The 72,089-nt window shown below is 39.9% G+C and overlaps 4 protein-coding genes and 1 pseudogene across 6 annotated transcripts in view; 3 read left to right on the top strand and 2 right to left on the bottom strand.

Moving 5' to 3' along the window:
• Positions 1-404, top strand: part of LOC139473196 (uncharacterized) — a 1,025-nt gene extending 621 nt beyond the window's left edge. The window contains exon 2 of the mRNA XM_071255722.1: positions 1-404. This exon is cut by the window's left edge and continues 204 nt beyond it. Within this exon, the coding sequence (XP_071111823.1) occupies positions 1-404 (404 nt within the window).
• A 2,273-nt stretch (positions 405-2,677) lies between these two features.
• LOC139473117 (bone morphogenetic protein 1-like) lies at positions 2,678-10,786 on the top strand. Its single transcript, XM_071255640.1, has 8 exons — positions 2,678-2,917; positions 4,495-4,606; positions 5,037-5,158; positions 6,129-6,290; positions 6,800-6,878; positions 7,308-7,432; positions 8,252-8,407; positions 9,149-10,786. Exons 1-8 carry the CDS (start codon positions 2,851-2,853, stop codon positions 9,469-9,471), a joined length of 1,146 nt encoding a protein of 381 aa, XP_071111741.1. The 5' UTR covers positions 2,678-2,850; the 3' UTR covers positions 9,472-10,786.
• Positions 10,787-13,709: 2,923 nt separating this feature from the next.
• On the top strand, positions 13,710-20,294 carry LOC139473127 (bone morphogenetic protein 1-like). 3 transcript variants are annotated; one of them, XM_071255654.1, is made up of 9 exons: positions 13,710-13,843; positions 14,635-14,652; positions 15,034-15,181; positions 15,611-15,720; positions 15,822-15,974; positions 16,118-16,193; positions 16,546-16,664; positions 17,088-17,240; positions 17,788-20,294. In XM_071255654.1, exons 1-9 carry the CDS (start codon positions 13,795-13,797, stop codon positions 18,090-18,092), a joined length of 1,131 nt encoding a protein of 376 aa, XP_071111755.1. In that variant the 5' UTR covers positions 13,710-13,794; the 3' UTR covers positions 18,093-20,294. The 3 variants fall into 3 exon arrangements, with proteins under 3 accessions (XP_071111755.1, XP_071111761.1, XP_071111748.1); XM_071255660.1 differs by having other exon boundaries at positions 15,031-15,181; positions 17,800-20,294; XM_071255647.1 differs by having other exon boundaries at positions 15,031-15,181.
• A 2,228-nt stretch (positions 20,295-22,522) lies between these two features.
• LOC139473081 (tolloid-like protein 1) lies at positions 22,523-30,038 on the bottom strand. The gene is made up of 8 exons (XM_071255597.1): positions 29,984-30,038; positions 28,117-28,210; positions 27,584-27,714; positions 26,977-27,243; positions 26,242-26,326; positions 25,559-25,695; positions 23,841-24,011; positions 22,523-22,995 (listed from the first exon to the last, which is right to left on the bottom strand). Exons 1-8 carry the CDS (start codon positions 30,036-30,038, stop codon positions 22,523-22,525), a joined length of 1,413 nt encoding a protein of 470 aa, XP_071111698.1.
• Positions 30,039-34,638: 4,600 nt separating this feature from the next.
• On the bottom strand, positions 34,639-71,294 carry LOC139454231 (cubilin-like; annotated as a pseudogene).
• Between the last annotated feature and the right edge of the window lie 795 nt (positions 71,295-72,089).

Here is a 72,089-nt window from a genome sequence, read left to right as displayed (position 1 = left end):
TCTCCAATGCTGCCTACGAGGAAGTGAAGTCACCGGAGATGGGCAAAGAAGCAACTAAAGCCCCTTGCAACGCGTATGACACGACTAACACCAATGAACAACCCGAGTGCCACCGTAATCAATACTTGTCACTCTCTCAGCCACCTGTTTCCGGGTTTCCCAAGGGTAACGTCGAAGACAAATCGGCTACCTACGATAACCATTTTCGCGACGGCAAGCAGATTTCGGACCCTGGCAACGTGTATGCTACACCTCACAAATATGGTAAACCTCAGCTGAACCTCTACCAGAACCTGCCACTGAATCAGCCACTAAACCGCACCACCATCGAGGGTAACGTCGAGGACAGATCGGCTACCTATGATAACCATGTTCGCGGGGACAAGGGGGATTCTGAGATCTAAGTTGACCGATATGGACAATGGATTGGACATGCCTTCGAATGTCAATTACATGTATGTGTGCGCTTGAATTCTGATGTACATGCGACTAGTGTATTTTCGTGGAGGATATTATAGAGGATAATATATACGGATAAATTTTGAAATATGTGATCCAACTAATCGATTCTTATGACAACAGTACACTATGTTCGAATCTAAATGAGTGAGTGAGTATTGTTTTACGCCGCTTTTAGCAATATTCCATCAAGATTACGGCGGGAGACACCAGAAATGGGCTACAAATCTAAGTGAAATCACATTGCAGATAGACCTGATGAACATGAATAAAGTATTGTCAAGTAAAGATGCATGTAGAACAGTAAGATCCAGGGCTTTAATAAACACTTTCAGCTATAGCATGTGTTTTCCGTTATCTCTAAATGCTATCCAAAGCAGCGTTGAACCTCCCTCATCCAATCACACTCATTGATTCTAGTTCACGAGCTGACATCACAAAGTTGTTCTCAGATTTAAACTACATGGCAACTTTTAGACTTTGAAATATGCATAAGACATGTCTGTTGTGTGTATTTGTACTGTGTGAGTCAGCCTTGCCTGGATCATGAGTTGATCTATAGTGTGATAAAAAGCTTTTTTAATAATTCCATAGGCCCCAATACAAGTATTAATCATTCCCTTGCACGATTTGAGAATATGCTGACGGAAAGTATAAAAAAAACACTTAGAGCTATGAACAAGGAGACATATGCTTCTCCTGTTTTAGTTTTTCTCATCAAGTGTTATCTTATTACTTTACCCTGAACATATACACATTATTTCCTTAACCTTTAGGGATTATACAAGTATTTAAACATGCTTAACCGTTATTTTCACACCGTTCCCTCATGTTTCGCCGTGACGTCTTCAAATTATATAATGCGACACGTTTCCCGATCAAAATAAGCAAAATAAAGATCAGTTAATTCAAAATGTAAATGCATTGAAATGTGGCTTTAAGATAACGGCGGGATGATGGACAAACGACAACCAACTTTGTCCCTTTGTGAGCAATAATGTGTCTTTAAACACTAAATAGAGTGGACTGGTGAATAGAACATCTGCCAGGAGAGGGGAAGAAGATCCTCTGGCCGCGTCATTCCAAAAGACGTTACTTGATGTTATCTTGTTCGGCATTTACTGTAAAAATAAGAACCGGTCGGCTCGGAAACGGCTCATAATGTGGCAGAGTTTGGCAACTATGTTAAGCTGAGGAATTATATCTCAGTGGGTTAGGACTATAAAACGGACTACTGCAAGCAGCCACACACACTCATGCACGTTGCAACAAATAACCTTGACCTCGACCGTCACGTTAGACCACACTTTCGCTACCAAACATAAGAGCGACGTCACGCATGTGCTTTGATAGCTGTGAAATCAAAATACAAGTGTCAATGTTCCGGAGTTGTCTCCCTTTGACCACACCATATGTCCAACGCATCAAAATCTACCTAAAACCAAGTCTTATTACATATGACAAAAATATATCATATTCATAATGTAAATACACACAGTTCGTAAAGTTTGGGTCACTGTCACCATCAATTCGAGTAAACCCACGAACTTATACAAATTTCAACAAAGATGTCTTGCCATCATGAATAGTTTTGTTTGTTATAATCCATAGATATACTTTGTAAATCGTATGTATTTAAGATTGTTTGTGATATATATTCTGTTTGTGTACCTCCAAAAATAAATAAAATGATACAAAAATGTTTGACGATCTGCTGAAACTTTATATGGTCTCTGATTCAATCTATCTTTAAAGGTGAATACAATAATTATTGATGTTTAAAATAAATGTGAAATCATAAAGGTCTACATAAAGGGATGATCCGTAAGTTAGGGACAAAAGAACGACATTCAACTTTCATGGACAAAGGGTCATAGATATGTTTATTGTAAAAAGAAACGTTTTGAACTGTGATCTGTCTGATTCAGAGACGAGTATTCACAGGACGCCATGACATTACAGTCAGCAATATACCAGGTGAAATCCACACAATCGGGGTGCCATTCAAACACAGGTATTTAAGCCACATATGCAACTGAGTAAATCGCTTCTTGACAGGTCAGACATACAACATGGCTAATTTAAAAGAATTGTCACTGTCACGAATTTAGGTCAAGCCAGTATGTTGTTGTTCAGTGTTTGTTCAACGTGACTGAACTTCGCCGCGCCAGAATATGATATCCACCCCAGTGTTTACTTGTTCTAAAAATAGACACGTCGTCTCACATTTTGCCCCGCATTAAAATGTGTACCTCCACACAACAGTCTTTTGATATACATGTTTACTAAACCATTGGGCTTCACGTACATGTACTCCACACTTTGCTTCCCTGTCTGGAGTAGAGAATACAACAACGCCCGCTTAACCGTCGCCTTCCACATTCCCTTGCCATGGATAGGACATGGCGACATGGATTACACTTCGTTCTTCACGGGCTACTTTTGTGTTCAACAGCTGGTAAGTTTAGTTTACACGTGTATGTTGTATATAAATAACAGAGGTATGTTAACGCCACTGTAGGTATTGACATTCTGACATTGTTGATATCATACTTGACAGAGGTTAATACATATCTGTCCTACAGTATGTAACATTAAAACGGGTATGGACATAAATAGTTGCACCCACAAATATGGTGAACCTCAGTTCAACATCTACCCGGACCTGCCTCTATATGAGCCACTAAACCGCACCACCATCGAGGTTAACGTCGAGGACAGATCGGCTACCTGTGAAATCCATGTCCGCACCCAATATTCCAGCTATATGACAGCCGCTTGTACATGATTGAATCTTTACAATACAGTAATTGGTATTATGAGCAACGCTCGCCTCGTCAGGGTACGATGACAGGACATCGAGCAAGTCACCGAGTCTGACAGACTTGTTTAGTGAGTCGCCACTTACGACCGGCATAGGCTGTTGGGGAATCGAACAAGCAATCAGCTGACATTATGTCGTCAAATCATGCTAAATGAGTGAATATTGTTTTACCCTGCGTTATCAAAGCCAGTTCACGACAGGGGGCTTCAATGTGGCTTAACACATTGGTGACTCGAACCCGGATCTTGAACGTTAGCAGCGTACACATATTCCCCTAGGCTACCACACTGTCCTTTAAAAATTAATGATGTATATGAGTCCGTGATCGTGACGTGAACTGTTACAGAAACAATATAAATGATTTATGTGTGCACATGTGTACGTGCATGTTTCCACCAGCGGACAAAATGAAAGCAGATAGGTTTATCAGAGTTCATCTTAAATGGATGTATTTCTATTGGTAGTTCTACTGTTGTAAGAGCCGACTACAATGTGGATTGGGTGGTCAGGTTCGGTGACCACACTGATTGCATGTCATCAGAACACTGTGCTGGATAGATGAACGTGCATCTTCCCGAAGCAAGGGAGTAAACTGACTATAAAAGTCCAGTTTCCAACCTAGACGAACTTGGCTGGAATGATGGAATTTTATTTTGGCTGGACAAGCGAGTCTTTCCTTAGTCCAACCAAAATCGCGTAACGAAATCAACATCCGGTTCGTAAACTGCCGTGCAGATTTCGGTCGATTGTAGGATTTGCAAAGCACTTGTGCCGCCAACTTAGCGTCAGATATTTTCCAAATCTTTTCATGTTTTGATCAATGTGCTCGCGTGATTTGATGCACTTCGCGAAGTAAGACCCGTTTTATTACAATATAGATCTTGATTATCGATCACATCGTCTTCACTGGGCGCCACCATTTTGTTTGAAGAAAATGCAAGTGATATCAGAGGTGGAATCTGATTGGTCACTAGTAGGGACATAGAGGGGACATAACTCGTAATAGCCACTGGTGGCGCTACGACCGAACCCAGAAATTCAGGCCTAGCAAGGTTGGAAACTGGACGTTAACAGTCAGTTTACTCCCTTGCCGCGGGAGGATGCTGAACGTGGAGTCAAATTTGTGAAACTGTATCACAATAGTGTTATTACAGACAAATGTTAGCATATAATTATATATATAAACATACTTTCGTTTCTTGTCAACAAAGTTCACTCAGAAAACACTACAACCACTCCTGATGGTTGCGGCCCTCTGCAGTTAACCGCTGGATCTCAACCCAGAACCCTTACATCACCAGGCTACCCCAGCAATATCAAGAAGTATGTATATATGTTTATTACAGTCTAGCCCTTTTGTCATCAAATCATACTCACTGTTTGAACATCATGTCTATTGTCGTGTTATTGTAATTATGTAACTTCAAAATCCACCAACGCCGTGAAAATCCGGATTAGAATTGATCTTCGGCATCCTATTCTTGTCGTAAAAGGCGACTAACAGGATCGGGTGGCCAGACTCGCTCATTTGGTCGATGTTATATCCCAATTGTGTAGATGGATGCTCATGATGTCAGTCAGGGGATGATCTGGACCAGATTCGATTATTTACCGACCGCCGTCATGTAGCTGGAATATTGCAGACAGCGACGTTAAAAAACGAGGAAAACAATTTTGAACTCCATAGTTAAAGTCTAAATATATTTAATCTTAAAGATATATGTTTCATCATGATATATTTTGTTCATGACAGAAACCTCAATTGCAAGTGGGATGTCACCGCTAGGGATGGAGAGAGGGTTCAAGTTGTCGTTCTTGATATCAACATATTAGGTATTTCCAGCTGCCGGACGGATTATGTCAAGGTTTATGATGGTATGTGAACATACTGAAATATTATTCAGTTGGTTGTGTTTGTTTATGTTTTTTTACGCCACTCAGCAATTCAGTTTGTTAAGTACACGACAGTGCCATGAGTCAGTGAATGGGGTTGTTTGCACACTATATTACGCCGTGTCAGTCTGGTGTGGTGGAAAAGTTGGAAGAGAGGTAGGGATTCTTCCCTGACGAACCCACAAAAATCATGAGGGATAGCAACTCACGATCATAGCTGTGTTGTGCGACTAAAGGATCCACCTCAAGTTCCTCAAGTATGGTAATGGCAGCGATATTTGGATATTACGATTGGCTCTGAAGAGGTACATATCGTCAATGTTTGTGAGCATATTGTTATGTGTGAGAAATTAAAATGGTGTAACTCTTATTTATAGCGAATATTCATGGCAGCAAATGATTGAATTGATGGGAACCGCTGTCAGTGGCAGTGAGTGGAGATTTCTAAATGTTTTGTACAATAACTAGAGTTATCCACAATAACAGAGTTATCCAAGTGCAGTTTGGATAGTTTTGCAGGTATGTTTGGATACACCGAATTAATGTCAGTGCCAACACGATTCTTGAATCAAGTACAGAGGCGGGCTTCTTTCAAGACAATCGACAGTGACAATACTCTGAACATTCGTGTGCACTAACATTTATTCTGGGGCTTTTATTTATTTGTGCTGCCTCTTATTTGACCCATTGTATTGACTTTTTGACAGTAAGCCGAAAACTGTTTTCAGATGTAAATTAAAACTATTCATGATCTTGTGTGGTGATTTCCCAAATTAGCTCTGTGCGTAGTCATTTCTGGGTAAACCTCTGCGTAACAATACATACATGTGCCAGACAAACCAGTGGTTGATGTTATGAGCAACATAGCCTGAGCAACCGTACGACAAGGATAGGTTGCTGTAGACTAATTCAATGTCAGTTTTAATTATTTTAAGCCAATCCTTTGTTTCAGGAATCGCCCCAAACAGTCCACAGCTGGAAGATCTTTGTCGCTTCAGACTAGGAAGTGTCACCATTACTAGTTCAGGAAGATACATGAGGATTGAGTTGAAAACAAACTTCTTTGTGTTTGGCAGAGGGTTCAAGTTGATTTACACTGGTGTTGGATTTCAAGGTGATTTTTAAAGAATTTACTAATTAAGGTGTGATTCTGTGCGTGAGTGAGTGACGTCACGTTCATGATTATAATACATTTATAGCGACTTTCAAGCACGTGGGGGGGGGGGTGGGGGGCGTCGGGGGTGGGGGTGTTTTGGGGGATGGGGGTGGAGAGGGGATGTCATAGGGAGACAACATATGTGTCGCCACTCTACTGTTTGGCGGGTGAAGTCAGGTTTGAGGACAGGAATATTTCACTTATCTAGCTACGTGCAAGCAGGTGTGATGTAGCTGCTTGTTCTAGTCTGGACTGATGCTCGCCAGCCCAAGCCCACTGAGATGCCATGCCATGTTTAACATGCTCCCGCATTTTGAATGTATGACAAAGTCATTATAACTGGTATTTACGTTTGTTCGATTTTATCTAAAGGTGGGCCTGATTCAATTGAGAGATATAAGATGTAATTTCATAATAACGTGATCATTTTGTACCTGGACGATGTAGTTTTTCTATTTATTGCACAGTGAACCGACAGGGTGATCTTACTGCCAAAGGTTACATTCAAAGTATATTGTCACCTGGCTACCCAAGTTTTTACGAATGGTAGGTAACTCTGTCTTAATGTTTAATTAATTATCACAATAAAACCATTTATGTTTTATTTAAGTTTCTACTTTTGTTAGAGGTGCAGACTAGGAACGTTGATACTGTCTCGTCATTACATAACTGATCAACAGCAGGTAACCATAGCAACAGGGGTCACGCTGACGCATCGGTGCGTAGCCCGTGAAGATCCGGGTTGGAGTTGATTATCAGCATCCAATGTTCGTCGTAAGAGGCGACTAACGGGATCGGGTGGTCAGGCTTGGTGATTAATACTCACGATGTCAATCATTGGATTGTCTGGATTAGACTAGATTATGAACAGACTGCCGTCGTATAGCTGGAATATTGCTGAGAGCGGCGTTAATCAACGAACAAACAGGTAACAAGATATGCGAAATACAGTTTTAATGTTTAATTCACTTGCAGGACTTTCGGTCTTACCTGGAGGATATATTCAGGATCATTGGCAAAAGTCATTCGTATGACTGTTGGACGATCCCATCTTCCGTTCAACTATAAATGTGCCAAAGATTACTTGGAAGCATACGATGGTTAGTATGATGGGGGGCTGACCATTTGATATTCAGGGGTGGGAAGTGGAGGTGGGTGGGTGGGTAGTACTGTGATTTGAAAAAAAATGTCCCTAAAATGCTTAAAAAACATTGTCATCGAGTAGTTCACTGGACATGTTGGGTGTGTTGCAGGTCATACTGCAGACATACTGGTTTTGTCCTTCCTGACAGATATAGCCCTAGTATGTCGTGAAACACTTACTGAAATAATATTCTGTCTCGAAGAAAAAAACAAAGCCTTCTCTTCGCCTTACCCCTGGGTATAAAATGGTCGGTCACTCATACTTTTTTCATAAACTGCCGGGCAAAAGAAAGTATACACTTTGTAATACAAATTGTAATCGACCAAAACATTTCAAACATCACCTGAATGTTACTTGGCCGAAACGGTCGCCGAAACCATTTCTTGTTTGATTCATTCGTAGCCGCCATCAAACACGAGTGTATACTTTCTCCAATCAATAGCCTATTATTATGTAGACGTATGTAGATTATTTACTTGACAGTTGAAATTAAGATTGACCTTTCTCACGTACATGTACCTCTGCCTTTTTAAAAAAAACAACTACAACAATGATAATAATAATTGACTGGTACAAATACTGATGGTCGGGTCAGCTCATAAATTTCTTTAAAGATGGACTATGCTCTGAAGCCTGTAGATGGGTCAAATACGGGCCTCTACCTTGTGGAATTGCAACATTGTATCTGGGCCACGAGGATAGATGCAATATAAACTTGCTACATGTAGGACTGCCAATTGGCCCGAGACGAGTCACTCTTTAATTGATGTTGCAGGCTTTGACACGTCAAGCAGGTCTTTGGCAAAGTGGTGCGGAGACGAGAGGCCATCTAAAGACAGCTCCGGGTCGTACATGTTTATAAAGTTTCATGCCAGTGGTACTGCAAACCGTGGTATATATAAGATCAATTATAAACAAGTATCGAAACCGGGTAAGAACACGTATTTCGTACTGTACTTCATGTGTTATTATATTTCTCAACAGGTCTTCAGCAACTCATGCGATTGTGCTTGTCGTAAGAGGCGACTAACGGGACCGGGTGGTCAGGCTCGCTGACTTGGTTGATGTATGTCATCGTATCTCAGTTGCGTAGATGGATGCTCAATGATGTCAATCACTGGATGTTCTGGTCCAGGCTCGATTATTTACAGCCCGCCGTCCTATAGCTGGACTATTGCTGAGTACAGCGTTGAACAACAAACAAATCTTATTCAATTGCGTTTATGGCGTGTTTGTGAATACACCATTGCTGGGTTAGGATACGTGCACCTTTCGCAAACACCTGGAATCATGACTATAGTGTTTTATAAACACATGCTTATGCTGGAGTCGGAATAGTACACTGGATTCAAATTTTAGCAAAGACTTCTTATGATTGATAAAAGGGCTTTGTCGCTTTTATTAATAATTATGTGATGAATAAAGTATTCTTACTGCAACAATACATTAATACTGTATGGTGGTCAAAGCGTTCGCTCGTCACGCCGAAGACCCGGGTTCGAGTCCTGACATGGGTACAATGTGTGAAGCCCATTTCTGGTGTCCCCCGCCGTGATGTTGCTGGAATACTGCTAAAAGCGGCGTAAAACCATACTCACTCACTCACTCACTTAATATCAAGATAGAGAATATGGTGAACTAAAATATACATGTATATTCATTTTTTTTGCAGCGTCTGGCAAGAGCGTCAATGTACACTCCATTGTTATCGTGACATGTAGCGTGTTTGCGATAGCTCTCATGGCCACCTACAGTGTTTGGAAAATTCGCCAGAGACGAAACTACCGTGCACCAAACACTAATCGTGCAACAGTGGCCACTGCAATGTCTCCCAATCCAATAGAGTCAGTACACTTTCCCCACCCCGAGGCGGTGATGCCTTCTACGGGAACAAGAGGCACAATAGAATTGCCACCTTACACCAGCGTTGATGAAACCCTACCTCCTCCCTCGTACGAAAGTCTGGGGTTTGGACCGAACAGTGAGAAATACTGATCTGAACCATGCTCAACAAGTCGTGTCTTCATAAACGTTTCGAGTTCCCCACAAGGAAGATGTAACACCTTCTTCAAGAGGTATCAGGGCTTTCTTCTTAAACAGCACCGTTGAATGCCTTCGTTACATTATGATAGGATGTGTTTTTGACTAATTAACAACACTGATTTCTTAAACAACCTGGGTGCCGTTGTTCAAAACAGCTATTTGGGAGTGTGTGTGAGTGCGCGTGCGTGCGTGCGTGCGTGCGTGCGTGCGTGTGTGCGCGTGTGTGTTAATTTGAAGATGTCACGTTGACTGAAATTTGAAATACTGGACTGAACAAGAAGATACCATACCAAATGTTATTTCAACCTTATTATTTCACATGGCTATTACAAGTATATGACAATCTAAATAAGATCTTCGTACTGAGATGTGATGTTCACGATTCAGTAAATGATTAGGATGATTTATTATATACTTCAGTGCGAAAAACTGAGATTTCTGAATTTTAGAAAAGAGATATTTTCACAGCAGTGACAGAAAAGTGATGCGTTCACTGCAGTGAAAATAATTATATATAACTGTTTGTTGGAACTACCAGAAGCAATGTTATCCGCCCATGCGCATGCTGTATAAGCCTGGTTTTTGTCTTACATTTTGTTGTTGACAGTGAACATATTTTACACCAAGTACTGACCGAGTATGGTTTTACGCCGCTTTTAGCAATATTCCAGCAATATCACGGCGGGGGACACCAGAATTACTCCAAGTAAAAGGTGTACTGGATAACAGCTCTTCTTATGCGTTGTTTGTTTGAAACTGCCTATTTTAACAGCTAAACTTCAAAATTAATCCATTGCTAAGCGATCGAGCCTCCCGTTTTCGTTCGGCGCTATGTTTGTTGTTTAACATGTGATATTTTAATGTGCTTGTAAGTTAGATTAAATACCTGAAAATGAACAGGAGTATTTATTAATTCAGAAGGTGTAAAATTAAATTTCAGCTGTTCGTAATTTAAAAACAAATTAATTCAGGTATTGTATGAAGTTTATTATCATTTTTATTCTTATTATTCATATTATTATTTAAATTTTCACTTTTTCTTGTTTGCGTGCAGGGAGCAATGTGTGAAATGTTCAATGTGTATAGGAGGGAGAAGTTACATTTTGCGTAATTTGTTTTTAAAAAAGTACTGTCAACAACATAAGGCTGCGCCAAACAGCTTCTTTTCCACGTCAATCCATGAGAGATACATCATATTTTACAAGACACAAAAAATATCCTTTATGTACGTTACCGCTCAATGGCTATACAGTGTAAATTACCAATATTTATTATGTGTTTTGTTTGCTTTATTTTGTTATTTAGCAATGTCCCAGCAAAATGACAGCGGCTTGTAAATACTCAAGTCTGGGCCAGACAATCTAATGATTGATAATATGAGCAACGGCCGCAGCCGTCTGTGTACGATGACAGTGTGTCAACCATGTTGTTTGTTTGTTGTTCAACGCCGCACTCAGCAATATTCCATCTATATGACGGCGGTCTGTAAATAATCGAGTCTGGACCAGACAATCCAGTGATTGACATCATGAACATCGATCCTCGCAATTGGGATACGATGACATGCATCCACCAAGTCATCGAGCCTGACCACCCGATCCCGTTAGTCGCCTTTTACGACAAGCATAGTCGCCTTTTACTGTCAACCATGTCACCAAGCCGACCACCCTATTCATTTGGTCACCTCTTGTGACCATCATAGGTTACTGGCGTTCTGTACCCGGAACCGTGAAATAAAGAAGCTAAATGTTTGGTTCTACATGGCATATATCAAGAGACGTGCGCAGACAAGTTGTAATTCTCGTGTGCAGTATAATATGTCACGTGTTTGGTCATCGGGAACCATCTGAAAGAATAAGATGGTGAATTTATTATTGAGTTAGAATGCCAAAAAGCGAAGCAGGAGCGACGTAAATCAAATTCGTGAAACAAGCAAGGCTATACTCCTAGCTCTCTTATAAACATAAGAGGAAATATTGGATTCGAAGCTGCATGAGCATTACAAAGGGAGGCGACTCTGCGATGTCTTCGACCACTGAGCATCCCGCACCCCTATCACTGTTTGGGATGAGACAAGGGAAAGGAGTAGGTTGGACATATGTTGTTTTTTGTTTATTTGTTGTTTAACGCGCACTCAGCAATATTCCAGCTATATGACGGCGGTCTGTACATAATCGAGTTTGGACCAGACAATCCAGTTATTGAGCATCGATCTACGCAATTGGGACCGATGACATGCATCAACCAAGTCAGCGAGCCTGACCACCCGATTTGTTAGTCGCCTTTTACGACAAGCATAGTCGCCTTTTACGGCATGCATGGGTTGCTGAAGATCTATTCTACCCCGGAATCTTCACGGGTCTGGACATATGTAAAGGTATTCGGATGTTCTGAGGTTATATCCTCCCGGGTTCGATTCTGCTATTTGGTAGTTTATGTGAAGCCAATTGATGGTGTTCGTCGTGATATGGATAGAATATTGATGAAAGCAGCGTTAAACCAAAAACTGACTCATTTCGAAGTTATACATTTTAATTAAGTCCTTACAAATAGTGGGCACGGGTAGCCCAGTCGTCTTATTAAAGCGCCGCAATTCACTCTGCATAGTTGTCTCCCTTAGGCGTGCCCGAAACCAATGATCGATGTTTCGAATCTCGTTTCTCCCTGACTTGTAACCTGTAAATTTGTAACCTGCTGTTTGGTTTCACCAAAGTAGTCGGAACTTCCCACAAAGCGGTTTTTAACTCAATCATCCACTCGTTACATGACTCGCCCATTTGAATATCGTTTCCGATATTAGATGTCAGGTTAATGTATGAGAGCCACATTCGTTTGACGATGCTCATTGATAGATGGTTCATCTGAATTGACGGTAAACAATAGAAGCATCCCATGTGAACAAGTCAAAAGGAAATAAAATAAATTTACGCTGTGTGTATGTGTTTAACGCTGCGTACAGCAATTCTCCAGCGGTCTGTAAATATTCGAGTCTAGATCAGACAAACCAGTGATTGACATCATGAGCATCGATCTACGCAATTGGGACACGATGACTTGCATCAACCAAGTCAGGAAGTCTGACCACCTAATTCCGTTAGTCGCCTTTTTCGACAAGCACGGGTTGCAGAAGACCATCTCTCACCCGGATCTTCACGGGTGGATTATATTCAGACACTGCATCTCATTCTGCATCCCATACCAGTCAGCAGATAAGCAGCATCTTAGACAAAAATGCCACCAAGACACTTTGCAATAACCCACATGCCGATGTTGAAGATACTGCCCAGTTTGCTCAAAATATAGACGATGTGTTGGTGAACATGCGTGTAACTAGAGTGGCGGACTTCTGTTGCTAAACCAGATGTATGAAATCACCCTTCTCTGGTCACATATCCCGACAAACATATTTACTGCAGACAACCATTACTTCCCACTGCACGGACACGTTATTACTGTCACATCTTTATCCTAGCCATTACATCGCCCTGTTGCCATCTACGCCGTAATTGACTTTAACAAATTGTATCCTACAGTGATACCAATTGTCTGTCATTCCGTTTATCTTTTTTTATACGGCATTGTACATTAATCCCACCCTGTGTAACCATATCTGACTGAATATAGTGTCTCCTGTCGTGATATTGCTAGAATATTGCTACAAGCTGCGTAAAACCATATTCACTCACTCGCATGTACATATCAACTCAACATCTGAAAGACATAGCCCCGGATAAATTTCTCGTCCTTAAAAGTTTCATATATTCAGACACACGAATGTGTTCATACATTTGAAACCACCAACACCTGTTAGCGAGTGAAAAGCCGCAGAACAACCAACGTGAAGCAGTTCACGCTGTCCTACTTACGGATCAATGCATGCATACATGTATTTAGCCGGCGCATATGAGCCTGACTGGCTTGTCATAGACGCGGTACAAATAGCGTATGGTTAGCGAGGCTCAGACCCGCTCAATACGCACACTCACTGTCATTTAGCTTTGAAAAGCCTTGTTGTCAAAGCTCGATGAGTCATCGATTGTGCATTGTCCCACTGACGTTGGCGTCTCTTCACGTACTGTCACTGACTGGTAAATAAATTCCCGAAACGCATCCAACTGTAACACAACACTAAATGACGTCATATTATATAAGGTCAAATGTAAATGCATACATTTCGCCTACGTAATGTAGTGTGACCCAGATGTATAATATCGGGTCTTTATTTCCATCCTTGGTTCGTTACAGCGCAGTTTGTGGCTACAACATACCCTAAGGATGGCGCTACCGACTATTTTATGTGGAATCATATTAGTCTCGGCTACATGTGAGTACCACAGTCATCGTCACGATATAGAAAATGTCATGTTTATGTTGTTGGGGGCGTTGATGTTACAAATAACGACCTGTTTGTGTAAGTCATAGTGACCCGCTGGTAGACATTGGCTACGACGTAGTAAAACCCATTTACAAGAACACCATGGCACGGGCTAGAGCCTGGTTAAAGTTCAGTTAGATGTCGCTACACACCTGGCCTCTACTATATCGATGGATGCTATAATTCACACATCTATTTATATAACTACACGCTTCTCAGATGTACGAGTATATGTCGCCTCCATTCCATGTGCACTCCCTGAATTATCACAATGGGTTTCACCTATTCGTGCTCGTGGGTTTCAGGTGAATGCCCACATTGAACAATACATTACATTACATATATACAATTGCGTTGATCAATGACTGAGGCTCGATTATGTCCAGGCCGTCGTCACATAACTTGAACGTTGCTGGGTGCGGCGTTACACAACAAACAAAATGGATATGCCCCATGAAAGTACACCCATGTTCTTCCAATGGCTACGTGTACTGTAAAAGTACCATTGCGAAATTGATATGAAAGATACACTTATAATTACTAAACTAACAATAATAATCTAATCTAAACAAACAAATAAAACAGAAGAGTGTTAAGACCGAAGGTGTGTCATTCTTGACGTGATGTTATGCCTTTGTTATAGTACAAGTCAATGTACATCAAAGCCAGGGAGAATTTGAACATTCATGATCACTTATTCATTTTCATATGTGCGTATATTTTTTAAATTTTTGTTCCAGTGCCAGTTGCGAATCCAGGTAAATACTGCTTTTATATATTCATGTGTTTATAAACACCTGAAATGGAAGGAAAACATACAACTTTATGGATAATAGCTTCTGATTCTTTCACAGTAATCAAGCTGGCGTGATCTGACATGTCATCTGAAATGGTTACGAAAATGTTACTGGTTTATTCACTCATCAGTACCAAGTTCATTTTCTTTGTCAATATGGATCTTAATCTGCATTATCAGTATTTACAAGTCAACAACAGCTGTCAACAACAGAATATTGGCCTCACTTTGCTATTTCATTTAAATGTTCAAAAGGTCCATTGATTGAGTAATAATTAGCGTACATGTTATTGCCTACGTGGAGATTGAGAATCATTTTTCGAAATATGTATTTTTGTAGAAGCTCCATCTACATCTACAACTACAGCTACAACTACAACCACAACTGATCCGAAAACAACAACATCCAGCATTTGTGGACAAAACTACCTCTCGGCATCTGAAACACCCAAGCTGCTTAGCTCGTCTGACTATCCACCAAATCTCGAGAAGTATGTCAGTTGATCAACACTCAGATTTGTCTGTCATTAGACACCATTTATCAGATCTGGAGATGGAGATGTTTGTTGGTTTCTCCCCATTATGATCCCGAGTCACTAGGTACCTTCTTCCCTGTGCTTGTGGCTTTCAGATGGTGGTCAACGCGCACGAAATACGTCAACGGGTTTTCCTTTTCGCGAACACCTAGTGTCATCACTGAGTTTCAGTGATCTATTCATATTATGTTGCCCACCATTTTGCCTTTTACACCCAATGGAATCTGGTTCTGTGAAAAACCGAGAATGCTTTATCCTCAGCGTTTTATATCAAACATCACCACGCCATTATATAACTGCAATGCTGTTAAAATCGGTGTATATTCACATGTTAAGGCTTTGTCAGTGTTTCGTCGATCAGGCAGTGTTTTCTTACTTTCACAGGGGATTGATGTGTTCATGGACAATTGAAGCAAAGGAGACAGAAAAAATAAGAGTTACCGTCCTGATATGTGACAAAACAGGCGACGGGGACAAGTTGAGGATATTTGATGGTAAGATGTACGTAATCTGACAATGGTCTTCAATGATATTTTACGTGATGAATCTTATAATGTGTTCAAGCGTTATGATTTTGTGCGACATATCATTTCAGGAACTGGCCCCCGTGATCAAAAGATGGGCGATGTTTGTGCTGGGAAATCGAAACCGGAAATATTTACCAGTACAGGCAGATATATGAGGATTGAATTCAACACAAGCAATAAAGGAACGTTCAAGTTAACGTACAACAGTGGGAATTACCATGGTGAGTGCTGCACAAATAATTCAATTGCAGAATAGTCGTGCATGTTGCACGAACAAGGTTCAATTGTCCATTGCTTTTAAATGTAAAGTTAACTGACTATCTTCAAATGTGTTAAATTGAAAGCTGATCCTTCACATTTACAGTGGGTCGTCATGAGGACATCTTCTCTGGCTACGGAGCCACCATTTCTCCCCTTGCCCAAACCCGAGAGAATATCAAGTGAGTACTGGTCATACTTATAATACGAACGACTAAAATGATGAATAAAAATATCAGCTCACATAATTATAAATTGAGTGATCGTGTTAGGACATCTTGGAATAACCTATTTCACCACGTGTTATGTTGATCAGTCGTTTAAAATTCAATGTGTGTGTGTGTGTGTGTGTGTGTGTGTGTGTGTGTGTGTGTGTGTGTGTGTGTGTGTGTGTGTGTGTGTGTGTATGTGTGTGTGTATGTGCGTGCGTGCGTGCATGTATGTATTTATGTAAGTATGTTATTATTCTTAAGGTATGCCACTTCAGTCTTCGTAATCTCAAATACTTCATTCTGTTACTCGTTTCCATTTCAGAAATGTTGATTTGTCTTGGAGATTACGCAACCGCGCTTCAAATATTGATATTAGAATGAATTTGTCACACTTCCAATATTCTGAAGGATGTGTCACAGACTATATTGAAGTGTTTGATGGTAGGTAACCTTTTTACACACGATCTTAAGATTAACATATAAGCTATTAAAAACAAAATAATGCATAAATACATATAATTATGTTGCTGCAATATAAATGTACATAGAACACTATTGCAGGATTTAAGTATCCATACTTTTTATCTCTTCCTGTTACTCAAATAGGGATAGTGGTTAAAGCGTTCGCCGAAGGCCAGCGTTCGATTTCCAAAATGGGAATGGTATAGTGTTACAGTGTGAAGCTCTTTCTGGTGTTCCCTGCCGTGCTGTATTGGTGCTCTAAGCCTTGTAAAAATAATTTCACTTACTAACACCACTCAAATATTTTGACAAAAGATCTTTCAAAAGCAATTTCAAGTTATTTCAGTTTTGTAGTATGATGTAAGTATATATTACATACGCAGGTGCTTTGATATATTCCAGGTTACCGGGAATCCGACACTTCTCTTGGAAAGTGGTGCGAAGGTGATATCTCCTTTTTCAGCTCTGGAGACTATCTCTTTATCAAGTTTCACTCTGACATCAACTCTGATGGGTCTTCGTTTGAGATAGAGTATGCGTTTCTCTACGTATGTAGTAAGTACATTGCATCAGATAACATTTCATAATATGCTTATAGATTCCAAATGTTACTCCTTTTGTCAAATGAATGGTGATTCCGTGGGATATATCTACATACTACATACATTTGCATCGTTAAATGTTGCTTTAGAAGCATGATGGTAATTCTGATTTGCTTGGGTTATGTAGGGTAAAGTTTTCGTGTACAGTTCTTCCTGGCACTTTGAAGATATTTATACCGAAACAAATGCTGTACGTTATCTACGTAGTATGATAAAAATAAAATATGAATAGCGAAAACCATTCAAACATAGAACACTTTAATGCATTATCATCAAGGAACTCGTCATCCTTCACAGTGAGAACTATAAAAATAATTTGTCCCATAAAAGGAGCAGTTGTTATCCGCAAATATCCGCCTAACTACGGACTTATTTTGCAATAACCCAACATGTTTCTGCAGAGCATTTCCAGGAATTCTTTGAAATAAGGCATTTGCATTGTCGTGTAGTACTGCAATGGTGTGTCGAAGCAACGGGAAAACTACAATTTATGTACACAGGGTTTGTTTCAGTACTTGGACCCACAATAAGCCGTCATCCGATTGTTGTTGGTGTCGTTGTGGGTGTCCTAGCACTTGCTATCTTAATCATCATCTGTGTGTGCGTGCGTCGTCGCCGGAAGAGAAGCAACAGTAACGCTTCAGCGGAAAAGGGCACCGTGAAAGGCACTGAGAAAGACTCAGATCCGTCTTTTGCAGTAGGTACAACTGGACTGCCACCTTCCTACGACCACGCCATTGCCTCAGGACCTCCCACTTACCAAAGTCTGAGTATTAATCCAGATGATAAGCTTGCCGTGTTATGAGGCAGACACATCACTGCTCATGGAAATCTGAGGATTCAATACACGTCTTACAGCAATTATTTTCAAATGTTCATGAAATATTTTGGCCTGTTTTTTTTCCTTCAAATTTAATAATATCATCCCTAATGTATATAGATGGCGAGTATTTGGTTGTATTTGTTCAAAATAATTCAAATTATTATTTATCGACTGTAAACCTCTCCATGTAAATAGTGTTTCCCCGTACCCTGAATGTCGTCCATCAAATTAATATTCTTATGATCTGCGTTTTTGGATAATGGTTATAGTGATTCATAACCACACCCCTATGACAGAGTCGGAATCATACTACTGAATCTGTGTTGCAGAGGTTTCTTATAAAAAATGGATACAATTTTGTTGCTTTGTTTGGTAAATGTGCCAACTGTACGTATATTTTCATGTTGGTATAACGTGGACATGACTGCATAGTTACCAGTGTTGAATATTACACGCTGACGTGTGTTAAGATGACCTTTTAATCTTTTACATATTATCTCCATACAATACACAATAACACACATCTATAATTGGTTAGCTGTTTGATGTACCATTGTGAAAGAAGTTTATTCAAACGACTCCATCCAGACTGTTTCCCATCGCATATAATATACGTGCGTGTATTATATCATAAACGGAAAATGTGAAGCCCATTTCTGGTGTCCCCCGCCTTGATATTGCTGGAATATTGCTAAAAGCGGCGTAAAACCATACTCACTCACTCACTATAAACTGAAAACATATTGTGTTTTAATTTCCAACGCACCTTGACCAATGTAGTTGTTTATGAACAATAAACTGTGTACATAATTAGATGTATATGATTTAACAATATATGGTATCTACAAGCAAAACATACCATACATGAAGAATATGTCACACTTTCAGAAAAAAACCGGCCACATGGCATCCGATCATATATATCATTCTGGTTCCATTCTTTTTGGTCACCAATCGTTCATGTCTGGCATCATCACCTGATTCTTGGTGGTTCCTGGAAAGTTAAGGTTCATTTACCATACTTTTCCATGATTGTATATATATCTCAAACAATATCGTCACAGGATCCCTAACATATTACAAATACATGATGTCCCACATACATGTATTCGGCTTGACCAGTCATAATCATCACACTTTTTACGCTCTTGTATACCCATAATCAACTCTCTTACGTCAAATTAAAGCCCTGTGTTGTAATTGCTCAGAAATCTGTGTGTTGTTACATTTTAGTCTTGTTTTATTCGTTGTTTGTTTCATTCTGGTTTAACAAATTAAATAATAACCCGATCTATGAAAATACATCTCAGAAATGGATCCAATGTTTGAGTCATTTGTGTTCAAAATAGATGCATCTCGAATCAGGATATCAAATTATGTTATTGATGTTATCAGTAATCACAAGTGTTAGCATGCACTCATATATATATTATTTGAGAGTGTGTTGGTATACCATCGGTGTCGTCGCATTAAGACTGTTTAGTTGTCAGTTTGGAATGGAATTGAGCGTCTGTTCGGAGAGCGGAAGGTCGCAGGTCGACGTAAAAATGTTTCCCTGTCTGAAGCTCGGTATGAATAGGTTAAAAGAAGGACTGGTCGGCTCGGAGTCAGTATACTGTGTCCAAGTGGGGTATTCATGTTACACTGCGGCATGGTATCTCAGTGAGCTAGCACTATAAAATCGGCTTAGTCCGGACTAGTACAAGCAAGCACACACCCACACACAAACACGCATACATACGTGCATGCATGTCACTGTGCAATGATCTTGAAGGCGACGTTACACTCTATTGCATCTCCCCTCACGACGTAGTTCGTGCCTGTATCAACTCTTCGGTGTTGATAAAGATTAAGCCCCATTTCACCTCATTCCATTCTCTATATGTGCCATACTGCAGTTGGTATCTATGGTTACACATTGTTAATCATTGATGCAGTTCTGTGTAGAAGAAAGAGAATAAGAGGCATCCGCAATGTTGAGAAACTATAGAGTGCTTTGAGTGGAATAATTTCATAATATATGAAGTACATGTATGCCATGATGCTCTTTGCCAGAGTAATATCTTGGCAGCGTTATGTACTCTGTCGTTTTGAGATACCTATTTGGTATACAGCTTGCAGCTCCGTTCATAACTTCTCCGTTTATTCTATATCAGGATATTTTCATACTTGACCCCTCAGAGTACCGACCGCTTCCGTGGTCTAATAGTAGAGCGTCCGCCCGGAGAGCGGAAGGTTCGGGGTTCAATCCCTGGCCGCGTCATACCAAAAGACGTTAAAAGATGGTACTTGTTGTTATCCTGTCTGGCGCTCGGCATTAAAGGGCTAAAACAAGGACTGGTCGGCTCGGAGTCAGTATACTGTGTCTGAGTGGGGTATTCATGTTAAACTGCGGCATAGTATCTCAGTTTGCTAGCACTATAAATCGGCATCAGTCCGGACAAGTACAAGGAGCAACACACACACACATACACGTGCATGCACGTCACATTACGTTAAACCCTATTTCATCTCACCTCACCTCACCACACTTCAGAGTACCTGCATTTAGAGGCCCTGCAAATTTGATTCAAGAAATTTTAAACCAAAATTATGTATCTCCAAACTCAACTTTTATGATGTTTATGAGTCTAGCAGATGATGACTACTCTGTTTACACACACACTGTGTTTCAGTTTGAAGTCGTTTAAGTCCAACGTTTAGACACCAGACTGAGGAGAATATTTCTTTTTAACGTCGTCAATTCGTAACATACAATATTGAAAATAGAGCTACCGATCCGGTCACATGGGCATAACATGATACTACATAATAGCGCTTCGTGACAGTGAACACATACATATATATGCAGGTAGCTGGTGTGCATACAGTAATCGATAACTGTTGAATGCATGGTTTTATAACGTTCGTTATTGACGCCACAGCCGGGAAATAATATTTCAGATATATAACGGCGGCCTATAAATACTCGAGTCTGCACCAGACAACCAGTGATTCGATGACGCCAATTTTGTCAGCAAGAAACCGCCTAGTCATGTCGTTGTGTTGTATGATTATTTTGGCTTCAAGGCTCCTGTTTGACTTTAATCATGAATCCTTCTTGTAATTGTGCATGTCTATCTCATCAAGTACAACACTATTAGCGGACGAAACTCTATTTACTAAGCGGATGTAAAATTAATGTATCTACACAGAATATGCGTGAACACACCTCGTCTAAGGTGCCGCAATACGCTGTGCGGAGTTGCGTCCCTTGGGTACACCTGAAACCTATGGTTATAGGTTCGAAACTTCTCCACTTGTGGGACCCGTCTCAAACGCATGCAAAGGCAAGTCAGTTGTTCACCTTAAGAAATCACGGTCAAAGTCAAACTAGGGAATAGCATCGGACATCATTTTTGTTACCGATGCGTTAAATTTCGAAATGTCATCAACATGTTTACCATTAACTTGAGTTGTGTGAAGCTCTTTGAAATCTAGCTCGACATAAAGGGAAAGTTAACTATTGGAAAGTTGAGATCATCCCTCAACTTCTTGGCCGCATTCCATTGTTTTGATTTTGACAATCCGAGCAGAAATTCTGATTCATATGCACAAAGATCATCACAGTTGGTGCCCAAGGGGGGGATGCCTGCTTCTTGCCTAAATGTATTATCTCCAAATGTCACATGGATGTTACCAATAAGGAAAGTACAGGATTACGCATATTGTTTTCTCGGTGAACTTCAGATGACATTGCTTTCATTTTTAACAAATTGACCCGAACCTCTGCAGATAGACATGTAACCACGTTTTGTAACAAAATCCCCGTGGATCAAGGAATGAAGTTTCGCCTAAGATGTTTCATGTGTGACAGCGGTGTACATGTACACGTTGAAAAATCAAAATTTAATATTTTTTTAGCTGTTTGTCTGTCTTCAGGAGGGTTCGGTCATATGCGTTCAAGATGTTCACAGAGTGTTTAATTGGTCAGCGAGCTTAAGCTTGTGAAAGCAAAACGTTGACGTTACTGCCCGCAGATTGATTGATCCTGTAATGATTTGGGGACACTATTTCGCGTTCGAATCCAAATTATAATACAGCAGGGTTTTGATTTTGCTTCTTTCACTCGCCAGTGTATTCACTGTCAGTTGCCATGTCAAAAGTACGTCGGCCCTGTACGCAAGACACTGGGTTTGAATCCTTAAGGCAGCATTAATGTAAATGATCACGAGTACTATACATAGTGATCACGATAAACAATCATTTTACAAGTACCAACAAAATTGTTTGTGGGTATGAGTGGATTTAATTTTTCAAAACAACAGAACGTTGTAAATAAAATATCCTTGATAACCTCACTGACAGCTCTCAAATGAATTCGCGTTGTTTTTAGTACTTCTATTGGTTCAAAATCTTCACGTTACGTTAAATCAACACGTTGTAGTTGATGGGTGAGTGGTGGGTAGGTCGCCGTATACGTTGGACAAGGATTTCGTTCTCTCCGAGGTCCACATTCCTTCGTCCGAAGTAGCCTTGCTACAACCTTGATCCACAGGATCTTCACAGTCAACAGCTTCAGACGTGCCATCTTTCTCGACTGTTGTATGGCAACAACTTGTCAGTGTGGTACCTGCAGAGCAACCATCTCGAGCCGGAAGAATTGGTTGACAAACTGTCTCAGAAACTGTTGGCAGGTTGATGAAGAAGGTTGACTTCGTTGTGGATTTACCGATGACAGCATAGACGGGATCGGTCTCAAGATGTGGATCATACGTTGCCATTTTCTTCTTCTTGTACACAGTGCAGAAAATAGTTACAGTTATCAAAATCAGGAGAAGCACCACTACGCCAAACACTGTTCCTACCACGGTGGCTATGGAATTTACTGAAGTTCTCCGGGAAGCTGACGAATAGAGAGAAATAGATTATTGGAGGATGCCCTCTACATGGGAAGCGCATGAAATAGTCGATGTGACATTTGAGAACAGTATCTTCATCTTTATGCTTTCGTACCTGTATCTATACTTAAGACATCCTCTTAACATTGCTAAAACCTAAGTGATCTTAATTACACATTGTTTAAAAATGTCTCTTTCTTTACGTCACTGTAGCGCAGTAATCGGTTCGCTCCGATTGTTTCTTGGTTTGTCAGCACCATACTCGTGCTCGTGGGTTTCACCGAAGTGGTAAACGCCTGAGACCTGCGTCACTTCGGGCCTTCCTCCCACATTAAGCTGACACGCCGCGATATAACTGTAATACTGTTAAAAGCGGCGTTAAACCTAACACACTCACTGTAGCGCAGTAAGGCTTTTATATATAAGACATATCACAATTATAAAAAAAAGATATAAAGTTTAAAAGTACTACCTATCTCCTCCTCGCTTTTTGAGACAAATGTACCCGAAAATCGTGTTTATGCAGCTTAAATTACCTTTCAGATGTGGTTATTATATACAATGTATATCAAAGGTATCTTATATACTGTGAATGCGTCTCCAAAAGAATGCGACCGCTGGCCCCAAACCAAAATTGCGACTCAATATGAATGCGACACCCCCCTCCTCTCAAGCATCTTAATTATATATAAATGAAATGCCTTTTGTCAGGTTTACAGGAGAATCCTCACCTTAATCCAACCTTACATTAATCCAATGTATTGGTACATTCGAGAAACCAAATCTCGCGACAACAGGGTCCGACTTTATATTAAAAGTTACAAATGCTGTTCACAGAGAGCTTAATTACCCGTTGATGGACGTGGTGTCTTCCTGCTCGCCACATAGAGCACCTTGAAGTCATGGTAACAGACGGATGTTCCAGCAGTGTATTCGAGGTACAGGTCCTGCCCTGAACTGACCAGCGTCACAATAGCTTGACCACACCACTTCCCCAGCAACGGCGATGTGGATGGTGAACCTTAGCAACAAAAGAAACGGTTTGACTAATATCAGGGTTACCCAGACAGTTTAACCCGTAAATAAGTTTTATTTCGTGCTCTCTAAGCTTATAATATCTCTTGGTGTATATCAGTAATGGATAATATTAGTGACTGAGGGTTTACTCCGCTTTAAGCAGAACTCGAGCAATATATGGGGAACCCGAGGAAAGGACTTTAAATATGATTATTCTGATTTGAGGAATTGAAGCTGTTCTTTGGCTCGAGGAACGAACACTTCAACCAGTAGAATACCCCACCAATCGTTGTGGGTTGTACAGTGAAATTGAATGAATGTTGTTTTCGCTGCAGTAAGCACTTAGTCTAGTCTTTTTCAATGTTATAACGACGGGTTGGCTGCATGGAAGAAACTCTACGTTGTCCGGTATGATGACCATCCAAACTGACGTTGTAATCACCTTATCGCGCGACTCTTGTGGATATAGAGGACTCATTCTGCTCCAGTATACCGTTCTATTGTGACATACTCTGCAATCGTTCATTAGGATAGTTTCGTTCAGAACACACCCCGGTGCTGTGATGACTTGGCATTTAACCACAACCATAGGCTCATCTTGCACATCATGTGATTGGACTTTGCTCTTGTTTTTTTTAGACAAACGCTCTAATTCCAAAATCGCAACAGACGGACCTTATGCAAGCCTTTCATGTTGTTTTGCATGATTGAATATAAATTCGACAGTGAGGTACATGGCAATTATCTTTATTCATCAAGTGGCCCTTTCGCCAGGTCTCGACTGTGCTTCGACGACAGCATGTGGAGCCGCACAACCAATGTAAACAAAGGATAACTACGTTTTATGACATTTTCTCAGTGAAAGTTAAACACTCTATGACATATGTTAATCTAAATGTAGAGACTCGTCAAAAATGAAACAGATAAAAAACGTATGCAATATATTGAGTGGGCTGTGTAAGATGTGACGAATCGAAAGAGAGTAGTTTCAGAAATCAGGTCACATCTATGTCTCCATATTATTTCTTTTATTAACCTTAGATAGAATATACCTTTTGTGAATGCGAATTCAAAGTCCCTTGCCATATACAGTCGAACCAACTCACTGCTATAAATGATTTATTTTCCGGAAGTGATATTTTCATAAGTGGTAAGAAAAGGAAGCGAAGTCATTATGGTAAAAGGAGTTACAATGGCGTTTTTTTGGAAACGACATGCAACGAGGTGAGTCGAGTAAGGTGATACCGCAGCTTGTTTCATTCCTGAAAGTTTTATGTAAGTGGATGCCCTTGTACAAAACAATCGTAACGCTACGAACTGTCCTAAGTCTATGTTAAGATGTGGGAATTCCGAGCACCCAGGTCGGCTCTTTTTGACGTCGTGTCGTTCGAACCGGATTCAAAGACAAACTATGGTGGCGAATGGGTCCAGGGTATTTAGCATCAAAGAATACAGATATAATGCCCCGGGTTATCAAGATTGGTGATTACAAATGACAAAAAGTCATCCTGTTCTGTACGTGCCCATACTATAGAAATACCATGTACTCACCATCAAATGCCTGAAGATAGCCATCTTTGCACGGATACTGACGTTTATCATCATTTCCAGACACAATGTTAACTTGCACCTTAAAATTGGAATCGTTTAGCGCTTGGGTCGTCAGTCGCCAGAAACACTGGATGTTCCTTCAAATAATCAAAACGTTCGAAATCAATGTACACTTTATCAAGAATGAAATAATCTATACACGCATATTTATTTATTGTAAAATGGTCTTTTGGTTCTATCCCAGATATATATGCTTAACAAATCGACAGATTGACTTTAGTTTAAAACTTTAGGACCGGTATTCCACATGTATACAAGAGGCAGTATACAATCAATGAGACGTAGTGGATATACATTCAATGATAGCCAGTGGATATAGAATCAGTTTGAGCCAGTGGATGATAGCCAGTAGATATAAAATCAGTTTGAGCATGTGGATATACAGTGGATGACAGTCAGTGGATATAGAAACAGTTTGAGCCAGTGGATGATAGCCAGTGGATATAGAATCAGTTAGAGCCAGTGGATATCAGTCACTGGTAGCCAGTGGATATACAGTCAGTTGGAGTCAGTGGATATACAATCAATGTTAGACGGTGGATACAATCAGTTAGAGACAGTTCATATAAAGTCTATCAGAGCCAGTGGATATACACCAGTCAATCAGTTAAACTGATACGCACAGTTGACCAGAGGGGCAAGGAAGGATTTCCTCCTGTTCTGTGACAGCGACAGTCACTGGGACAGGACTACAAGCCGACGTCACCTCTGAAACAACCATGTACTTTAATCTTTGACTGATGTTGTAGAGTAAATTTAAGTTGGATATTGAGAACACGATTGCCGGTCTCTTGCTTGGTAAAGGTGCCAGGATATATTTGTATTTTGCTGAAGGCCATTCTCAGCAGCATCTAAACTATATGATGGTGTCTTTAAATAACCGAATCTGGACAATACAAACCAGTGGGGTATGCTGGCACGCTGTCAATCAAGTCACCGAGCCTGTCCTCCCGGTTCGTTAGGTCTCACGACTCGCACATGGCGCTGGAGACGTATTCGAACCCGAAATCTCAAAGAGCAGAGTAACCAAAAGCCGCATCAAATCTTAGTGATTCTGGGTAAATATCAGTGGCACGGAGCAACCTTGTTGTAAGAGACGCCTACTAGATCCGGCGATTTGGTTCAACGTTATACAGCAAACAAACAAACGAAAATCGCATCAAAATAATGAAAGAAGTTTAAATCCATAATACCACTTCGGTGTATGATAAACTGATTATTATATAAAGGTCCACACAGCAAAATGCTATTGATGCTATGATCTTTATCATTAAACTTCTTTTTGTTTTGAACTAAACTCGTGTAAGAGGAATATTTCTATTTTAGAACTGGGAAGACTGTTACGAGAATCAACCAACCTTTGTTAGAAGGGGTCGTAGCAACTGTTTGCATTGGAGGCCGTGATTTTGGAGATTTCCATGCAGTTTTGCGAACATAAGCTGCCGGCAAAAGGGACCTTATTCTCCCTGAGTTGTCTGTTATTTGCTTGTAGCGGATTGAAAAACCATAATCACTGTCGATAATAACAGAGTTGAACTTTATGGTCAGAGTCGAGCTCGACGATTGAAACGTAGGAGTCTGCTGACCACACCAGGATCCGAGAAGGGTCCGCCACACAAGAGTGCCTTTAAGAAAGCTACTTTGTTATTGCATGCTTTTAATATACAGAGAGTATTACACAGAATGTTATGATTTCATAAACAAAGGAAACAATCGAATTTACATTATTATGATACAATACAGGGGGTAGAAATCAGATTAATTTTGCTTTTTTATTACGATAGGTGAGTGAGATTGCAATTGGTTTCACGACGTTTTGAACAATATTAAATAAAACACGGCTTGTCAGCTTCATGTGGGAGGTAATCCCGAAGTGATGCAGGTCTTTGAGCCGCGTTGACAAAACAGCCAAACATAAATATTAAGAACATCGTATGTACTTGGTCACTCTGTACGAATGCATACCTTCGTGTACGCTTATGTTGTAAACAGCGTCACATCTTGAAGGAAGAGACGATTCCACAACCTCCATCAGTACTCTGTATCCAGGCCTCGCATAGATCTTCCATTCGCAAACACCACTGCTGGCTACAATGCTAATTATCATTGTGTATCACCTTAAATGTTCTACACACCAGTGAAGATATATTAATTATTTCATAACTACATGGCCAGATTACTGCTATTCTGAATCAACTCTCCTGTAAAAGGGAATATTATTTTGCGCTAAAATCAGCGATATTACAGCTAATTATGGCGACATGATGGTTGATAGCATGAACGAACACCGGTCTACGCAGTCACTCATACACAATTACAGATATTTTTAACAATCGCTCCTAAGTACTAGTAATCGGTTATTACGACAAGCTCTGAGCACGACGAATATATGCCCCAAGAGGATTGACATACAATTCGTTTGTTGCACATTATACATCAATTAGACATTAACATAATATTACGTCTGCGAAAGTAGAATATTTGGCTGTACACCATACCTCAGAAACAGCGGGCCATGATGCGTTGAAATTGTGTTGAACTTCGAGGCGGCAAACAGAACGGCATCACAATGGGACCAATGGATTGAGGCAACTTGAAATAAGTTTAATGATTTATTTGCATCAAACATTCATTCTGTAGTGTGCATGAGAGTAAAACAAGATTAAGTAAAAAAAACCCACCACAAATTAAGAATTCATGGATGTTATTTGTATAAAACATTGGTGAGGTGAGGTGAGGTGAAATGGGGTTTAACGTCGCGTCCAAGATTATTGCACTTATATAGCGACGTGCATGCACGTGTATATGTGTGTGTGTGGCTGCTTGTACTAGTCCGGACTGATGCCGATTTATAGTGCTAGGACACTGAGATACCATGCCGCAGTTAAACATGAATACCCCACTCAGACACTGTATACTGACTCCGAGCCGACCAGTCCTTGTTTTAGCCCCTTAATGCCGAGTGCCAGACAGGGTAACAACAAGTACCATCTTTTAACGTCTTTTGGTATGACGCGGCCGGGGAACGAACCCCGGACCTTCCGCTCTCCGGGCGGACGCTCTACCATTAGACCACGGAGGCGGCTTAAAACAGGGGAATGTTATAAATAGTTGTATTGTTATTATCAATATTGTTGCCCAAAACAAGCACACTATTTCGAACACGAAATAGTGATCCCAAGTTTTGTAAAATTATATGTGTAAATGCAGTGGACACTGGTGCAACTGTAAACCTTCCTTTCGTTCACGGAATTCTGTGTAAAAGGACATTATGCATATGGGTATAAAACCAACTCATACTATTCATCAGTACATAATGAGTACAGAAATCAACATTAAAATGCCATTTATATCGACAGAACAGTTATAGAATGGGTTATGCGGTTGTTTGTACTCGTGTAACAATCACCAGGTTCCTGTCACGCTGTCGACAGACATGGCAGATGGTGGACAGACCCAGGACATGCAGACAGGCCCAATGTCCTTGTCCTCGTCGGTCCTGCATTTCCGCTTCCAGTGCATTAAAACTGTATAATCAAGTGCTGTGTTTTTGCATATTCTCTGATAATAAACGTTACATTTGAAAAATCTTCTTGTCAAGCCTAATACATAGCTTGTAAATGTAAAGGTCGTATAGTGTCACTGATCATGAAATCCCTGCCAATATATTATATGGAGGTTATGTTGTCATATATCTAACAATGGGAAACTTCCAATGTATAATAGCAACACTAAACCTTGCTCTTGATTGGTAAAAATCATTGAACTGAAGACATAAATAAGGAAATTAGAAATAGGTAAAACTATAATCATGTCGTAGTGTGCTAACAAACAATTATAGGCTTTATGAACAGAAGTGTATTTAAATATAATTCCATGAATAAGCCAACCGTCTTTATCGTTTGGCGTGCATTCGATTGCTTGACATAATATTATTTAGATTTAAAACTGTCACCCAGGCTTGCTAATATGCTGCTGTAGAAGGTAATGTGACAATTCTAATAGACCATTTATCCGTAATAATTAGTAAGTAAGTTAAAGTTGTGTTCAAGTGGGCAGTATTTCAGCAATATTGTACAATTATTGTACAATATGAACATGTCGATGACGGACAGCTTAACATGATTAACACCATCCCTCTGGCTGTTAGCCATTATAAGTTTAGCCGTCAGTTAAAATATACTAATATTCTGCGAATACAACTTATAATAAAATAATATAATAATATGAATATACTTGCCTGATGTTACCTTTCAGTGTACATCCACATTAATTAATAAGTACCAAATCCACATTTCAGACAGATATAAAAATAAAAGATAATGTCATGTAAAAATGTATGATGAGTTTCTGAAATGTAGTTACCTGTATTAATGCAGAGACCCAACAGGAAGGCAAGGCAAATCCTTATCAGTGGCATGATGCTAACACTTGCATAACCCAGCGGCCACGTCGACTACCTGAGATTATCTGTCATCAGTGTGACTGTGCAGGTGTCTTTCTTTCTGTGTTCATTATGATGAATGTTTTCCTTTGTAGAACTTCTTATTGCAGAAAACCCATTGACAGTTCGATATGACTAAAGTATACATGTGTGTTTTTTTGCGAGTACAGATATGTGCCTGCAACTACAAGAACGTGTTGTTTCTTCAAAAGAAACCTCAAATACAGTTATTGTAATAATATTTCAATGTTAATAGATCAGGTGGATACTTTTGCAACAATCTTTTCAAATGAATTACTGACACGGTAATATTGAAATATTTCCAAACATCGTAATAAAACCACTCTTTGACAACATATGAGAATATAAATCAAAGATGTCAAATATTTTAGTCAAATGCCGTCAGGAAAATCTTCATTGAATTCTAAAGTACATGAAGCAATATTGTTTAAATTCTCATCTGTTTTCAAACAAACATAATTGTACATGACTGTCACGTGATTGCGGTGCGCATTCATCATTGTGTTAAATGTCATTCATTGAGGACATTATCATCTGTCAAAGGAGAAAACATAAAATGAAATCTGCTTTATTGTGATGAATGACAAAATGATTGACTATACTTGTTTTCGAGATGCTTTCAAAGCGTCATGTTGCCACTTGGTATTAAAAGATCTTAAAACATGTAAACTTCATCTATCTCCAACTGTAAGGTGATATTTGTTTATCATTAAAAGAAAGCGACCAAAACATTTCCATAATAATCAGAAAGCTCTCTTAAAAGCAAAGTTTGCTCGGTTGCTCCTAAAAAACTTTAGACAGGAGGATCTAGGATATTGGTCGACATTCATTTTAGTTGCATATTGAACAGGTGAAGTCATCGCTCGTTCCATACAGTCTTGTGGAGTGGTTTTTGTCACTAAAACATAATCTACGTGCATAGGTCTAAATATGAGGCGGGTTCACTGGTCTCATATTCTTTTGCGTAAATCAGCGGAACAGACTTGGTTTTTCGACCGTTATTGAACTATATATGATAATCGATATACCTGAAGCTCAAGTTAAATTTCGTGGCCAAATTCCCATGTTTTGATTTTGCCAATCCGTGAAGAAATTCTGAAACAATAAGCATAACGAAACTGACCAACAAGCAGGGAAATACAATTGGTGTCCATGGGAATGCCTACTTAATTAGGCATCGTCCCTTAAAACCTATGATCCAAGATTCGCCCCGTTGATGTTGTTTTGGTGTTCGTCAGCACGGCACCACTGCGTACTCGTAGACGGGTGATTCCGGTAGAACGGGACATGCTAACCCTTTTCGTTAAAAGCTGGTTTTATCACAGATTCAAACTCACTTACAAGCTCTGCCTTCAAGAAATATCATTTTCACAGAGGATAACCCCTCTAGATATACTTGCACATTATCCCAATTAAAACACAAGGAATTTAAAAGCGACCTTTGTGACAGGGATGCATAATGAGATTAATTAAGAAATGTCTGTATATTTCTATGCTATGTGGCCCAGTGGTCTGTCTTTGTTTAAGGCGCCGCTTCTCAGTTGTCGTGAGTTCCAATCCCATATTGCTTTAGATTGTAATTCTTGGTCCGGAGTTCGAATCCCATAATGCTTTTGACTGTAATTCTTGGACGTGAATTCGAATTCCATATTTCTTTTGATTACAATTCTTGGCCCTGAGTTTGAATCCCACATTAGTTTTGCATATATTTCTTGGGCGTCAGTTCGAATCTCTTTTTTATCATAATTCTTTGACGTGAGTTCAAACCCAATGTTCTATGACACTAGGACGTGGCTTTTGTAAAAGACGACAAATAATTGAATATAGTGGCCAGTCTCGATGACTCATCGTATCCCGACGGGGTGGAATGTTCTACATAAATCAGTCACTGGTTTGTCTAGTCCAGTATTAATTATGTACTAGCCGCATTGAAATGATGGGTGCGGGGACCTGGGATTATATAAAAAATAAACTATTTCAGAAATTGTCTGAAATAAATAAATATGCTTCAGATTGTTGGAGACAAAAAAACAACAGAAATTGTGTACAGTAGCACAAAAACACATTGTTGCAAGAACTTTACAAAACATATCAAAGGTCGTATTTGCAGCGGAAGCTGAAAGATATCCAGACTGCACACAAACTCCTGTGCCTGACCCAGCCCCACCCCACTTCAACCCCGTCCCTCCCCCCTCCTCCGAGTATCAAGTGATACGTCCATGTGGTGCTCCAAGTGTGTGACTGATCACTTTAGCTCACAACAGCCATACAAGCAACAATAAAAGATACACATGTGATGTGTTGTGCATAGCGTACACAAATACGCAGCTGGTATTATCTGGAGGTATGATATAATTTCTTCCCCGCAGTACGAGTGAACAGTCGATCCATTATCAACACAAGCGATTGCTGTTCCCCTCATACAAATCACTTACAGTCCTTAATCACTTACACTTCCGCCTGTCTCAAGCTGTAAATCTTTAGTCCATTGGCTGTCCCGAGGGCATTGTGAATGATGACTCACTCATACGCGCAAAACACGTGTGTTGACATATACAAGATCTTTATGTCCGCCTGCTAGTGCAAAAGGCGAAAATGAGAGATAGTTACCGGCATAAAAAAATTCACCGTCAATCGCAGAACATAACAAAGATAAATTACATAAAATATATATTTAATAAATATATTTCAGAAAATACAATGATCGACTTCTACAAGTGCATCAAATCGACGTAACAAAACCTTGAAATGGTTGAATCAGATATTATATTTTGACATACATATACAATGTCATTATGATTGATCGATTTAATCTCGAATAATAGCTAAAATACATATACAACAGCAACGTCTAGACAAGTGTCACGTCAAGTATTCACGTCTCTACAGTCAGACGTAGTACAAGGTGTTCAAGTCTTTACAAACAATTAAACACCAGGTGTTCACGTCTCTCCTAACACATCTGGCATCAGGAGTTCACGTCTCGTTCGACATGTGTAGCACCAGGTGTTTCTACACGTTTCTACAGACAAATGTAGCTGTAGGTGTCCACGTCTTTACAGACAAGTGTCGCATCTGATGTTCACGTCTCTCCAGACATATGCAGCACTGGATGCCCATTCCATTTAAGAAAAGTGTAGGGATCGAGTGAATAATAACTTACTCAGTAGAAGCACACTGGTCAAAGTATTACCATATACCATTGGGAATCAATACGCCCCTTGTCATATCATCTATTAATGGTCCAGATCTGATCCCGCTCCACAAACTTCAAATTGTATAACGAGAATCTACATATCAGTGTGAGACTTTCAGTACGATTCATCTCAAAACAAACTCATTAAAATCAGATCTTAGTCCATGCAGGCGTAAACAATTTAAAAGACAGCTCATTACAGTTCTCGTCATGCAACCTCGAAAACGAAAACGTAAAGTAGACAAGGTCTGTAACATACTCATGCTAGATTATCGTCCATCTCTCGCTCCACATTTAAAACGTTAGAGACTTTCCACAGCCCGCGGGAAGTACTGCCGTTCAATCACGGCCACCAATTAGACATTCCAAAATGTTCTATTGTTCAGTTTTCACATTTTGAATTGAGAACTTAGTTGAAATATCTTTCAGAACGTCGTCTGAAACGTAAGCAGCTACGTCGATATTAGCGCCGTAAGTTCGAGAGAACTGCTTTCTGATTTGCTAATGTCGACTTACTGGTATTCATCTTTGGGGGGCTTGTTTCGCGCAAGGCCGCGTAACAAGACAAGTAATGGGATGTTCTCAAAACTTTCGTGTTGCGTCCACTAAGATCTGTTTTTAATGAGATTATCTAATTAACCTGACAAATCTGTGCATACAAAGTAAAAAAAATAAACTGGTTCGGGGGGTTTGGCCCCTCTTTCCTGTAACCATCTTCCCGAGACAAGGGTGTTAACTGACTACAGAAGTCTAGTTTCCAACCTTGCCGAACTAGGTTTGAATTTCAAAGCTCGCCAGTAGTGCCAACAGTGAATTATCTCCCTTCTATGTCCCTCCTATTGACCAATAAGATTCCATCTCTCATACCACTTGCATTTGCTTCCATCAAAATGGCGGCGCTCAGTCAAGACGATCTGATTGATAATCAAGATCTATATTGTAATAAAACGAGTCTTACCTCGCGAAGTGCACCTCCATTAAAACATGAAAAGATTTGCCCGGCTGGTGGTACAAATGCTTTTCAAATAATGCAATCGACCGGAGTCTGCACTTTGAAATCCATGTTGTTTACTAACCGGATGTATAGTTCGCGACTTTGATTGGACTATCCATACGATTCGTTAATCCCGCCAAATTAACTCCGGAATTCAGGCCTAGTTGGGCAAGGGTGGTAACTGGACTTTTATAGTCAGTTAACGCCCTTGCCGAGGAAGATGTCCATCAACATACAATTGTTGTCTCTATTAATTCAATATTCTACCAGATGTAAACCTATGTACATTGTGCTTTAGGATTTAAACTCTTCTCCGTATTCTCTCGTATCGGTCATATCTGAATGGCATGCTCCTTATTAGTAACTTAATGTTTGTACACATACTTTGCTTGTACCATGTTATGTCGAGATTTACACGGTCTTTTAACACAGATGAATACAGCTGCTCCAATCACTAAAATCACCAGTGCACCACCAACTACAGCTCCAATGATGTATCCACGATCTGATTCTGAAATATCCAAATGAAATACAAGTAGTACTCATACAATGGCGTGTTTTCGTCGTATCTGTTATCCCCTCAAGTCGTCTATCAAAGCGAGTGAGTATGGTTTTACGCCGCAATACAACGACAGGGGACACCAGAAATAGGCTTCACACATTGTACCCATGTCGGGAATCGAACCTGGGTCTACGGCGTGGCAAGCGAACGCTTTAACCATTAGGCTACCGACCGCCCCTCGTCTATCTAAACGTTAATGTCGGAAAGAGGTTTGGGATTAAAGTCTTCAGCAGCTACTATCCAGTGGAGTATATTCCCATTCTATTGTGTTAAATACCCTTGACCTATTTGCCACCATAGCCTCGTTTGGGAAGTGACGTCACCATCTCTATCTCTCCTAAGACCAACTTAGCACATAGCTTTTCCTTTGCTTGAGCCAATCAAAATAACTGTTCTTAATGTCAGTTCGGTATAGATCTAATTTCAAAATCGTGGCTTCGTCAGAGCAAGTCCTCGATATACATGTGTCTTATCGAAGGGTGAGAAAAATGGATCAAGGATATGTATCATAAAACCCTGGAAACGTAATACCCAATCGGAATCTCCGTACAAGCATCCCTCTCAGAGAACTGACTGTGCATGGCCGTGGAAAAGAGCGAGATTGGGTAAGGGTTATGTGAAAAGTAGTAGTAGTAATTGGTCATAGGAGGCTTCTTGTGCCCATTAATGTGTAAATCTGGTACGAGAGGTCAACTGTCATGAAACACATTCTTCCATTATGACAAAGAGAAGACCTCTCTTTTCCCCATATTTGTTATATATTTCAATAAATATTACTTCCATATTCTGCTTTCACGGTGATACAAACAATTTGTGTTTCTCCATCACGTGAAAAGCAACACCCAACACAAAATAAAAGAGATACAGAACTACATTCGGAGTCCATCACCTTGTTTCTTTGCAACTTATGTTTCACAACAATTAATATTCAAGCTATTTACGACTGTAAATAATCGAGTCTGTATCAGACAAGACAGTGGTTGATATTATGATCACCGACACTGAACTTTCAAGTTGTTCTTTCGACACGCATAGGATACTTGTAATCAATTCTATGCATGAATCCCCATTTCAGAGACTTCACAGATTGTGTCGAGATCCCAACTACCCATCATCGCCTTATCTACTTAGTAAAAATACCTTTCTCATTATAGTACTTGATTTGAAACCCCGTGCCAGCGATTTCGTTGTCGTTGCTAAACAATACGATGGTCATTTTTCCTCCAGAACTTTCAAATGATGGCGTCTCTGTGCCACACCACTTTCCAAGAAGTTTGTCTTTCTTTGACGCACCTGGAACAAGTATGTTGCTGTTGTATATGTGTGAGAGAGTGAATGCTTTTTTACACCACAACTAGCATTAATTCCAGTTTTGTAATAGCCACTCAAGTAAATGGGTCGACAACACCAGTGGTTGATACGATGAGCATCATGTGATCACAGAATATAAGCCAGGTCACGCTGTTTAATCACGATAGAGCCTCATTTGCAACTGGTAGCTCTAACGACACGCATGAGCCATCCGTTCTGCTACAGAATCCCAACAGGGTATATGATGTAGATACAGACATTGATTAAATAAACTGTGAAACAGTCCGGACCTCATTAATCCGGAAGTTTCACCATATGGATTATCGTTTTGTGGACGTACTTACAAATGTAAACATACAAAGGGATCCGTTACATTAAATGTATGCTTGAAAATTACATTGATACAGGTGTGTTCCCTCTGTATAAAGCACTGTTGTTGCTGATATTGAAATCAGAACGTTTTAAAAGCAGAGATGTCTCATGATGATGGATAAGGATTTGTCGCTTTATTTTATTTGTTACTCATTTCTCATTACAGTACGTTTATAACGATTACGCGTATAACGAACTGACAGATAAAACGAACGTAGTTTTTAGTCCCTGCCATTTGTTACAGATATGCTGTATACGTGCTTAAAACGAACTACCGTAACGGTTATAACGAACTAAATTTAGTGGTCCCTTTGATCATGAGTTCGTTTTAACCGTAGTTTACTGTACTTCAATTGCCTGAATGATAATCAGATAGTGCTTACCATCGTATACTTCAGCTCGGTCGTTGACGCAGCCTTCTGACATCTCTATCTGTGACGACATCACTTCAACGACAACTTTTTCTACGTATGTCGTTAGTGTCCAAGAGAATTCAGCATTCCTGAATAACAAACAAACACTTACTTTTTTTGCAAATTGTGTGTAAGTGGCGGGTGCACCTGGCGTTATCAGTGCTTTTCAGAAATCCATTCATGTAATTGTCACCACTATTTTGCCTTTTACGCCCAATGGAATCTGTTTCAGCAGATAATTGAGACTAAGTATCCTATGGCGTTGACGTATATATTTGAAGTATTTAAACTATTTCTTGAACGCTGCTCTAAATATTCCGTCTATATCATGGCGGAATGTACATTATCGAGTCTGGACCAGGCAAACCAGTGTGTGATCAAAACCAAGCAATGAAACATTGAATTCCCATGGAAAATAAAGAATATTATCATGTTATCATGAAACAGTTGAAAAAAATAAGAATTCAAACCTTACAAACACTTTTAAAGGGGAAGTAAATATAGATCAGTCTACGTGAAAATGTAAATACCGTGGATAATTTAAGGGATAATTTGGAGATGTTAGGATGCTTTTCTTGTTCTTAAACGTTTACAATTGGGGGGAAGCTCTCGAGCGAAGGTATAAAGCTAGCAAACCAACATGATCATGACGAACTGGGATTCGCACTCCTGACCAAAGGTTTCTGGCACGTTTGAGATACGCAACACGGCTCAGCGTATTGTGTGGTCTCCGGAGACTGGGCAATCCGTTCCGACAATGGTGTATGGTGATTTGGTGACATGAACATTTATATTTCGTTGAAGTCATGTAAGGTGAAATTGGGTTTAACGTCGCGTCCAAGATTATTGCACTTATATAACGACGTGCATGCACCTGTGTGTGGCTGCTTGTACTAGTCCGGACCGATTTATAGTTCTAGCTCACCGAGATACCATGCCGCAGTTTAACATGAATACCACACTCAGACACAGTATACTGACTACGAGCCGATCAGTCCTTGTTTAGCCCCTTAATGCCGAGCGCCAGACAGGGTAACAACAAGTACCATCTTTTAACATCTCTTTGTATGAGGCGGCCGGGGTTCGAACCCCGGACCTTCTGCTCTCCGGGCGGACGCTATACCACAAGAACACGGAGGCGGTCCGTTGAAGTCATGAGACAAAATGAGTTCATGCATGTTTTATTTGAAACAAGTATCACACATGATAATGCATAATGTATGCATTGTATATTGGCATAATGTATCGTACGTTGTCATTTCAATTGGCTTGTTATAATATGTTAATGATGTGTGATGATAACGGTTCAGTAAACTGGTTATCAAAGATTAGAATATTACTTTCTTACATGTTTTTCTACGTTTGGATTTCCCAAACGTTTGGCAATGTGAATTATTTATTAGGCAATTTAGACAACGGTGTCATGATGTAGAGTTACAGAACACACAATTATTTCTTTTTTGGCGCTATTGTTCAAAGGGCAGAAATACTAAAACAACTTATTTGATGAATATATATGAAATCTTTACACATGAAACGAGTGCGTACTTTGAACGGTATTTCAGTTTTATGACGCCATTGCATGTTTTATGACTGACGCGCCAAAAAATCATAATCTCTCCATTCAACATTGATATTATTAATTCAGATCATCCAAGTCTCAATTGCCATATAAAATGAGGAGCAAAGAAAACTGTTCCTCTAAGTTGATTCCATCATGTTTGATGTTCAATTGAAAATATCTTAAGTAAGATATACTTCGTATAAAAAATGAACTGTCAGCATTCAAAGGATACTTCTACAATGTTGCATTTCTTAAGGTATATATTTTGATTTATAACTTTACATTTTGTTTTGGCAAAATACACAACTGTTGATGGGTACCTGAGGTCATCTTATCTATATGAAAAACAATAAATAAACCTTTTTCGGCACAAAACATGGTTGGGGGCATGTGGTTACAAATTCATTTCTTACCTCAGTCTTCACTTAGCTAAGTTATATTTACATAAAATTACCCAGCAACAGATTCCTTTTACAAACTGTTGCAGGAGAAAGTAATTGTTAAGTAGGCATAGTCAGTTCTTTAATTTTATTTAAATAGCATAAAAAACAAACTCGGATTTCTTTCTATTGCATGACAAAAATACCATATCATAATCACAAAAGAATATTTTCATTAACCAACCTGGACTGTAGTCAATATCGAAAAATCCTTGACTTGACAAGGCTGAAGTGATAAAGACATTGTTTCCGAAAATAGACAGCTCTGATACTTTCCCACCACTAAAGCGTCCAATTAAAGGGCTTGATGATGACTGACCTGAAAACACAAATTACATAAACATAAAATATCCACTTTTCTGAAAGAAACGTGTCATATTGAGATTATCCAAAACATGTTACATTTGTTTCTATGTATGGCCCTGTGTGTTCGTATGGAAAGCTTCGTTGTTTCTCGATCTGCCCCTCTCTGTCTATCTGTTTCGCTTTCTCGGCATGAACGATCTCTTTAACACCACATCGACCCTCTCTCGAACTTTCTCACTTTTTGATCGATGACCATGATATATGGTGATGACGTGTCATCGTACTCCGACATCTTCCCGAGGCAAGTCAGTTAACTGACTATGTAAGTCAAATTTCAACTCCTGTCGGACGAGGCTGGAATTATTGAGTTATATAATGGCCGGACTCATTGTCAAATTAAAATGGCGTAACGAAATCGACTTTCGGTTCGTGAACTGCCTTGCAGACTTCGGTCGATTGCAATGCACCAACTCGGCGTCAACAGATATTTTCCAAATCTTTTCATGTTTTTAATCAAGGTGCTCACGTGATTTGATGCACATTGCGAAGTTAGACACGTTCTATTACAATATAAATTTTGATTATCGATCAGATCGTCTTGTCTTGGCGCCGCCATATTGTTTGAATCATGTGCAAGTGATATAAGAGGTGGAATCTGATTGGTCAAAAGGGGTTACATAGAAGGGACATATCTTCTAATAACCACTGGCCCAGAAATTCGAGCCTTGTTCGGCAAGGGTGGAAACTGGACTTTCAGTTAACTTCCTTGCGTCGGGAAGATGTACCCAGATTGTTCATATTATCGATGACTTGATAGCCTGGTCTCCTGACTCGATAACTTTCAGGCCGCGGTCATGTAGCAGGGTTATAGCTGGAATAGTGCGACGATAAAGACTCTCTCTCTCTCTCTCTCTCTCTCTCTCTCTCTCTCTCTCTCTCTTGTTTAACATTGTAATATTATTGTTCAATATATAAAACATACCATCGTATACCATAATAGAATCCTTTGCACAATTTGGGCTTTGAATTAAAGCAGTCGAATTAATCGTCAGTTTAAGATATCTGTCGTCCTCCATCGATGTTCTTCTCAACAACCATGAGCAGGAACGGCCTCTGGAAATAGTTTGAATGTGAAGAAACATATTAATTAGTTAACTCCTACTAAGGTAATTCTGTCAAAAAACATATAAAGTAGAAACGACACACAGATTATCGATAATCTGTCACAAAACGGTTGCATGATTCGTTTTCTTTGGTAACTTAGAAAGCAGTTTTCACGTGCAAGTCATGGCTAGTTTATGACACACGTCGTTTTCATAAATTATTCAGCTGACGAAGCTATTTTTTCAAAATCGACATGCCAAAAGATACGTGAGAAATAACGCTATTGATGGACACAAACATAATGTCAACGACAACGTCTCGCAAATTCTGCTCCTGCGAATGTGCTGCATGATTTGTAGCTAGTAAAGAACATTCATTTTTGTGACCTCTCATGAAGATCATTATGTGACCAATCTCGAAGCCATCACGCTTAGCTTGGATAGATATGGAACGAGTGAGTGAGTAAACTGGGTTTAACGCCGCTCTGAACAGTATTCCGGTTATATCACGGCGTGACAACTTGATGTGGGAAAAAAGTCGGAAGAGAAATTTCTTTCTGAGACGTTTACCACTTTCGTAAAACCCACGAGCTCAGGTATGGTGCTGATAAACCTAGAAACATAATCGGGGTGAACCGGGATTCGAAACCACAATCATAGGTTTCTGGTATTTCCAAGAGACGCAACTGGAATTGCGGTGCCTCAGACGACTGAAGGCAATAGGTGCTGTTTTTAACTATTATGGTGTGTTTAATGTTCAAGATACTCTTTGGTCTGTTGACAAATGATATATATGACTGCTGGTTGGATTGTAACGAAGACCTTAATTGTTCATCACAGAGAGAGCACAAAAGGGCGGCACCATTGATACCCGTTTGCACAATTTTAAACCTCTAAACGAGGCTCTGACCTCTGAGATTCTACCATCATTAGAGTAATATAATAATCATAATCAGCACACATTAGATCTTTTTGCATGTTCACTACAGTTTATTTGAGCTTACTTTGTGCATCCCACAATACACACTACACAACAGCTAGTATCTCCACGACCTCGATACATTCTGTATTTTCTCCTGGGTGTATTTCCTAGTCTTTTATCACCCTCATTAAACAGGGCATATCTTGCGATAACATATCTGGATTGTCAGTGATCTATTCATTATACAGCAAATAACCTTTCATCGCTATTTTGCCCTTTTACACCCAATGGAATTTGTTTCGGCTGATACTCTGGATTGAATATCTCTGGGGCTGATGATTTCTATTTAGTACATGGTACATTGCGACATGTGTCGGACAAGAAGTGAGTGAACTGTGTGTGGTATACCAAGCGTTGTACAAGGGTACTGGCCTATGGCGCATAGGAATCAGTGGGGCAGCAGGGAAATTCACCCAACTTGCGTTGGGATAATACGACATTCCACTTTGGTGGGGGTAGTTCTTCTTTTCGAAGTGGAATTATGTTCCCAGATGTGAACACGGTTTATCCAGATTATACTTACTGCACTGGTCCCTCCACACTTCCAGGAAACGTAATTGAACCGTATTCGCCGATGTCTTTCACATGATCACAAGACAACAGATCTGAAAATAATATGAGCATCGCTAGTAGTCATCATCTTTTCTAGAAGACACCAATTCAACTGATATATATATATATATACTACTCAAAATTTGATAAGGATCGTAGATATTTTTCTTAATAAATAAACAAAATAACTGCATAACTGGCAATATTGTGTTCAAGTGAAATCAAAAACGTTTCCAACACACGTGCACGTGCATTTCATGCCATGGGAAATGCATTTCACATCACAGTTCATGCTTTTGCTACCATTGCACGATTTCCAATCAGGCAACGGTGTCTGATTCATTCTGAAACTTACACTCTGAGTGTTTACACTACGTTTATCTACGCAATGCCCCCTCAACGTGTAAGGCGTCGCCTGACGACAGAACAACTGGGCAGATGTATTGGAATGCTTGATTCTGGCTATTCACAACGTGACGTTGCCAATGCACTAAACGTCAGCCAGAGCGTTGTAAGCAGGGCCTGGTCCCGACAGCAAAATGTTGGTACAGCAGCACACCGACATGGGGGTGGTCGTCAGAGGTCGACAACCCAACGCCAAGATCATTTTGTGGCTCTTCAGGCACGACGTCATCCCTTCTGGACAGCAACCAGCCTACGTAACGACCTCCTGAACGCCTCGGGGGTGAATGTGTCCACTCAGACGATACGGAATCGTCTTCACAATGCAGGTCTCTACTCGAGAAGGGCATGTGTCCGAATCCCCCTGACTGTTCGACACCGGCGGGAGCGATTGGAATGGGCTGAAGATCATGTCACTTGGACACGGAACGATTGGGTTCCAGTTCTGTTCACCGATGAGTCCAGGTATTGTTTGGACTTTACAGACAGGAGGCAGGAGGCAGCGGGTGTGGCGACGACAACGTGTTTCCATGATGCCAACATCAGTGAACATGACCGTTATGGTGGTAGTTCCATCATGGTCTGGGGTGGAATCAACAGAGATGGAAGGGCAGATCTTCATGTCCTGGAGAGAGGAACAATGACGGGGGTGAGGTACCGGGATGAGATCCTCGATGTGTACGTCAGACCCTACGCTGGTGCTGTTGGCCCTGAGTTCATCCTGATGGATGATAACGCCCGTCCTCATCGCGCCAGGGTGGTTGAGCAGTACCTTGAGCAGGAGACAATTGTCCGCATGGATTGGCCAGCGCGCTCGCCGGACTTGAACCCGATTGAGCATGTCTGGAACATGCTGCAGGTTGCCCTTTCACGCCGTAGAGCACAATCCACGACTTTGGCAGAGCTCGGACATGCCCTCGTGGAGTGGAACAACCTTCCCATTGGGAACATCCGGGTGCTTATTGACAGCATATCTCGACGTTGTCAGGCCGTCATTGATGCAAGGGGAGGTCATACTCGATATTGACACTTCATCGACTAAGTGTAATGATGGACTATCCCTCATAACTGTGTAATTCTTTCTCTTGTTTGCTGTTAACATTTTTTAATGAAATGCCTTTTGGTGTTTGCAGATTTCAAACATTCCATATTGATACAAGTTCATGCCGTTCATGAATTTTCATTCAAAACATGATTAAACACGTTTCTGAGTCAGAGTCATGTCTTTTGTTATGTTTGTGGTAACTTACACACATATCACCTAGTGATCCTTATCAAATTTTGAGTAGTATATATATACATAGACACGAAAATAAGTTAAGACTATCACGTTGTTTCTCAATATTTAATTATTTATTTATCGACAAAACACATGGATTTATATTCACAAAGTGACATTGTCTTACTGTAATACAGAAACCGAAAGAGATTATATTGTGAAACATTTTGATGCTGTTCCATTACAAAAGTTATTTGACCAAACTATTCGTTCAGCTGCCTCCTCGGGTTCTTTGTGTACAATGAAGTGACCCAGGACCTACGATCATTCTTCACGAGCACAACGTTCCTTTAACAAACATCCTTCAGATATATAATATATGTTTCCTAGTTTGTCAGCACAATACCTGGTCTCGTGAGTTTTATCAAAGAAGTAAATGTCTAAGACCTGCATTATTTCGGGCTTTCCCCCCACATCAAACGGATACGCCGTGTTATAACTGGAATACTGTTCAAAGCGGCGTTAAATCCAACTCACTCACTCACTCTTGATATAAAATGAAGTGACCCCACCAATCTGGAGAAACATTCAACGTCTTACATTAATTAAAACTAAATAACTACCAAATGTAGAACCTGATGTTACACTGATGGTCAGGATACTTGAGAATAAAGAAGGTGTGGCGCTTGGCATTTTGACAGGTGTACATGTAAAGAGACACATGCACATATGTGTTTGATAAAACAATTTCTGTTATTATATCACTTCGCGTCAGTTTAATATGAGATCACATCCCATAGACTAAACGTTTTATTGATAAGCCCACGAGGTATGGTATAGACACTTGACAGATGCTTATAAAGCCAGTCTTGGACATCTTCCCAAGGCAAGGGCTTTAACTCTATAAACACCACATAAACACTATTTCGAACTTTGATGGATGACCAGGAGGTATGATGATGGCTTGGTGATAGCGTTTCATCGTACCCCAAAATCTTCCCGAAGCAAGAGAGTTAACTGACTTTTTAAGTCCAGTTTCCACTCTTGTCAAAGTAGGCTGGAATTATGGAGTTGTATATTGGATGGACTAACGAGTCTATCCATAGTCTAACCATAATCGCGTAACGAAATCGGCATCAAGTTCAAAAACTGGCGTGCAGATTTCGGTCGATTGCAGGTTTTGCAAAACATGTGTATCGCTAGCTCGACGTCAACATATATTTTCCAAATCTTCAAGTGGACCACACTTACGCGTTTATTCATCCGAGAGTAATACATGTACATCCGTTATTGCTGTGTGAACACACATACATTGAATACATAGTATTACATTTTTGATCTTGATAAACAATTATTTTGTGTAATTACCTGCTGTTTGGGTGTACTGAAGTCTGAATGCATTTGTATGACCAAACGCTTTTAGTACCACTGTTATTTTGTTTTGGGTGCTCTGGTGTTGCATCAAAGCCTGTTTATGACATTCTGCAACGTAGGTACTGTCGTAGCCACCTGGAACAAGCGGCTAAATTAACACAATACTTGTGTAAAAACAATATGAACAAAAACTAAGTTAAACATTTCCAGTTGTCCGACCATTTGATAATCTTAGACTGTCATGGGAATTTTGCTTTACAAAGCTGTTCTCTAAAACAAAAAAATCACTTTGCTCACAGGTTGTAAAAACAAACTGGTAAAATGGCCATGCTAAGCGACTCTTAGATAATAAATACCTAATGAAGCACTTATTACACTGTGTACAGCAGTGGATACAGAGGAGGTGGAGTGGGGTGGTCTTGGGGTGCTTTACATCTGATGATACTCTGTATGCGCATTGCTTACCATTATAAAATGTTGATTTGTTTCATAGAGTAATATAAATAATGGTACACAGAAAGTGTTTGTGATTTTGTGGGTACGCTCTTGGGTGGACATCTAGATCTCACCATCCCCACCCCTCACCCTCCATATTATCCCACTTCCTGACACTGAAGTTATAGATGGCCCGAATGGACCCCCTCTCCTTTTTTCCCCACAAAATCCTGGATCCGCCCCTGGTCTAAATTCTTATCGTCCAACTTTGATAATATGCAATTATATCAAAACTGCTTTTTAAAAAAAATGCAAAGTAATGTGTAACAGTTGTATTTTATACTATTTTCACCTAAATTGTATTTCATTTGTACAAAAAGGCCCGTTGTCTTCACTGGATTTAGTGAAGACTAATTATTCGTAATAGAATATATTCTTCCTTCAACTGCGCGTTTACTAAGAAACAAAAAGTAGAGCCATGGAACTTGAGTCAGTGCAGTGCACCTTTCATATTCCAACAACCTCTCGACAACGACAACCTGGTCGTTATTTACAGGTATACTTAATGGGTCATAACTGGCGATTTTGTTAAATCTTGGTACAAAGTTGCATCTAGGGACACAAAACAATATGACTTTATTTGCGTTAAAAGGGATATTCAGATAGATTATTATTTATTACAATACCAACAGAAGGGAGTTTGATTGGTCGGCATTTAGATAGTTAACCTTTTTAAGACTATTTTACAACACTAATAAGTGTTCTTTATGAAACTCGGTGTGGATGATCAGGACGACATGCAGTAATATAACCTCATTCAGAAATCCAAGATGGTCTCACAGTAGCCATTTTGTAATTTACAGGTCTCAAACATCTAAATGAGTAAACATCTATTTATGAATTCCTTTTGAAAACTCTCGTGAATATAATTTCATTAGAGTATTAGTTCATTGTACCCCCGCAACGAAGGGGGTATAATGGAATCAGCGTGTCAGTCCGCCTGTCGGTCTCTCCGTGAAAATAACTTTAACTTTTTATCCATACATGCAAGATATCCGAAAGGCTTATATGACGTATTGCCATCCGTCTTTGTACGGCGTGCATCATCCGTCATGCGAAATCTATTCACAATCCAATACGATTTATTCATAAAATATGTCGAAAGATAGCATTTACAGCTCACCTGGTATGAAGTTCCGTGGTGAGCTTATGTCAGCTCCTCCAGAAGATCGAGGTCCCTAACTGACATGAAATACTCTACTGGCCGTATGCCTAGTGTTCTGTTTCGCTATTTTCAATCAACAATGGTCTTACTACAGAATATGCTAAACTGCTATAATAAAGGTATAGACTTCATATCCGAAAAATATTAACTAAAAGTGGCTGTATTTGCCTCGGCGCGGTACTTGGGAAACCTAAGGGTTTTTTTTAACCAAACATTATTGCATTGGAATTCCTGTCGTTTGTAATAGCATATAATTGTGGTGTATCCTTAACTGTCATATCCGTAATACTGCAACAAAATGTCCATTATTTTATGCCTAAAACTCTGTTAATGGACCATTCTAACAACCAACCATCATCTACAACTTGGTCTGATCTGCTTGGGCTGAGTCCCCATTGCGTCGTTACGGTATTAGGATAGTAATGAGGTTAGCTTGCAGAGTATCGAAAAATAACCTTTGTAAAACAGTAAGTTTGATAAAAATAGGTTGAAAGGGTCAGTGGTCATAAACCCTTTTATGAAGCCTGAATATAACAACCAGGTGGTCGTTGTTGAGAGGGAATCTAAAAATGATTAATAATAGTCATTTGCACATCTAGACAAAGTAACGATCAATTAAATCTGCGAAGTTTCATGAAAGTTCGATAAGTATTATTTCATAGTGATAACCCTTAATGTAAAAAACAATATTATCTTTAACTTTAACCCTTAATGAAAACATTTTTACATTAAGAGTATTTTTTACATTAAGGGTTGTAACAAAGTGTTCTATCGTAACGCTGCAAGCCCTGTTTTTTATTCGCAACATGGATACAATGTGTCAAGCTTATTTCAGAGGTATACGTCTACCGCCGTGATATTACTGGAATAGTTTCGAAAGCGGCGTAAAACATGCTAACTCACCGAAGAATGCCGTGCCAGTATCTATTCAGTGAAAATTACATAAAAAAGGGGGCACGGATGGCCCAGTCGTCTAAGGAGCCGCGATTCGCTGTGCAGAGTTGCGTCCCTTGGGCACGCCAGAAACCTATGATTGTGGGTTCGAATCCCGGTTCGCCCCAATTATATTTCTAGGTTTGTCAGCACCATACCCGTGCTCGTGGGTTTCATCGAAGTGGTAAACGTCTGAGACCTGCATCACTTCGGGCTTTTCTCCCACATTAAGCTGACACGCCGCGATATAACTGGAATACTGTTAAAAGCGGCGTTAAACCCAACTCATCCACTCACTCATATAAAACAAAATGTACTCACCGTCGTATATTCTTAAGTAATGAATACTAACATCACAATTAGGATAAGGATAAGGACGTTTAAACAGTTGGAAGTCTGTTGAGAAGAGCCGTACCATCTTGGTACTATCTGTTGCTGTAATGGTCCATGTGCATTGTACGAACCTGGCGAAAAAGTCATTCAACATTAAACACGAACAAGTACATACGTCCTTGTAACATGCAGTAATAACATAATAATAGTGGCACGACACAGTACATGTAGCTCACCGGAGCAGGTAGTTTTTTAACAGTTCAAAAGTCACGTTACGGTCAGCTTTCGGATCGTGAAAGAAATACTGCTTATGAAATATTGAGAACCAACTGACAGATAGAAAACAACCAAGTACATTAACTTTCAAAAATGTCGCTAGATATGTAATAATGGATGCAATGGCCCGCGCGAGGGAGAAGGGGCTGAGAATCTATCAGACTTAAAAAAAAAGAATTTGCCTGCCGCAAAAAAATACATTGATGCAAAATGATTATGACTTGACTCGCCGTTACGGCGTGGCATGGTCCGAATCAATCTCCCAAAAGAAACTCGAGGGAGTCGTGTCTTGCAGTGCTGGTGGCCTTCGACGTCGGCCTTGACTTTGACGTACATGTCCGATCATGTCCCAGGCTTGCTCTATTGGGGAAAGGTCAGGCCTCATGTTTGGCCATTGCATTCTGGTGATGCTTTGCTGCCGGAGGTAGTTAGTTACAATACGTGCGCGGTGGGCACGAGGGTTATGATCCCGCCAATATCAGTACAGACCCACTCCCATTTCTTTCACGTTGCTTTACGTTGACGTTCGAATGACGTTCGTTAGGACGCCTTCAAACACGCCCACGAAACCATCGGCGATTCCCATAATTTCCCCGCACATTGGCGTCTGGCTAGAATGTGTCAATTTGTTAACGGTGGTACAACACGTGGTGGCGGAACCTGCAGATTAGCATCATGCATCGTCTGGACAGTAACTTGCTCTCCGGTGACCCTGCGCCACTGAACTGAGTTTTGATTGTCTGTTTGGGCTCGATTTCGTCAACCCTGGTTTCTGATTAATCGACCATGGACCTGGGTTGTTGACTTAGGAAGCCCTGTGCGGGGCCGATTATGAACATTTTGTGTCCGCAGGAACCTATTCACAGACGGAGACACATTGAACGTATTAGCTACCTCTTGCTGAGTTATGCCAGTTTGAAGAATGTCAATAGCCCTTTGGCGTTCTTCACGTTGTAGAAGACTTTTTCACAATCTGATCACAAATATTGCATTAAAGCAAGAGTAGGGAGCTTACGTGTTACTGTGGATAACGAAAACTAATAATACTATTGGCTCAGAGCGATTTGACCACCTTTCACAGAAGTGTCAAAATCAAGAATGGCCAGGTGCACCGAGAAATTGCATAATTCAGGTGCAATGTTTTGGGTATGTTGAACGGTTAGTTTTTTGGTTCCAAAACCGTTTTATCTCTGGCAGTCATTTTTCAAAGATGATCTTTCTTCTGACTCCAATCACAACATTTATATGTCATGATCCCGTACCTCCAATGGAGAGTATGTAACAGTGCTGCACTAAAGTATAATTACGAGATATTTGATTTGTTACATTGCAGTGAATACAACAATCTGACATAACTAAATAATACAACCCAGACTTGTACAGTACATCACCTTGGGTTTATTAATCTAGCCATAGTGTAACTGTTGTGAACCCGTGTCATGTGAAACATTTTAAAGGATATAACATACATGTAGCATGTAGATTATTTGTGTTATTTTTGAAAAAAGAAACAATTACAAACGCAAAATCGCTAACAAGGGACGACGAGTGGCGGGTTGAGCAGGCTTGTCATTCAGTCTGGTGAGCTGCATCTATAATTTGAGGTGACAATTGGAGATGCCATTGGACAAAATAAAATAGGAACATGTGAAGTTTAAATAATGAAAAAATATATAAGAGGCCTACCCTGTATAATTGTTTGGATAATTTGGTGATGTAATGTTCTGAACTTCATCAGTCGCAATCAGTGACCCGCCACAGGGAGACACATATTCATCTGAATTACAAAACAAATAGTTATTAAAGTAAGCATAACTTTAACATACTACTTATAACTCATCTGCTGCAGTTATATTTGTATGGCATAAATATATGAGCATCTGATAACAATTATATATTCATTATATTGTTTAAAGGGAGACTGGAATGGTCCAATTTTCTGTCCCATCCTGTATGATTAAACATATTCAAATCCCTGGCAAGTCACTAATTTGTGTCCAGACATTATCTTCGGTCGAAATGCTCCCGAAATAAACTTATTGGAAAACGTTATTATAATATTGTATAATACATCCAGGTGAACCAATGAATATATCTGTCCGCTTAGGGGCTAAATTGAGTGAATGTGGTTTACGCCGCTTTTAGCAATATTCCAGCAATATCACGGCGGGGGACACCAGAAATGGGCTTCACACACTGTACCCATGTCGGGAATCAAACCCGGGTCTTCGGCGTGACGAGCGAACGCTTTAACCACTAGGCTACCCGACCGCCCCTTAGGGCTAAAACGATGTTGTGATTCGATATCGTTACGTTTTCATTTCCAATATTCAATCCCAAGGTAAGCCAAATAACAAGGAGGAAGAAACGATAGGAAATCCGAGTATGATGTAGTTTTAACTTTTGAAACGTCTGTGTGAAACTTAGACGCAATAAATACAATATAATGGAAGGTTATGTATGGGCGATTGCAAACAATGGCCTTTGTAAATCAGAGGATCATTCGTTTCTTCATGTGACCTCTGATTACTGGATTAAGTGAATAAGTGAGTGAAGGCTGTTTTACACCGCAATCAGCTCCATGTATACCAAGACGGCCTGTAAGTAATTGAGACGCAGCAAAATGGTGACTGGCTGCATTAGGAACGCCAAACAATAAAACCAACCCGATCCTCGTTAGTCAAAGTTTATATGTACGACATGCATGGGGGACTGGGCGGAGATCCTCACATACCCTACTCCAGGAATTCTCAATGAATGGGATCAGAGGGATAGTGTTACATTCATTGTCAATATTCCACGGGTTTGTATACACTACGTTGCTCCATCTCCAGTAAATACATACACTGTACAGCTGAAGTGCAGTGTTGGAGTCACTGAGGCAATGTGTAGAGGCCGTAAGGGTATGACACACGTTAAACGAGCGAGTTTAGTATTTTATTTATTACTTGCCGTTTAAAACTTCTTTTTATAATTTCAATGTCGTGTATGAATATAGGCAGACTTCTACACGACCCACAGCATAATCCAATTGATTTTAACAAAAAAATACTTCAAACACGTCAAACGTTGACACGTATTAATTTAATACCATGCAACAATCCATCTTAAGAATTCAGGGTTCCTTTCACAAACGTTATCATAGCGCTAAGCTTATCAATACGTTCCATATACCAAGACGTACAAGTGTCGTGGCGTTACGATCGCCTTGTGGAACGGGGTCCTGCACCACAAAGTTTACAATCACGTCACAATACGTAATTAGTGAAATTTTGTTGCAAGATCCCTCGGCGAAACAATGCCATGTGACGTCAGCCTAGCAACAGGGTTGTTGGGGTCATCGAGTGTGCATAAGCTCCTTTCAATGATCTATCATCTCTTTACGCAATGTCGTTGAATAAGCTATGGGATGTAGAGAGTTTTCAATATTTGTTCGTGAAACTTGTTCCCGCAGTGCATTAACACGCGCTTTGGTATTACACAATGTGTAATACAGCTGTATGTTTATTACACGGGTGATTTCTTTACGGGCAAGTAATAAAAAATATCTACAACACCGCAACGCGGCCCTATGTATTTACGGAGTATACAACCTGTTTATGACCATTTAAGTGACTTGAGAACTGAGTGATGAAATTCCAAAACAAATATACCGTGCCCACCTGAAGAAAGGTTTACATTACCCGCAAATATTCCTTCCAAATATCTCATCCGGAAGCTGCTGGTTGTTGTTGCTTGTGTACTGTGGAATTGGACAAACATGAAGAACCTTGGGCTCACGAACGTCGGCAGTTCCTTACCACAGGACCGGAAACTTTGGGTGTTGATCGACTTGAGTGGTATCGATGTGTTGTACCACCCTATAAAACACAAGGCAATGATACAAGATATCCATCTGTATAGAGTGAGTGATAAATTGTGTTTTCAGTAACATTTACGTTGCAACGTGCACCATGCAGTCTGCACGTAATCGAGTCAGGCAAATAAATGCTTGAGAGCATGAGTCAGCGTCTGCCGAGTAAAATCTCCGAGATCTGATGGCGTGTCCGTGCAATTCTACTTTGTGATCTTCCACGCAGTCAACATACAGGGGGGTACCAAACCTAAGTCAATGAGAACAATGGGGAGTCGGACAACTGGGTACTTGGGATGCAAGCGTGACATTTCGAAAGCGAGGTCCGCATATTTGCCATGTTTTTCCTGAATCTTGTCAATCACATTAGCGTCAAAACGTGTAATAGAATGATCCCGCAACACCATCATGTCGCTTAAGATGCTGTGTTTATGCCAAAGCTGGGTATCCACTGACAATGTGTTGGACAGTCCCATTAAATTCATTTGCATAATCTTTATTTCATATTTACATTTTGATGCAAAATCACACATTGACAGTTTCGAGTGGTAAGTGACTGGTTCTGAGCAGCAAACAGAAAGCCTTCTGTTTTACTTTTTCAGCCCAGCCGACTTCATCCAAGCGAAGGACTCTGCAGGGTTCCTGATCACACTCAACACACTGCACATAAACTCGGTGGTCGTTCAGACAGCCTCTCCTTGCAAAACTGAGTCTGGACCGATATAATATGGCACTTCGCTTGGTTGGTACATGTTGCACTATATTGTATTGTATATCATCAAGAGAGGCAAAAAACATACAAGGGGTAAATGGAACAATTAACCGCTTAAAACATGTACAGTAATTAGTCATGTGATGTCATAACCTATAGCCCAATCATTGGTTTAACACTACGGGGGTGAAATTGTGTTTAACGTCGCGTCCAAGATTATTGCACTTATATAGCGACGTGTGTGTGTGTGTGTGTGTGTGTGTGTGTGTGTGTGTGTGTGTGTGTGTGTGTGTGAGTGTGTGTGTGTGTGTGCCGCAGTTAAACATGAATACCCCACTCAGACACAGTATACTGACTCCGAGTCGACCAGTCCTTGTTTTGCCCCTAAATGCCGAGCGCCAGACAGGGTAACAACAAGTACCATCTTTAAACGCCTTTTGGTATGACGCGGCCAGGGATTGAACCCCGAACCGGACTCTCTACCACTAGACCACGGAGGCGGTTGTTTCGCTGCAGAGGGTTCGTTATGTGCGTATATTTTATGTCATAATATATATGGATTTTGTAACAGTTTGTTGTATCCGTTTGTTCGCTCTATCCGTGATCGAGGTATCCGTGTTCCACTGAAGGATACATCACACAACACTATGTCAAACGAGGATAAATCCGCTAAATACAACAAAATGATACTTTCCTTGCATAAAACAGTGTGGAGGGAATCCATAAAACGATCATACGAGTTAAAGTGAGGAATGAAGTGAGGAAATCCACTCACCGTCATGTACTGTTATGTAGTCACTCGTACACTCGCCATTTACTCGTTCAGGGAGATTTAACTCCAGCACTTCGAGCTTGTTTCTAGTATTAAAGCCGCATTCTATTTTGTACGACGTACAGCTAGAAACACTGAAATTAAAAGATTTTACATCATTAGTTCTTTCTTTTCCTGGATTCATATGACGTCAATAACTCGTAATCATGTACTGTCAAGTATTAATTTTCATTGCTGGTTCTAAGCTTACAGCATTGGTTTAGCAAATTTCAACTAGGATTTAATGTTACTTTATATAAGGTTTTTGGCTTGCAAAAAATCGTTTTATTATTACCTGGTAATGTGAAATAAAAGTTATTTCCAAAGAATAATATTTTATCCAAAGAATTGGAAAGATTGCCTAAAGTCAACTTCTGGACATTTTATAAAGATCAATATTTCACTCAAGGAAGTCAATGGTTCGATCCCCTGTCGCGTCATACCACAAGACGTTACAAGATGGCATTTGATGTTACATGGGGCTGGATTTTATGGAACAAATGATAAAAGATAAATTGAAAAAGATAATTTTGCTTCAGACTTTGGAAAAAATTGGCCTGGCACTAGAATTACACTGTTCAAGGTGTTTCTTAAAAACAATTCAGGTTCAAAATTTAAAAAATATATATATGTTTATCGACTTTCATCTTAACTATTGCCGTTTTGTTCTTCTTATAGTAATAACTCAAAATATCCATAACACTCTCAAATTGGATTATTTCAAACATGTTAATCTGAATAAATTACATGAACTATTTAAATGATATGTCATGGGAATTTTTATCTCATGAAAATCAGGAGGTCGACATCAGCTAATCAGTTTTCAGCTACCTCGGGTTTTACGGTTGTAGTTTCAAAGTGTCGACTTCCATTTCAATATTTCGACAATGTTCTGGATTAAAAAAATGAAAACTGAACAAAGGAAATGGAAATGGAAAGTCCCTTCCACTATGGGGAGGCTCTTCCGCTTCAAATGTCTAGCATGTCAAGACGCCAGCATCCAAATATACCAAACATCAAGGTTTTAATAGTACATACGTGAGGTGAAGTGAAATTGGGTTTAACGTCGCGTCCAAGAATATTCCACTTATATAGCGACGTGCATGTACGTGTGTGTGTTTGTGTGGCTGCTTTTTCTAGTCCAGACTGATGCTGATATATAGTGCTAGCTCACTGAGATATATAGGCCGCAGTTTAACATGAATACCTCACTCAGACACTGTATACTGACTCCGAGCCGACCAGTCCTTGTTTTAGGCCCTTAGTGCCGAGCGCCAGACGTGGTAACAACAAGTACCATCTTTTAACGTCATTTGGTACGACGCGGCCGGGGATTGAAATTCCGCTCTCCGGACCACGGAGGCGGTCTGATAGTACATAGTGTTGTTACGTAATCTAAGTGTTTGTCTGATGTTTAACGTTGCACTCATCAATATCCCAGCTATGTGACAGCGGTCTGTAAAATAATCGAGTTTGACATCACGAGCATCGATCCACGCAATTGGGATACGATGACATGCAACAAACAAGTCAGGGAACCTGGCCGTTAGTCGCCTCTTACGACAAGCAAGACCTATTCTTCCCCGAATCTTCACAAATGACAGGGGGCGGTCGGGTAGCCTAGTGGTTAAAGCGTTCGCTCGTTACGCCGAAGACCCGGGTTCGATTCCCGACATGGGTACAATGTGTGAAGCCCATTTCTGGTGTCCCCCGCCGTGATATTGCTGGAATATTGCTAATGTTGCTTACTTTTATTTTTCTGTATCACGGAATATTATAGCTACACTCTTACTACAAATACACAATACTACACAACAATTATAAAACGAATACAATGAAATCCGCTTAATCTAGACGACAGCGTTCACACTGAAATTGTCTGGTTTAATGAATGTCCGGAATAATGAATCATGTTTCTAGCGTAATGTCACTGTGTATATATGCACGCGGAACCAGCAGTCACACCCTGAAAGATGGATGAACTGGGTACAGACTTACACGGTTTCAATGAACACCAGTACCTTTGTAATTATGTCTTGTTTCTAGATTAAAACTACAAACCCTGGGAAAGTATTCGGGTAGTTCGGCGAGGTGATGTATGAATATTTGTCTGTAGCTTCAAATCTTTCGGCGCACACCATACCTGTTTGAAAGACAATAAAACTACATTATATGTGTCTACTTCTATAGCCATGTTACATTAATTTCTATGACTCTTATACATTTGCAAAAAGAGAGAACTGTATTCGATCTTTATAACAATATTTTGGAACTCATACGCAAGATGTACTCAAATAAACAAACTTACGAGTTGAGTCTTGTGTATATCTGACGTTGAATCCTCTTCCGTTATTGGAGTCGTCAGTGTTGAAGACAAGAGTCATCACATTCCCTGTGCTTTGTAACCTGTAACCGTTCATTTGTCCACACCAAGTTCCCAGAAGAGGACTTGCAGAACTGCCCCCTGTTAACAATTAAGAATTCATGTTGTAATGCCAGGAATTGTTTATTCCACACTTCTGCATGAAGTGATTTTCCTTACACAGACCATTGACGATATACAAAGCCATTAATGCAAAGTCACTCTTAATGATAATATTGATATCATAGTATTATAGTCACTATTGGAGTATATATAATGCAAAGTCATGCAAATGGTTACCGTCATATATCTTGAGGCTATCCGGCTGACAGCGATCACTAACTTCAACATCAATGTCAACAAGCTTGATATTGACGAAGCTTTCATTATAGGCTGTAATTGTCCACATGCATGTTTGTGACCTGTAACATGAAGGTCACATTGATATGACACAAGCAACTTCCACTGGACAATTGCTTGTTCATTTTGTTCCCATACAAATCTCGTCATAGAAAACAAAACGTCGACGGCCAAACAGACTAGACTGCGTCCCTTGATCATGCTAAGATACTTTGCACGGAGGTTCTAAGCCAAGATTCACGCTGGCAGCTCCAAACCTATGCTTATTGGCTTTCCATAGAGGTAAACATTTGGGTGATATTTTGAGCTTCCCTTCACCATAAAACGATTCCAGTGCTAAGACGGCGTTAAATCTAGCTTGCCCATACAAACGAATACCTGTGAATAAATATTAATTGAAATTACCTAATCTCCCAAACCGTTCACTTATCAGCATTTGCTGATCAATTAAACACAGCAATACCTGACCTTTTGTAACATACCTCAAATATGCTCTTGGGTAGCCTGGCGAAAGCAGTTCCTCAGGACCTGAAGCTGTTAATGCCCCTCCACACGTTGATAGTGTCGCTGCAAACATCATAGTACGGTATGATTAAGTTTTCTCAATCGCAAGATGTAACACGAAGCACCACGTCACTGAGCTGTCACCTAACCTTATGTTATTCAAGCAAATGTCAAAACCAAATAGCACCAAATACACTACCTCTCATGTAAGAGGGAGGCATCAGCAAATAAACCTGATACCATTCGTTTCAGGAATACAGCAATCACTACCTCCTCTATCAGCTAAACATGGGTCAACATGTCAAAAGTTGGTTCTCTCCGACATGCGTGGGCCATGATTTTGTAACATCATTGGTGTTGCACACGTGTTCCACACGAGTGACCAACGGGAGGCACACGGTTTGCGTCACGTATGCGTGTAACACAAGGGGATTAAACTTAGTGAAATCAGTAGTGTAATCTATATGGCTAAACACACGGGCACGACTCTGGTTGTGACAAACCTAGTAACATAATCAGGGAGAATATCGTACCAAAATCAACGGCAATCGGTTTCTCGTACCCCAAAGGTACGCAACAGTCCATCCAGCTCCGCGTATAATATATAACTACAATGGACCAGAATGGGGTGTTTATAATTTGGGAGAAGACGTTAATTTGTTGGGTTTCTTAAATTTAGAAGATGCACAGCAAATAACTTTAAAAACGTAAGGAGTGAAAAAGCTGTACGAAAAGGTGTGTCTGACAATCTGTATTGCTTTAAACGGACCATAGTCACTGTACGCATCTCCACCCCTTATACTAGCAGCTACGTTCTCTTGGTTCACATTTGCACAAGAAATAATCTGACGTTTAAAACAGAATCGTATTATATTTCTAATACAAATATATAAATTAAATTAAAGCTGCAAGCAGCAATGGCGGGCTCCAAGTAACACTGTGCCCAAACGTCCATGTTCGAATCCTCAAAGGGTTTCCTTGAACCAAATCCATCAAATGTAGACACCACTTGCAGGGTATCGTCGCAAGGAAATTGGTGTGTGCCAGGGTGTCCAGGTCAGTTCTCAAACCATTACCGACCTCGAACATGTTCGAATCCATAAAAGGTTGGCTTGTGCCAACTCTCTCAAAAGATAGTCACCCGAAATCGCCGCTACGAAATTGGCGTGTTCCAGGGGTGTCCCAAATATTAATCAAATATTACCACCAAGCAGTGTTACTTTTTGCATACAACCAATAACAATAAATGAGATGCATATGGCACACTAACTTCATGTAAACTTGCAATAGTTTCTGTGGAGAACCTTACAAGATATGATCTTTAAAGCAAAATTTCGTTGAAAAAAATGATCGAAATCAAAATTCAATACGGCCGTAACTAAAAGAGATATCCAAAATCGGCTATTAATGTTTGATGTGTTATGTATGGAGACAATTATCAGAAAGTTTGAAAGCATTTCATGCAGTGGACTCAAAGTTGTTTGTATTTGATGACAGGTACCCAAAAGACACTGTGGAAACCTTGAATCCAAAATGGCTGCCAAACCACGTAACCAATGACCAAAGTCAAAGAACAAAAAATGTCAAGCAGCTCAAGCAGCAGATACATGCAAGGTTTCAAAGTAATCGGATAAGCGGTTGCGGAGCAATAGGGCGAAACACATCTTCCAAATATTATGTTCTTTTAGTTATCTGCCCTTGGCCTTTGGGCCTACAGCCTTGGGTTTATGGCGGGCACTAGTACCCAACGGTCTACATACACACACTAAATTTGAACAAAATCGAGCCAGTGGATATTTTTCTAGCTCTGGTACAAAAATCGGCGGAATAATAATAATATTAAATCAAACGCTACAAGGGGACTCTAGAGCCTTTCGGCTTGGTGACTTTAACAGGCTGTAACTTCTTTGTCAGTTGGGCTCCAGTCAAACGGATTAGCGTTCTGCGTTCGTCCGGGCCCCGGATTCCTGTCGCATTGCTGAGATAAAGTGCTAAACCTGTTTCCCACCTCGTTCATAAATTCGAATCCTCAAAGGGTTTACCTGTACCAACTCCGTCAAATGTAAAAAACCTCTTATGAGACATCACCAATACTAAATTGACATGTGCCTGGGTGTCCCAGGATGTTTTAACCAATTTCCAACTTCGACCATGTTCGAATCCTCAAATGGTTTGTTTGTACCAACGCCATCAAATGTAAGGAACTGCTTGCAAGACATCAGCACGTGTGTCTTAAAGTGTTCTTAACCCATGTTTGACTTCGACCATGTTCGAATCCGCATATGGTTTGCTTGTACCAACGCCGTCAAATGTAATAAACCGCTTGTGGGACATCACCACACGTGTCCTAGGGTGTTCTTACCCCAAATTTGACTTCGACCATGTTCGAATCCGCATATGGTTTGCTTGTACCAACGCCATCAAATGTAATGAACCGCTTGTGAGACATCACAACAAGTGTCCCAGTGTGTTCTTAACCAATGTTTGACTTCGACCATGTTCGAATCCGCATATGGTTTGCTTGTACCAACTCCGTCAAAAGATAGTCACCGTTTGCAGGACATTACCGCTACCAAATTGGCGTGTGCCACAGTTTCTCAGAGTGTACTAAACCAATTTCCGACCTCGACCATATTCTAATCAGCAAATGGTTTGCTTTAAACAACACCGTCAAAAATAAGGTACCCTAGCAATTGGCAATTGAGAAATGAACAATCAAGCCAGCGAGTCTGACCACCCGATGCGATTAGTCGCCTCCTGTGACAAGCATAGTTGCCTCTTGAGACAAGCATCGGTTGAAAAAGGCCAATTCTAATCCTGGTCGTCAAGGGTAGTACACATGATACTGAACAAGACTGTGGAGAACGCTTGCAAAGCCAGTGAATGGGGGTGTATGGTAGATTTATGAGGCGCTTCCTTCAGTATTTGTACTCAAGTCTGATTTTTTAACTTAAATCAAATAATACCACACCAAGCAGTGGTGCTTTCAGTATGCAAACCAGAACAAAATGAACTACATATAGTCTCAAAGCTTCATGCAAACTTTCAATAGTTTCTGTTAAGAACCTTACAAGCTATGATCTTAAGAGTAAACTTTCGGTGAAAAAAATGATCAAAATCAAAATCCAATATTGCCGCAACTAAAAAAGATATCGGAAAATGGCTATGCTAATTTGTTGTGTTCTGTATGGAGACAATTCTCAAAAAGTTTGAAAGCATTTCGTGCAGTGGATTCAGAGGAGATAGTATTTGAAGACAGGTACCCCAAAAACCCTGTGAAAACCTTGAATCCAATATAGCTGCCAAACCACGTGATCAATGACCAAAGTCAAAGAACAAAAAATATGAAAGAACTGAAGCAGCAGATACATGCAAGGTTTCAAAGTAATCGGATAAGCGGTTGCGGAGCAATAGGGCGAAATACACCTTCAAAAAATTCTTGTTTTTCAGTTATCTGCCCTTGGCCTTTAGGCCTACGGCCTTGGGCTTTTGGCGGGCACTAGTACCCAACGGTCTTCAAACACACACAAAATTTGAACAAAATCGAGCTGGTGGTTATTTTGCTAGGGCAAGTACAAAAATCGGCGGAATAATAAATAATAATAATAATAATAATAATAAATAATAATAATAAATCGAACGATTACAATAGGGCTCTACAGCCTTTCGGCTTGGAGCCCTAATAACGCGAAACCAGTCCTGCATTTGACACATTGCTGCACTCGTTTTTCCTTTACAATATCGCAAGAGTACACCATTGTCCGAATATGCAGGCAACGATGATTGGAATCTTAATTACTTTATAAATTGTTTTAGTAAATACATTTGAACCTTGCAAAAGCATTCTACAAACATATCTGATTGAGATTTCATAGAGCACTTGCGCTGTCCATCGTGTCTTGTTTTCACATACATAACAGATTAAATGCAGTGGATGTATACAGTCTGTGATAACTTGAACACGTTCTACTTATTCTTTCCTTGTTCTTCTCACTAACAGAACGGAGTAGACCTTATAATAATGTGGTGTAACCCATGAAAAACGACTTACCTCGTTTCTGCTTGTATTTCAGACGAAATCCTGTTGCCTGATTGGTGCCATCAGTCGTGAAGACAACAGTCATGTTTGGTCCTGTACTATTATATGTAGGTTTGTTCGTTCCACAGAATATCCCCAGTTCTGTCATATCAGCTGAAGATGGTAATACAATAAAAACTTGTTAAATACATTAGACACATTTGACAGTTGCACTTTTTTCATTCATGAAATCCGGTGGAACGTGTTTACACGTATATGTGTGTCACAATTTTCGACATGACCAAAATGTTTCAACCAAATGACCCCACTGTTCATCAGCTGAACTGTTCATGGGAAGACAATGCCATATGTACATGTGCCAATCTTTCAACATAGTTCAACACATTTCACATTTCTTCTTTTTAGCATTCACAAAATCCGGTATATAATGAATATGTGTATGTGTGTGAAGAATGAAACTGCGAGATCCCTCGTTTCTCTCGTCTTTATGCATCCTGCATTTGTTTTGTCGAGGGTTAGCCAAAGATTACGAAATCCTGAGAACGCGGCAAGTACCCAGCCAACCATTGAGTGACATCGTTGAATAGAAAATCGATACTGATCTTATGTTCTTATGTTCATATCACCACCTACGGAACTGACATTTTCTTGAATATTGTTTTAAATTTAAATTTATAAAATCTAATTATCCATTAACGTCATTAACATAGAACCTTACAGTCCGTCACAGACACTCTGTCACTGCTGCAAGATTGGGAAGTGTCGGCAATGTCGGAGATGACAGCAACCAGTTCGACCGTAGCATCGTTATCCGTCGCCACGATGGTCCAGCGGCAGTTCATGTTGCTGGAGGAGCAAAGCTTCATTTACACAATATCTCTATGGCATCGAGCTTTTTATTAATCAATGATGCATACCTCGACATTTCTGCAAATCGCACAGTTTGTAATCAGCTTCACAATGTGGCTCAGTATTTACTGCATTGCTAAAAATATAAAAATGGTGGCGTCTCATACAGTTCTCAATATTGATTTCCCATTGGCTGGACAATTATGTTCCAGGACTATCGTTCGCCATGAAGTTCAAAATGTAATTCTTGCTTATATTATAGCTTGAGGCAGTTTCTCGACTTTATAATATTTATAGGAATTTAGAAAACCTTTATCGTGGGCAAGGTATAAAAGGGCCTAGTTGCGGGAACGCTTATAAAACGTTTAAAGATCAATCATTTACTCACATTAGGGAAGATAAGTTACCACCACATGCATCCACCGATCTATAAAATCCTTCATTCATGTAGCATATGACCTTTATACATTTTTATATAAATATAAACATTTGAATCCTACTCATTGAATCGAGGTGTATCGCCACATGTTATTCTTCATCCATCGCGTAAATCATCCACTGATCTATCTGTAGATAATCCGTCCAGAAGAACTCGTATTCATTCTCATGGACATTCATATGCCATTTACGGAAAAGAGTATTTTCACATATCTCTAAATTAATCTTTCGTCTATATTCCCGTAAGTATTCACCTGGGAACCCCAGGGCCGAATGCATTTTGTCCATCGGTACCTCAGGTTTGTTACTTAAACAGGTATCATACAGTTGCAATGTGGGACTTGGTTTAAGGATTGGTCGGTGCTCATGCTGATGAAATTAGTCCCCCAATTACAAATGTTATAAACTCGCCTTGTATATTCTAGGTTCCGTGGTAACTGACATACATGTACTGAGAACTGTATCTATCTGGTTGACGGTGTATATAGCTGCGTGTTAAAATTACGTATGATTTCTTTTCCTATACCAACACTGGGATATTCCTGATTGATCTTTTCCATGTTGCACTTCTGGAATTATCTCCCCTAGACCATAGCATCTGCACCATTGTAAAACCTATACTATGATTTAGTTGTAACCACATGTAAGAGTATCTTATTTATCAATTTTATTTTTCTTGAAGCACATCGTTTTTTTTGTTAGATGTATTATGTTCTTTTGTTTTCGTTTGGCTGAAGATGGGCTGGAATGCTAATGTGACTGCGGTGTTAAACAATATTCATACGTTCCTTCACTTATAAGTTGAACCACGAAATGTAAGTTTTATTATTATTATTCCCAACGCTTGTATGAAGGTGTTATAAAGAAGGTAACATGACAAGAAACGATCATGGCAAATAATGTTCCTGTACAATACTTACCTGAAGTACTGATTCGGGTACCCTGAGGACATGATAAACGAGTCCATATCTGTGGCCTCCACGTGTATTGAACATTCTTCCTCTGAAGCATATAAAATAAACGTGATGTATTATAGATTTCCATCGCTATGTACAATGTTAACACCTTCTGTAACATCTCTTTCCAAACATTTCCTCCTATTGTAATAAGGGAAAAGACCCTATTCAAAAGCTCGGAAAGGTGATATTTCTAAATTTTACTTTTGGAAGTTTGCACACATTTTCACAGATGGAATGATGGAAAGGTCAGTTTGTCCATGTTCTTTCCAATTTTGGAAATGTTTCTTTTTCTTCAGGTGTACCATGCCAAAGACTTACCAGGTAACATGTACTTTATGTAATGTAATTTATAGAAAAGGAAAACAAGTAAATAAACAAGAAAAAGCATCGCTGACTTTGTGTGCCCGCGATTAGGTGCCTCGGTCTGGCAGTATGGGTTCGAATCCAGGACGGAAGTAAGATAATTGTTACTTTTCTCAGAAGGTTTCACGCCACCAATAACATTTGTTACATTAGACCACTTTCTAAATGACATAGTGTGTTCAAAGAAAATGCATAATGAATAACATTTGTAAGTGTTTAAAACTAATGTTTCATAAGAATTAATGATTTTATAGCATGGCAATGATAAGACATTTTTACGGCACATTTTTTAATATAAAAAAACCTCATAAGTGTCGTTTAAAAAACATGATTACTATGATTTACTTTAATGAATTAATAATGTCTCACACGGAACGCTCCGATATCCAACTGAAAATCCTTTATTGACCCTTGACCCATCTGAGGTAAATGTGACCTTCATGTTGTTTCCTCCTTGGTAGGTTGAGTTCGGCATACCACAGATTGTGGCAACTGGGTCATCTCCACCTGAAACTGAGTCAACATAGACTTATGCATATGTCGGATAGTGTGCTTTGTGTCTCAGTTGTTACACAGCCAATATATCTATAGCTGCAATTGTCGGCACATTGTAGTCAAACATATGTATCGGGTTTGCTTTGATTGTATACTATAAGTGTTCCAGATTACATAAGTGATATATTCTGAGCGACTTTAATGATATATACAATGAGCGACTTTAATGACTTTTCCTTTGTTGCCACTTGGAACTTTGACAATATTTCAGTTATTCAATGGCGTGGGAAATGTACGATGGGGAAAACGACGAACCACATAGAAGAAATATCTGCTATCCATTGTACGTCAAGTGGTGATGATACAGGTGTTCACGACTAGGTAAGGTTATCCTGTCTCACCGGCGGCACCCGTGACAAAGGCAAGTGAAAACCTCGATGGTGCCGACAAACCAAGGATCACAATCAGGGCGAATCAGTCAGTAACCAGCGGGTCATGACACGATTAGACACACGTATCTCCACACTGAATTAGGCGGGTTAGACTACATATATTACTGTGCTCGGAAAAAGTTTAGTTCCGGAAATATTGTAATGCATTACTTATATTTGCCACGCTGATGTTGTCGTCACGACAAGTTTGAGATGATTGAACATCAACGTCTGTAAACTCCAATTGCAGACTATCTGATGCATCGGCCGCTTGAATTGAATATTCACAGGATAAACCGCTGGAAAATAAATAATATGATATTCTGAAAAACAAAAGTTCTAATCTAAATGGATGTATACCAATTCAACGTTAGATTAGAATAAATGATCACATCAATGTATGTATGCACTACATTAAATCACTCATTGAATATACGTAACTATACAACTGTGTTCACGTTGTACACATTCTCATTCTATGTACGTTGAGTTATTGTACATTTTGTGCCATTGGTATCAGTTCACAGCGTCATAAGAGTTAGTTCATTGATAAATTGGTTATCTATCAAGCACAAACATCTCTTTGTACAGACATGAGTGTTGACTTGACCTGTTGTTGCCCAGCAACGTGTCATACAAACGAGGTTATATTGATCAGAACGGGGAAGTTATTGGAGACATATAATTATCAAAATATATACCAGAACAGAACTTTAACAAGTGTATCATTGAAGGCACCAAGCTAATGAATGGACGAATGCAACTGCAATAAAAGCAAGTATGAATCATGCTTGGTCCTCGGACAGTACAACCTACTTGAAGTATGCAATGGGGTAGCCAGGTGAGTTGAAGGTCTTCACATCCCGAGTAGCAGTAAACGTGAACGTGCAAGGCGTAGCTTCTGAGGAAAATAATAATTCACCTTCACGACGCATTTATCGACTTGTACTTTCCTTGTATTAACTCTACTGATGACGAGATTATAATTCAATATATACGCATAAGTACATATGGTATATTAGATATATAACAATTAAACTGTTACAGTTACTGTGGCATTACCAACTTTATTCATACATGGACTGCACAACTGACCATTTTAATGACCATTCACTTTACTTCGCGAAGAACAATCACATTGCGTTCAAATCTTTGGAAAGCCTATTTGGGTTTTCAACACTAATAAACACCAGAGCTCTTTAAGCTTGAACCATAAATAGGGCTCTTTTGGAGTTATATGCTTCGAATCAATTACAATTGGATCAATGAACACATGGGTAGTTGGGGATCTATGTTCTCACTTAAATCCACATGGGTTTTTGTGATCATGAAAACATCTTCATATTTCCAAACAGGTAAAAGGAAGTACTGGCGTAATAATTTCATTGAATAATCCCCAAGGATCGCCAATGGAACGGTAGGTACCTTTTAATAAAATATGCACTCAACCATACATTTCGTGATTCCTAAGTCACGAACAATAACATATTTTGTTCAAGGATTCAAATTTGGATCGCTATAGTCGATACTGTGTAATATGTCCAGAGTTAACTGTCTGCACCCATGGATGAACGTTTGCTATAGAACCTGACATGGTATTCTGAACAATTGAGTAGCGTATATTTAATGGCTGATAATGACTATGGAGTTACATACTGTCTCCCTGGTAGTATCGGAACTGGAAGCCTCTCGTCTCAAGAATACTGTTGGAACGAAATTCAAGGTACATGTTCCGTCCAGATGAGGTCACAAACACACGAGTGTCTCCACATAACGTGTGTAGCTTAGTGGCAGAGTTGGAGTCACCTGTAGTTAAAATATATAATATGTACCGGTATATATAAATATCAATAATGTTACTTTCAACGCATAACACATGGAAGCATAGGGGGAATACATAAATACAATGATGCCACTCTATTCTTGTTGCAGATTGTTCTTGACAAGGAATTCACTGGCCATTTTGAGCGTGCAGTTTGTGCAAGTAAAACTGACGCAACTGTAGGTTATTATACAGAATTATAAAGAAATTAAATATCAGATATATCACTCGAATCTGATGATTCAGGAAGTAGAATCTGCAATGGTTATTGGTTTCAAACTTCCGGAAAAAACAGAGGCGAGTGATTTATGCAATGGGAATATAAGAACTGTAAAGAATGTATATGCGCTACAGTTGGAGCTTGTAGCGTAAAGGCATTTGAACATGTTATAGGGATATAGCATTTATACTACTGATTGCCTAGTTATACAATAACACTTCTTAAACACTCACTGTATATAATCCGTTGTTGTCTTCTATGATTTTGACTTACCCATCCACACATAAAATAATTAAAATATCTTTGTTTACAGCCGACGTAATATGAAGGTTTAATTGTTGATAAACAATCGCTGAGTCATTCACTGTACTTGGGTAATGGTACAAAGACACAACAGTTAATTTATGTATAATGTACAATTTTATCAGTCAGTTTGTCAATTTAGCGAAACGTACCGGCGTCAGTTTCTGGCACATACTAATTGTGTCATTTACGCTCGTGTTTAGATATATACGAGACATCTAATATTTAAGACATATGTGTGTAGTAATCTCCAGCTGTCTGACGGCGGTATGTAGATAGTCGGGTCATGACCAGACAAGCTAGTGGTCGATATTGTGAGCCACAAACCACGCCATCTTGGTACGAGGACACCGAGCCTAACCACCCGATCCATTTTGGTCGCCTCTTACGACCAGCGTACTACATGTAGGATAACGGGATCCCCAAGGGGTATACTGATCTTACCGTCATATATGCTGACTGAATCATCAGCACAACCAGTTGAGGGTTGTATCATCATGTCCACTGTTTCTAGAATTACATTCTTGGAAGCGTCAGATGCCTGGAGACTCCACGAGCATGTTTGTGAACTGAAATATTAACAACTAGTATTAGTTAGTACTCATAAACAAGTGGGATAGACAAATAAATGGAATATAGTGTGACGTCTTCTGTGTGCAACCCATTTGAATTGCCATAAAGTCAATACTTATTGAATATTTGCTTATAGATAGTGTGGTTGAAATAATTTTATTTGTATAGTATGCAACTAATACATTACTATATATATTAAATTTCCTACATGCTTAGTTAGTACTCTACGATGCAAAAGATTGTTTTTATGTTTGTAGTGTGAAGTTCGCATTATTCGCAACCAATCCGAATTTGAATTACATATGCATGTACGGCGAAATTCATCAACGGATATTTAGTTTGGGGTACTATTTAAATGTATGTGTGTTATGAAATTACCATGCCGCCAACGAGAGGCGGGCAGCGATACAGAGAATCACTTTTATGAACAAACATGTATTGAATATTATTTATTGAAGTTATATATTGCGTAAAAGTCAAAAGAGGAAATTGCATCGGACATAATGTTGGTCATCGATACGTCAAATTTGGAAATGTGCTCCACCTTGCTTCCATAACAGCCATAGCTTTACTGAGGCCTTTACTGTTGTAATTTTGATCAAACAGTAGCAAGAGTCGCTTGACGCCCTTCTTAGAAGAAGCGTGCTCGATTGCACCTCAAAAATTGTGAAATGTGAAATGACACCAAAGGCTGTTGGGATATTGCGACACGAAGGGAAAGTTGAAAACTGGACAGTAAAAGACACCCTTCTAGCCATACTATCTCCTTAAAGATACTACAGTATATAATCATACTCTGATTAAGTAACTAACCAAGTTAGTCTGAGGACACAGATATTAACCCCTTTTGTATTTCAAAGAACTAGTAATTTATTACAGAGTGTTTTGGTTAAATAACTGTGTTATTCATATTATGCAATTGCTCAAGTGAAAGCGCTGTCTCGTTATGGCGATGTCACGCTTTAGTTAAGTCGGTCATTATTTGCTTGGTTTTGTAAAGGCGTAAACGCGAAATGTTCCTTCCAGTATTCCATAGCTATTCATTGTGCAAACTGATTCATTAAAAAATATACTTACGGTTCATATTTGATAGGATACCCTTCTGAGGTAAGGAGCTTCTTTTCAGTCGTTGCAGTCAGCCCACCACACTGTGTAGCTGTTATGTAAATACAAACTAAGATAAAAATGCTGATGTAAATAAAATTACCTTTATCGTAGGATTACCTATCATTTACATTTTAAATAACGATAACAATCAACCAAAAGTTGATAATTAGATATGCAGCAATTTTACTTGTGAACATAGCAACCATATGTATGTTTTTACTTTTTGATTGACAATGATGCTACAGTGTGTTCAAATCAGCTTTTGTTCCATAAGAAATCAGACTTTCCCGCTTTAGCAAAACATATATATATGCACATTCTCCAAAACGTGACAGTATTTGTCAATACCCGTGTCAATTAAAAAAAACCACAGCGAGAAAAAGAAATATCTTTGTCTTCCACTTCAGAGAGAACATTGTATGTTTCGAGAAGTGACCAAATAGATTATCTTGTCTCTAACAGTAATCACAGATCCCCTCTCCAACCGAATAATATATTGCCCCTTTACAATTATTGCTCTAAACATAATGCTGCTACATAATGTAGAATAATCTTGTTCATGTGTCATCGGATCCACCGTATACTCGGCGTCGCCTGCATAAAGGTGTTTTGAATTCGAGTGGCCTATTTTGGGCCAATAATTTTCCATTTACGGCCAATGAAATCTGTTTCGGCGGATAGTCAGCCTACTGGGAATCAAAGCATGTATGTATGTATGTATGTATGTAGGTAGGTAGGTAGGTAGGTAGGTAGGTAGGTAGGTATGTGTGTGTGTGTGTGTGTGTGTGTGTGTGTGTGTGTGTGTGTGTGTGTGTGTGTGTGTGTGTGTGTGTGTGTGTGTATGTATGTATGTATGTATGTATGTATGCAACTGCTACAGAAAAGAATGCATTCCATGCAAGCCCCATGCATTTCACGACCCAAGAATGGGTATAAAAACATGTGCGTTAAAGGGATTCCATATGCATTGTTTAGCATCGTGCTGACAACTACCACTCAGAAAAACAACAAAATTACGCAATTATTACGAAATACCACGCCTGTCCGAAAATGAGCGTCTGCGAGCCATTGGTATGCTTGGAGCAGGATCGAGTCAACGTGATGTTGCAAGACAACTTAACGTCCACAGAAACACCATTTGGTGTTTATGGCAAGGTTGGCAAGAGACGAATGCAGACAGAGACCATCTTCGGAGTGGCAGGCTACGCGAAACCAATAATCGACAAGACAACTGGATTCGAACAACACACCTACGAAATCGATTCCAGTCAGGAACAGTGACTGCAAGAAGCATCCCTGGCCTTCGACGAATATCTTCACAAATCGTACGTCGTCGCCTCAGATGTGCAGGGATTGCCGCCAGAAGACCCGCCAGACGTCCCATTTTGACAGGAAACCACCGTCAAGCACGTCTACAGTGGTGCAGATAACGTCTACGCTGGACGGCCATGCAGTAGGGACAAGTTCTATTCACTGACGAGTCTCGTTTTCACCTCAGCCACAGCGGTGGACTGATTCGAGTGTACAGACGTCGAGGTGTACGCTACGTCAATCATTGTGTCATGGAAGAAGATCGGTTCGGGGGCGGCAGCGTTATGGTATTGGGTGTGATTACAGCAAGACAGAAGACCCGTTTGATAGTGGCAGAGGGAAATCTCAATGGACAGCGCTACCGCGACGAGATCATCGGCCCTGTTGTTCTACCGTTTTTGCGTCGTCATGGCCCAGGCACAACCTTTCAGCATGACTACGCCCGGACTCATATTGCTCAACTTGTTCAGGATTCTCTTCCACAAAACAACGTGAATGTCATCCCCTGACCGGCTCGCTCCCCTGATCTCTCACCAATCGAGCACATGTGGGATGAGATGGATCGGCGCCTTCGACGTCAACCACGTGTTCCACAGACACTCCAGGAACTTCGAAACATGCTTCAGCAGATATGGACAGATATCCCACAGGACTTTGTGCGATGCCTGGTCCATTCCATGAGACGAAGATGTGTTGCTTGCATCGCGACCAGAGGTGCTATTGATTTGTGAATTGACATTTTGGCATGTTCATGTTTTTTATGACATCACGCATTTTCTGAAGTCAGTATGGCAAATTAAACCATTTGAACAGTTACAGGAGTCTTGTATCTGCAAACCGAAATTGTTTCAGACTTGGTAAAAAACAGAACTTTGCATTAAATCTTATTCAATGTCACAGGAACTATTGTTGTTCAGTATATGTATAAGAGATTTAGCATTTGATCTTTATATATAATTTATGGAAATATTATGTTTGCCTATAACTAAAATGTTCTCATACTGGATGTCCTGGAAAAATGTATTGTGAAAACAAGTTGTTTGGCTTCCCAAAACCTAGATGTTTTGAAGCAGTTAAATAAGACTCCAACAAGAATGTCTCCTCCCGTTCCCCATCACTGAATATTAAATGCCCCTTAACAAATGTATACACTAATATATACACTACTTCAAATATAACGATATATGTATAATATACTACTCATACTTTTGGGGGAAAATATCAACATGTATGCCCAAGTTAACAGCTCAGACACATCATACATGCATAACACTTTGTGTATTATCTATTCCTTGTGAGCAGTGGAGTAGAAGAAAGATAAATTGCATCAACTACAGTAAGCACAATATCCACCACGGTATACTATGATACACTTTGAGTGGCTCTCTTGTCAGATTCTTTCATAAAAAAAGATGTCATAGTTGTACGCATCACGTCATCCACTGATCATCACTCCTACGCCTGACCTTCATCTACATGTACATGTGCCACAGACTCACTATTCGTTTGTGGAAGACTGTACATTCAGTAAACCCTGTACCTAACCCGACTTAGTGAACAAAACAGGCGGTCACATTCCGGTACATATTACACCGGTTGTCCTGCAATGCAGACAGTGATAATAAAGATGAGGTTACCTGACGTTAGTGAAGGGTTGAGGAAACCCAGCACACAGGTGAACATGAACCGCCAGTAATCTCGGCCCATGGTGACAGGAGTCGGTCCCGCAGTAGTCTGTATTTCGTGGGCAGCGCGTGTGCTTTTAGCCAGGGCCTTCTGGCGAAATTCGTTTTGTAAATGAGTGATAGTCGTGTAACATTAGGCCCGACGAGGACCCTTTCATAAACACCTGAATAGGGAGGGCTCAATGTTCTGCCTTGCACCAGTCCTTCAGTGTAACATTGCGCGACCCTGCTTGTACACTCAGGTGTGGAGTTTGGTGGGGCCTAATTTGCATTATCATAGATTTGTATAGGATTCAATGAATGTAGTGTGTAAAATACGGATAAATATCGGTGTGACTATTTCTTAATAGCATACGTCTTTAACACAGCACTTGGTAACATCTTAAACTGGGAATTGTCTCCAGCAAACCAGGGAGTCTATATATTGACTCTGTGAGAGAACATATTAGTCCGCCATCTTGGAATCAATATGTGGTTGCATTGGCGTTCTTGTACGATAGACCCGTGAAGATCCGAGTTAGAATATGTCTTCAGGAGCCCATGCTTTTCGTAAAAGGCGACTAACGGAATCAGGTGGTCAGGCACGCTGACTTGGTTGATGCATGTCATTCTAACCCAATGGCGTATATCGATGCTCATGATGTCAATAACGGGATTGTTTGGTAAAGACTCGATTAGTTACAGACCGCCGACATATAGCTGCTCATTGCGGCCTTTAACAACGAACAAACAAACAAAATCATTGCCCGATATGTGTATGGGAGCTCGGTTTTGACTGATGACTTTGTCTTTCTTACAGACCACAGATCATACATAC

Source organism: Haliotis cracherodii, unplaced genomic scaffold (genome assembly GCF_022045235.1).
Source record: "Haliotis cracherodii isolate W230 unplaced genomic scaffold, xgHalCrac1.p SCAF_1, whole genome shotgun sequence".
Classification (NCBI taxonomy): domain Eukaryota; kingdom Metazoa; phylum Mollusca; class Gastropoda; order Lepetellida; family Haliotidae; genus Haliotis; species Haliotis cracherodii.
Note: the sequence above shows the minus strand (reverse complement) of the source record. Positions and strands in the feature narration are given on the sequence as shown.

Bases quoted from the DNA above. Each gene is read 5' to 3' on its own strand.
- LOC139473127 (XM_071255647.1), top strand. From the start codon at position 13,795: ATGGCGCTACCGACTATTTTATGTGGAATCATATTAGTCTCGGCTACA. The intron at 15,721-15,821 runs GTAAGATGTACG...ATATCATTTCAG, and splicing joins CAAGTTGAGGATATTTGATG to GAACTGGCCCCCGTGATCAA. The intron at 16,665-17,087 runs GTAGGTAACCTT...GATATATTCCAG, and splicing joins CTATATTGAAGTGTTTGATG to GTTACCGGGAATCCGACACT.
- LOC139473081 (XM_071255597.1), bottom strand. From the start codon at position 30,038: ATGCCACTGATAAGGATTTGCCTTGCCTTCCTGTTGGGTCTCTGCATT. The intron at 28,211-29,983 runs GTAACTACATTT...ACTTATTTCAAG, and splicing joins GGGTCTCTGCATTAATACAG to TTGCCTCAATCCATTGGTCC. The intron at 25,696-26,241 runs GTGCGTATCAGT...GATTATTTGAAG, and splicing joins CCTTGCCCCTCTGGTCAACT to GAACATCCAGTGTTTCTGGC.
- LOC139473117 (XM_071255640.1), top strand. From the start codon at position 2,851: ATGGATAGGACATGGCGACATGGATTACACTTCGTTCTTCACGGGCTA. The intron at 6,291-6,799 runs GTGATTTTTAAA...TTTATTGCACAG, and splicing joins CACTGGTGTTGGATTTCAAG to TGAACCGACAGGGTGATCTT. The intron at 7,433-8,251 runs GTTAGTATGATG...TTGATGTTGCAG, and splicing joins TTACTTGGAAGCATACGATG to GCTTTGACACGTCAAGCAGG.